Source organism: Aegilops tauschii, chromosome 1, assembly GCF_002575655.3.
Source record: "Aegilops tauschii subsp. strangulata cultivar AL8/78 chromosome 1, Aet v6.0, whole genome shotgun sequence".
Classification (NCBI taxonomy): domain Eukaryota; kingdom Viridiplantae; phylum Streptophyta; class Magnoliopsida; order Poales; family Poaceae; genus Aegilops; species Aegilops tauschii.
Window position 1 is genome coordinate 279,868,121 of NC_053035.3, and position 72,089 is coordinate 279,940,209.

The following is a 72,089-nucleotide window of genomic DNA, read 5'->3' on the forward strand; positions in this document are numbered from 1 at the left end:
TTTCATGCCCAGTGTATGTAATCCGCGATCATGTTGCGCTTTATTATCACCGGTAGCGAACTTTGATTCCCAGTGGATGTAATATGCCATAATTTCTTTGTTGTATAGTCTAGGTTTATTCTTTGGTCGGTATGCTGTAATTTAGGCCGGAAGGTTCAGTGGATCTCAGTGTTGTCGGTCTTCAAGCCGGCCCGTTACTCATATGGGCCAAAACGTGGGCCTATAATTATCTTGGGCCATTAGAGGTCTAAACCTATAGTAGTTTCCCGCCTTTAACAGGCCATGGGCTACATATTTACTGTAGTGACACTGGGCTTCCTATGGGCCGTAGAAACAATGGGCCTTCTACGGTCCGTAGAAACAATGGGCCTTCTACGGGCCGTAGAAACAATGGGCCTTCTACGGGCCGTATCATCAATGGGCCTTAGACGGGCCGTATGAAGGATTGTCTAACATGGGCCACAAACAGACTGCATTATGGCCGTAAACGGGCTAGAGTTGGAGTCGTCCGTTCATGGGCCGACCATAACGGGCCGTCGTTAATAGGCCGTATTTGATGATGCTATGAAAACGGCCCAACGTATTAATGGGCCACAAACGGGCCGATTGTAACCACGGGCTGAATTTGGCCCACAAGCAGAAAATGGCAGTAACGGGCCGTAAGTAACCGAATGCTGGAAATGAGCCCAAGAATAAATGGGCCCTGAGAAGGCCGAAAGATAACATGGGCTGCAAATGGCCCAATGGATTAATGGGCCATTAATGGGTATAAAGTGATACACTGTTCATTACGGGCCAGTTTCACCACGGGCCATTAATGGGCCAAGAGTTACAAAGGGCCTCATATGGGCCGAAAGACGTCATGGGCCATACATGGGCCGGAACTTAAAATGGGCTGGAATCATATTGGACGGCCCAGATGACGCTACTAGGCCTAATTCGGATAGGTCATAACGGGCCCTGGGTTAGCGGGCTGTAAATGGGCTATATGCGAACAGGCCGTTAACAGGCTTTCCGTGGGCCGGCCCGCCACCTTTTGACCAAGTCAAATGGGCCGGCCTTTTCACAGGAATGGGCCTCTGTTCGGCCGTGCCACGTGTCGACGTATCATAGGCGCCTTCGGTCCAATGAGTGGATGACATCTGTCCCAACGGCGAGCCGACACGTGTTTCCTCCAGCCAATGATGATTTTACACGTGGAAAATCCCCATTGGTCAGGGCTATTAGCGGGTTATCGGATCCAAAACCGGACCCGATAGCTTAACGGCGTTCTGTTATGGTGGATGCCACGTGTCGGTCACCCTTGACGAAAGCACTTCTGTGACGCGCGATTTATCGTCATGGAAGTGGACACTTCCGTGATGATAATTTTGGTAATGTCATGGAACACTTCTACGACAGCACAGGTATGACTATCTTGATTCTGTCATAAAATTGTCATGGATGTACATGCATGAAAAAAAACGCGACCTACTGTGACAAACACGTATCATCACGGAAGTGTATTTTTTTGTAGTGAAGCTTCTCCGCGATGGATTCCACCTCTGCTTGATCCGTGAAGATAAGGGTAGATGGGTTTGTTGCAAGAAACCACAATGAAGGTTCTTTCAGTGCGGTATGCAGGGATGCTTCGGGGCTTTATATGGGTTCATCAGCTATCAGAATACATGGCATCACTGATCCACCAACGCTGGAAGCCCTTGCATGTCGTGAAGCGCTTGCTCTTGCTTTGGACCTAGCATTATCACATGTGATCATCGCCTCTGATTAACAAGGAGTTGTCATGGACATAAATAAGTAGGTGGGAGGAATGTACGGAAGCATTGTGAAGGAAACTGTAGAGACTGCAAGAACCATCGATGACTGCACCTTCATCCTCGAGGGTAGAGCTACAAATCTTGAGGCACATAGCCTCTCTAAGCACGCCTTCGGTCTGGATTTTGGGCGCCATGTGTGGCTGTTAAACCCTCCAGATCTTTGATGTATTCCCATGAACATTATTGGGTAATAATAAAGTGTGTTTAGATTCAAAAAATATATAGCTCACGGTTCTTCACAAAATCAAACACAAGCAGCGATCACTACAGGAGGTGATCTTCAGTCATGAACATAGACATCATAATGAGGAGGCCCATGCTCTTCCTAGAGCCTCCGCTTCATTACCCATCGGGCGCCATATTTGCCTTATTAATGTAGCATATATTATTTGTATTTTGTCAAACATTTCTATTATGCAATAAAGCCCAATGTTTCCCCTAAAAAATATAGCTAGCCCTAAAAAAATATAGCTTTTTTAGCACAATCCACTAGGTATTTATTGATTAATAATCATCGGAATAAAAAGAGTGTCATGGGGCAGACCAAGCCATGTGTGTCTCCCCTGATCTAAAGTAGATGCAAATCTAGCTAGATTGTGGGCTTCATAATTTGAGCCTCTTTTTTCATGGACAAAACTACATAAGGTAAAAGAAGATCCCAAAGCATTAATAAAGAAGATCCAGAAGCATTAATATCCTTGATAACCACCTCATATTTATCACCTTGAAAAGTGGCGATGTCATTGACCACGTTTAGACAATCTGTGGCAATATGCACCTTCTGGAGATTCACGAGAGCATTTTTCAAACTCCTTTTGCTACACATGAATTTGTGACTTGGTATATCTCGGAACTTGATGAGCTAAAAAAATCTGTAGTAAAACCTATATATTGCATGCAACACAGATGGAGAACACTTCGGCATGGAATTTTCACCAGCTGGGTCCGCCAAAATAAATGTGGATGGTGGCATCTCCATATCACGTTTACATGATACAACTGCTGTGGTCTATAGGGATGACCAGGGATTATATTTGGATGCTTCAGCTCTCGTCTTACCGGGAGTCACTGATCCTACAACCCTGGAAGCTATTGCTTGACAAATCCATATAGCTAATAGCCTATAAAATATCCTACACCCCAGACCTGGACCTGGGTGCCCAGGCCCAAGCTCCGACCTTGTTTGGACAAATAAACATGTTGATTTCCTTTGCAATGGTGTAGTATCTTTGGCGGGGTTATGTTATCCTTTTCAGCCTATCTTATGTTCATATTATACTTGACTTTGACATGTACTTCCTTCGTCCCGAACTACTTGTTGGGGATCGTAGCAGAAATCAAAAAAATTCTACGCATCACCAAGATCCATCTATGGAGTTTACTAGCAACGAGAGAGAAGGAGTGCATCTACATACCCTTGTAGATCGCGAGCGGAAGCGTTCAAGTGAACGGGGTTGATGGAGTCGTACTCGTCGTGATCCAAATCACCGATGACCGAGCGTCGAACGGACGGCACCTCCGCGTTCAACACACGTACGGTACAGCGACGTCTCCTCCTTCTTGATCCAGCAAGGGGGAAGGAGAGGTTGATGGAGATCCAGCAGCACGACGGCGTGGTGGTGGAAGTAGCGGGGATCCCGGCAGGGCTTCGCCAAGCGCAAGCGGGAGGGAGAGGTGTCACGGGAGGGAGAGGGAGGCACCAGGGGCTGTGGTGCGGCTGCCCTCCCTCCCCCCCCCCACTATTTATAGGGGCCCTGGGGGGCGCCGGCCCCCTGGAGATCCCATCTGAGGGGGGCGGCGGCCAAGGGGGGTGGCTTGCCCCCCAAGTCAAGTGGGGCGCCCCCACCCCCAGGGTTTCCAACCCTAGGCGCAGGGGGAGGCCCATGGGGGCGCCCCAGCCCACTAAGGGCTGGTTCCCTTCCCACTTCAGCCCATGGGGCTCTCCGGGACAGGTGGCCCCACCCGGTGGACCCCCGGGACCCTTTCGGTGGTCCCGGTACAATACCGGTGACCCCCGAAACTTTCCCGGTGGCCGAAACTGGACTTCCTATATATAATTCTTCACCTCCGGACCATTCCGGAACTCCTCATGACGTCCAGGATCTCATCCGGGACTCCGAACAACTTTCGGGTTTCCGCATACTAATATCTCTACAACCCTAGCTTCACCGAACCTTAAGTGTGTAGACCCTACGGGTTCGGGAGACACGCACTCACGACCGAGACGACTCTCCGGTCAATAACCAACAGCGGGATCTGGATACCCATGTTGGCTCCCACATGTTCCACGATGATCTCATCAGATGAACCACGATGTCGAGGATTCAATCAATCCCGTATACAATTCCCTTTGTCAATCGGTATGTTACTTGCCCGAGATTCGATCGTCGGTATCCCAATACCTTGTTCAATCTCGTTACCGGCAAGTCTCTTTACTCGTACCGTAATGCATGATCCCGTGGCTAAATCCTTAGTCACATTGAGCTCGTTATGATGATGCATTACCGAGTGGGCCCAGGAGATACCTCTCCGTCACACGGAGTGACAAATCCCAGTCTCGATCCGTGTCAACCCAACAGACACTTTCAGAGATACCTGTAGTGTACCTTTATAGTCACCCAGTTACGTTGTGACGTTTGGTACACCCAAAGCACTCCTACGGCATCCGGGAGTTACATGATCTCATGGTCTAAGGAAATGATACTTGACATTGGAAAAGCTCTAGCAAACGAACTACACGATCTTTGTGCTATGCTTAGGATTGGGCCTTGTCCATCACATCATTCTCCTAATGATGTGACCCCGTTATCAATGACATCCAATGTCCATAGTCAGGAAACCATGACTATCTGTTGATCAACGAGCTAGTCAACTAGAGGCTCACTAGGGACATGTTGTGGTCTATGTATTCACACATGTATTACGATTTCCGGATAACACAATTATAGCATGAACAATAGACAATTATCATGAATAAGGAAATATAATAATAACCATTTTATTATTGCCTCTAGGGCATATTTCCAACAGTCTCCCACTTGCACTAGAGTCAATAATCAAGTTACATTGTGATGAATCGAACACCCATAGAGTTCTGGTGTTGATCATGTTTTGCTCTAGGGAGAGGTTTAGTCAACGGATCTGCTACATTCAGGTCCGTATGTACTTTACAAATATCTATGTCTCCATTTTGAACACTTTCACGAATGGAGTTGAAGTGACACTTGATATGCCTGGTCTTCCTGTGAAACCTGGGCTCCTTGGCAAGGGCAATAGCTCTAGTGTTGTCACAGAAGAGAGTCATCGGGCCCGACGCATTGGGAATCACCCCTAGGTCAGTAATGAACTCCTTCATCTAGATTGCTTCTTGCGCTGCCTCTGAGGCCGCCATGTACTCCGCTTCACAAGTAGATCCCGCCACGACGCTTTGCTTGCAACTGCACCAGCTTACTGCCCCTCCATTCAAAATATACATGTATCCGGTTTGTGACTTCGAGTCATCCAGATCTGTGTCGAAGCTAGCGTCGACGTAACCCTTTACGACGAGCTCTTCGTCACCTCCATATACGAGAAACATATCCTTAGTCCTTTTCAGGTACTTCAGGATATTCTTGACCGCTGTCCAGTGTTCCATGCCGGGATTACTTTGGTACCTTCCTACCAAACTTACGGCAAGGTTTACATCAGGTCTGGTACACAGCATGGCATACATAATAGACCCTATGGCCAAGGCATAGGGGATGACACTCATCTTTTCTCTATCTTCTGCCGTGGTCGGGCATTGAGCCGTGCTCAATTGCACACCTTGCAATACTGGTAATAACCCCTTCTTGGACTGATCCATATTGAACTTCTTCAATATCTTGTCAAGGTACGTACTCTGTGAAAGACCAATGAGGCGTCTTGATCTATCTCTATAGATCTTGATGCCTAATATACAAGCAGCTTCTCCAAGGTCCTTCATTGAAAAACACTTATTCAAATAGGCCTTTATACTTTCCAAGAATTCTATATCATTTCCCATCAATAGTATGTCATCCACATATAATATGAGAAATGCTACAGAGCTCCCACTCACTTTCTTGTAAACACAGGCTTCTCCATAAGTCTGTGTAAACCCAAGCGCTTTGATCATCTCATCAAATCGAATGTTCCAACTCCGAGATGCTTGCACCAGCCCATAGATGGAGCGCTGGAGCTTGCATACCTTGTTAGCATTCTTAGGATCGACAAAACCTTCCGGCTGCATCATATACAATTCTTCCTTAAGAAAGCCATTAAGGAATGCCGTTTTGACGTCCATTTGCCATATCTCATAATCATAGAATGCGACAATTGCTAACATGATTCGGACGGACTTCAGCTTCGCTACGGGTGAGAAAGTCTCATCGTAGTCAACCCCTTGAACTTGTCGATAACCCTTAGCGACAAGTCGAGCCTTATAGATGGTCACGTTACCATCCGCGTATGTCTTCTTCTTAAAGATCCATTTATTTTCTATGGCTCGCCGATCATCGGGCAAGTCAGTCAAAGTCCATACTTCGTTTTCATACATGGATCCTATCTCGGATTGCATGGCTTCAAGCCATTTCTTGGAATCCGGGCCCGCCATCGCTTCTTCATAGTTCGAAGGTTCACCGTTGTCTAACAACATGATTTCCAGGACAGGGTTGCCGTACCACTCTGGTGCGGAACGTGTCCTTGTGGACCTACGAAGTCCAGCAGTAACTTGATCCGAAGCTTCATGATCATCATCATTAACTTCCTCCCCAGTCGGTGTAGGCACCACAGGAACATCTTCCCGCGCTGCGCTACTTTCCGGTTCGGAAGGGGTGACTATCACCTCATCAAGTTCCACTTTCCTCCCACTTATTTCTTTCGAGAGAAACTCTTTCTCCAGAAAGGACCCGTTCTTGGCAACAAAGATCTTGCCTTCGGATCTGAGGTAGAAGGTATACCCAATGGTTTCCCTAGGGTATCCTATGAAGACGCATTTCTCCGACTTGGGTTCGAGCTTTTCAGGTTGAAGTTTCTTGACATAACCATCGCATCCCCAAACTTTTAGAAACGACAGCTTAGGTTTCTTCCCAAACCATAATTCATACGGTGTCGTCTCAACGGATTTCGACGGAGCCCTATTTAAAGTGAATGCAGCAGTCTCTAAAGCATAGCCCCAAAATGAGAGCGGTAGATTGGTAAGAGACATCATAGATCGCACCATATCCAATAGAGTGCGATTACGACGTTCGGACACACCGTTACACTGAGGTGTTCCAGGCGTGAGTTGTGAAACGATTCCACATTTCCTTAAGTGCGTACCAAATTCGTGACTTAAATATTCTCCTCCACGATCTGATCGTAAGAACTTTATTTTTCTGTCACGTTGATTCTCAACCTCACTCTGAAATTCCTTGAACTTTTCAAAGGTCTCAGACTTGTGTTTCATTAGGTAGACATACCCATATCTACTCAAGTCATCAGTGAGAGTGAGAACATAACGATAGCCACCGCGAGCCTCAACACTCATTGGACCGCACACATCGGTATGTATGATTTCCAATAAGTTGGTTGCTCGCTCCATTGTTCCGGAGAACGGAGTCTTGGTCATCTTACCCATGAGGCATGGTTCGCACGTGTCAAATGATTCGTAATCAAGAGACTCCAAAAGTCCATCTGCATGGAGCTTCTTCATGCGCTTGACACCAATGTGACCAAGGCGGCAGTGCCACAAATATGTGGGACTATCGTTATCAACTTTACATCTTTTGGTATTCACACTATGAATATGTGTAACATCACGTTCGAGATTCATTAAGAATAAACCATTGACCAGCGGGGCATGACCATAAAACATATCTCTCATATAAATAGAACAACCATTATTCTCGGATTTAAATGAGTAGCCATCTCGAATTAAACGAGATCCTGATACAATGTTCATGCTCAAAGCTGGCACTAAATAACAATTATTGAGGTTTAAAACTAATCCCGTAGGTAAATGTAGAGGTAGCGTGCCGACGGCGATCACATCGACCTTGGAACCATTCCCGACGCGCATCGTCACCTCGTCCTTCTCCAGTCTCCGCTTATTCCGCAGCACCTGTTTTGAGTTACAAATATGAGCAACCGCACCGGTATCAAATACCCAGGAGCTACTACGAGCACTGGTAAGGTACACATCAATTACATGTATATCACATATACCTTTGGTGTTGTCGGCCTTCTTGTCCGCTAAGTATTTGGGGCAGTTCCGCTTCCAGTGACCACTTTCCTTGCAATAAAAGCACTCAGTCTCAGGCTTGGGTCCATTCCTTGGCTTCTTCCCGGCAACTGGCTTACCGGGCGCGGCAACTCCCTTGCCGTCTTTCTTGAAGTTCTTCTTACCCTTGCCTTTCTTGAACTTAGTGGTTTTATTCACCATCAACACTTGATGTTCCTTTTTGATCTCTACCTCCGCTGATTTCAGCATTGAATATACCTCAGGAATGGTCTTTTCCATCCCCTGCATATTGAAGTTCATCACAAAGCTCTTGTAGCTCGGTGGAAGCGACTAAAGGATTCTGTCAATGACCGCGTCATCTAGTAGATTAACTCCCAGCTGAGACAAGCGGTTGTGTAACCCAGACATTCTGAGTATGTGCTCACTGACAGAACTGTTTTCCTCCATCTTACAACTAAATAACTTGTCGGAGACTTCATATCTCTCGACCCAGGCATGAGCTTGGAAAACCATTTTCAGCTCTTCGAACATCTCATATGCTCCATGTTTCTCAAAACGCTTTTGGAGCCCCGGTTCTAAGCTGTAAAGCATGCCGCACTGAACGAGGGAGTAATCATCAGCACGTGACTGCCAAGCGTTCATAACGTCTTGGTTCTCTGGGATGGGTGCTTCACCTAGCGGTGCTTCTAGGACATAATCTTTCTTGGCAGCTATGAGGATGATCCTCAGGTTCCGGACCCAGTCCGTATAGTTGCTGCCATCATCTTTCAGCTCGGTTTTCTCTAGGAACGCGTTGAAGTTGAGGGCAACGTGGGCCATTTGATCTACAAGACATATTGTAAAGATTTTAGACTAAGTTCATGATAATTAAGTTCATCTAATCAAATTATTCAATGAACTCCAACTCAGATAGACATCCCTCTAGTCATCTAAGTGAAACATGATCCGAGTTAACTAGGCCGTGTCCGATCATCACGTGAGACGGACTAGTCAACATCAGTGAACATCTTCATGTTGATCGTATCTTCTATACGACTCATGCTCGACCTTTCGGTCTTCCGTGTTCCGAGGCCATGTCTGTACATGCTAGGCTCGTCAAGTCAACCTAAGTGTATTGCGTGTGTTCCGAGGCCATGTCTGTACATGCTAGGCTCGTCAACACCCGTTGTATGCGAACATTAGAATCTATCACACCCGATCATCACGTGGTGCTTCGAAACAACGAACCTTCGCAACGGTGCACAGTTAGGGGGAACACTTTCTTGCAATTATTATAAGGGATCATCTTACTTACTACCGTCGTTCTAAGCAAATAAGATGTAAAACATGATAAACATCACATGCAATCAAATAGTGACATGATATGGCCAATATCATTTTGCTCCTTTGATCTCCGTCTTCGGGGCGCCATGATCATCTTCCTCACCGGCATGACACCATGATCTCCATCATCGTGTCTTCATGAAGTTGTCACGCCAACGATTACTTCTACTTCTATGGCTAACGTGTTTAGCAATAAAGTAAAGTAATTTACATGGCGTTATTCAATAACACGCAAGTCATACAAAAAATAAAGACAACTCCTATGGCTCCTGCCGGTTGTCATACTCATTGACATGCAAGTCGTGATTCCTATTACAAGAACATGATCAATCTCATACATCACATATATTTCATTCATCACATCCTTATGGCCATATCACATCACAAGGCATATGCTGCAAAAACAAGTTAGACATCCTCTAATTGTTGTTGCAAGTTTTTACGTGGCTGCTATAGGTTTCTTAGCAAGAACGTTTCTTACCTACGCCAAAACCACAACATGATATGCCAATTTCTATTTACCCTTCATAAGGACCCTTTTCATCGAATCCGTTCCGACTAAAGTGGGAGAGACAGACACCCGCCAGCCACCTTATGCAACAAGTGCATGTCAGTCGGTGGAACCTGTCTCACGTAAGCGTACGTGTAAGGTCGGTCCGGGCCGCTTCATCCCACGATGCCGCCGAAACAAGATAAGACTAGTAGTGGCAAGAAAATTGACAACATCTACGCCCACAACTGCTTTGTGTTCTACTCGTGCATAGAAACTACGCATAAACCTGGCTCATGATGCCACTGTTGGGGATCGTAGGAGAAATCAAAAAAATTCTACGCATCACCAAGATCCATCTATGGAGTTTACTAGCAACGAGAGGGAAGGAGTGCATCTACATACCCTTGTAGATCGCGAGCGGAAGCGTTCAAGTGAACGGGGTTGATGGAGTCGTACTCGTCGTGATCCAAATCACCGATGACCGAGCGCCGAACGGACGGCACCTCCGCATTCAACACACGTACGGTACAGCAACGTCTCCTCCTTCTTGATCCAGCAAGGGGGGAGGAGAGGTTGATGGAGATCCAGCAGCACGACGGCGTGGTGGTGGAAGTAGCGGGGATCCCGGCAGGGCTTCGCCAAGCGCAAGCGGGAGGGAGAGGTGTCACGGGAGGGAGAGGGAGGCGCCAGGGGCTGTGGTGCGTCTGCCCTCCCTCCCCCCCACTATTTATAGGGGCCCTGGGGGGGCACCGGCCCCCTGGAGATCCCATCTGAGGGGGGCGGCGGCCAAGGGGGGTGGCTTGCCCCCCAAGTCAAGTGGGGCGCCCCCACCCCCAGGGTTTCCAACCCTAGGCGTAGGGGGAGGCCCATGGGGGGCGCCCCAGCCCACTAAGGGCTGGTTCCCTTCCCACTTCAGCCCATGGGGCCCTCCGGGACAGGTGGCCCCACCCGGTGGACCCCCGGGACCCTTCCGGTGGTCCCGGTACAATACCGGTGACCCCCGAAACTTTCCCGGTGGCCGAAACTGGACTTCCTGTATATAATTCTTCACCTCCGGACCATTCCGGAACTCCTCGTGACGTTCGGGATCTCATCCGGGACTCCAAACAACTTTCGGGTTTCCGCATACTAATATCTCTACAACCCTAGCTTCACCGAACCTTAAGTGTGTAGACCCTACGGGTTCGGGAGACACGCAGTCATGACCGAGACGACTCTCCAGTCAATAACCAACAGCGGGATCTGGATACCCATGTTGGCTCCCACATGTTCCACGATGATCTCATCAGATGAACCACGATGTCGAGGATTCAATCAATCCCGTATACAATTCCCTTTGTCAATCGGTATGTTACTTGCCCGAGATTCGATCGTCGGTATCCCAATACCTCGTTCAATCTCGTTACCGGCAAGTCTCTTTACTCGTACCGTAATGCATGATCCCGTGGCTAACTCCTTAGTCACATTGAGCTCGTTATGATGATGCATTACCGAGTGGGCCCAGAGATACCTCTCCGTCAAACGGAGTGACAAATCCCAGTCTCGATTCGTGCCAACCCAACAGACACTTTCGGAGATACCCGTAGTGCACCTTCATAGCCACCCAGTTACGTTGTGACGTTTGGCACACCCAAAGCACTCCTACGGTATCCAGGAGTTGCACAATCTCATGGTCTAAGGAAATGATACTTGACAATTGGAAAAGCTCTAGCAAACGAACTACACGATCTTTGTGCTATGCTTAGGATTGGGTCTTGTCCATCACATCATTCTCCTAATGATGTGATCCCGTTATCAATGACATCCAATGTCCATAGTCAGGAAACCATGACTATCTGTTGATCAACGAGCTAGTCAACTAGAGGCTCACTAGGGACATGTTGTGGTCTATGTATTCACACATGTATTACGATTTCCGGATAACACAATTATAGCATGAACAATAGACAATTATCATGAACAAGGAAATATAATAATAACCATTTTATTATTGCCTCTAGGGCATATTTCCAACACTACTTGCCTTAGATAATATTAGTTGTATCCGTATCTAGACAAATTTAAAATAAGTAATTTGAGACGAAAGTAATACACAATAACAATTTGGTGCTTCTAGCACATAGGTCAAAGACATGCCACAGTGCCACACCACTTCCAGCAATGAGACACGCATGCCATGCAATGGTGCACACAGCTAGCGCGCCACATCATCATGAGAGGAGAACCTCTCGCCCGACCCTCGCTTCGCCCAACCAGGCGACTCGGGGGAACCCTTGCCACCGCCGGCTGGCCACCCCACCTCTCGCCCACCCCCACGCCGCCGCCGTTGGAGGGCCGGCCGGCGAAGCCTCGCCGGGCCGTGTGATGGTGGCGGCGGGGCTGTTTTTTTCTCTTCCCCACCAACCCCATGGCCTCCCCATCCGCCACTCCCCCGAGATCCAATCCTCAGTGGCGACACTCCCCGGTGGTCTCTTCCCCAGCATGATGCTGGACGGGTGGCCTCCCCCGGCTATGGCTCCCACGCGGGTGGCCTCCGCTGGCCCAGATTGGATCTGGGGTCTCGCCCGTCCGGGTCTGGTGTTGTCTGTCCGGTCTCTGTGGCGGCTGGCGCACCTTCCTCGCTGCAACCACCACCTACCCTGACCCCACCACCCTCACCCCCTGCTCTGCTTCGGTTCTGCCTCCCGTTGTGGCGGCCGTGGAGGCGTGGGTTTGTGCCCGGCGGCGGCTTCTTTTTGCAGTGCGTCGGCTAGGAGGTTTGGCTGCGTGTGAACTTCACCATCCACCCACCTCCCCCCCCTGCGCGCAGGGTGTCTTCGGCCCGACGGCTATGGACTTGCGCCCCTCCTGCGTCCATGGCCACCCGGTGCGGCTTCATATCCGACGCACCATAAAAGTTGCGCTCTTTCTGGCTTCGTTGGCTCCTCGGTATCTCCGCACCATCACCCTGCCGGTGCCCTTGGTTGGTCGTCCATCCCGGCGCATCTCCGTTCCCGGCTCGCTCCGGGAGCTGCATCCCCTTCCAGCTCCTGGGTTCGCCGACGCTCTGCTGCTCTGGTCCCCTGGCCTTGGTCGCACTCTGTTGCGTGGCTGAGTGAGATGAGAGGCAAGGGGATGTGCCCGGTGCCTCCTTCTAGTCGGGCGTGGCTCCCCTTCCTTCAGTCGCAGCTCCGGCCTATACTTGACTTCCTCTTCTTTGATTCGTGCTCCGACGGCTTGGGATTGCATGGAATTTGGCCAGGGCGAAATCCCTGCATTCGATGCTTGCAGCGGTGACACTTGCGGGTGTCGTCCCCTTCTTGGAGGCATTGCCATGGCCGCTATCTGGGCCCCTCTTCGAGCATCAGGGGAAACCCTAAGTCCGGTTTTCTGGATCAGACGACGACGGCGTCTTGGTGTCGTTCTCCTTCGTGAAGGCATTGTCTTGTTTGCTCGCGGCGTGCTCGGTGCTGACTTCGGTGATGTCGGTCATATAGTTGTTGGTCGGACTGTGCCTCTCGTTGGCGAGTTTAGCTGTGTTTTTCTTTGTTTGAGTCGAGTATCTTATGTCTCTATATGTCGGGCATCATGTTCACGCCTTTTGCGTCCATGCCATATGTTGTATCACCTCCTGTATACATTTTAACTTTTTCTTCTGTCAATGTAATGATACGAAAGCTTTGTGTATTCGCGTAAAAAAGAGTGAAGTGCATCGTAGGTCCTCGAACTATTTCGTAGGTGTCAAGTAGGTCCTCAAACTATAAAATGTGTCATGTAGGTCCTTGAAAATCCTTAAAATGTAATAAGTGTGTATATATGTGACACCTCTGAAATAGTTCAATGACCTATGTGACACCTTTCAAATAGTTTGAGTACAAGGATGATACACATATTGCAGTTGGAGGACCTGGATGACGATTTTTATAGTTCAAGGACCTACGTCACACCTCTAAAATAGTTTGAGGACTTATGATGCACTTCACTCCGTAAAAAACATCATCGTAGAGGCAACGGCACGGACGGGATAAAAACACCTTGGCCTTCGACCGATCTCTAGGTGGTGCTGGAAAGTGAGAGAAGTCGTACATGCTAATTCGCATCCCAAACGACAAGGAATTGTTAGAATTAATGGGCTAGGCCCATAGCAATTTCTGAAATCTCAAAGCCCATGTGTAAAATGGCAAGAGGTGGTGCTAAGTTTAGTCCCACCTTGGAAGTTGAAGAAGAGTTGGACCTCTTTATATAGTGGGTTCTCTCCACCACTCTAAGTGGTGTGTGAGAAGAGAAAGGGAAAACCACACGCGCGCGCTCGCTCGCCTCGCCTCGCCTGGCCTGGCCTGGCCGGGCCGGGCCGGGCCGGGCCGGGCCGTGGCGTGGCGTGGCGAGGCGAGGCGGCGCGTACATGCGACATGCGCGTGAATGGTCCGCCGAAATCCGGTTTGTCTCCTTGCAGGAGCGCAGCTTCCTTTTGTCGTTTTATTTTTATGTCTTGGTAGACAAGTTTTTGATTTCTTGTCCGGTAAGTATACGAATTAGAAACCGAGTCGGTTTGGGATTGTGGTCGCGACACAATACCGCCTCTGGTCCTAATATATATACAGCTACCGGCTGCGGCCTGAGACACACCGAAAAACACCTAGGGTTTTGCCTCATCTCACAACTTGCGCCGCCATCGTAGTCTACTCCATCCCAAGCGCCGGCGTGCATCGGCGCGTGGGAGAGCAGGTCTCCGGAACCGTTCGTCTTTGCGATCCTGCACCGGGAGAGGACGAATTAGGTTTTTGGGAAGCGCTATGCGCGACTGCTCAAATTCGTCATCACGGGTCGTCTTCCGTCCAAGTCGGGCGGTGCTACTCATCGTCGTATTCATCGCCGTCAGCAGCAGATCATCGCCAACATCGTCATCAACACTGTCGCACCCATAATAGCTAACGATCAGTACGCCCAACATCCTCTGTTCATGTCTGTTTCTACAACTATTGTTACGTGTTTGCTGCTGTTATGCATGTCTTGCTGTTCTTCTAGTTTGCTAGATTATTGCATGCTAGTATCTCTTCTAGTCATGAATTATTTACTGAAATTAATCATGAACTTGCCTAATATTCCAACAATCCAAAAACCTAATTATAGGCAATTTCCTGAGTTAACTATGGCTGGATTCGCTGATGCACTGAGGCCGGATAAGTTTACCGGTGTGCACTTTAAGAGGTGGCAGGTGAAGACCACGCTCTGGCTTACTGCTCTGAAAGTTTTCCACGCTAGTGTTGGTGCTCCAGAGGGAATGACCGACGAAGATCGGAGAAAATTCCAGGAAGCCAATACTATGTTTGTGGGATGCATTCTGAGTGTTCTTGCTGACCGTCTGTGTGATGTGTACATGCACATAAACGACGGAAAAATTCTGTGGGATGCACTGAATACAAAATTCGGTGCAACAGATGCAGGCAGTGAACTGTACATCATGGAGAGTTTTCATGACTACAAGATGGTGAATAACCATTCTGTGGTTGAACAAGCTCATGAGATACAGTGCATTGTGAAGGAACTTGAACTCCTTAAATGTGTTCTACCCGACAAATTTGTGGCTGGGTGCATGATTGCAAAGTTGCCTCCTTCATGGAGGAATTTCGCCACAACTCTGAAGCATAAGAGACAGGAGATATCAGTTGAAAATCTGATTGCATCTCTTGATGTTGAAGAAAAAGCTCGGGCTAAAGATACCACTGAAAAAGGAGGTGAGGTTCAGCCTACTGCTAACATGGTGCAGAGGTACCCACAGAACAAGAACAAAGGGAAGAACAAACCTGTTTTCAACAAGCCTACCAAGACTACTACCTTCAAGAAGAAGAAGTTCAACAAGGCTGAGCTAGAGTGTTACGCCTGTGGGAAGCCTGGACACTTTTCCAAGGAATGCCCTGAACGTGCAGACCGCAGAGGGAAAACAAGCTCCAAGACTGTCAACATGGTGACCGCTAGCAATACTGATGGGTATGGTAATTTACCTATTGTGCTTTCAGTATTTCAATCATCTTCGTGGTGGATTGATTCGGGTGCTAACGTTCATGTGTGTGCTGACATCTCCCTGTTTACTTCTTATCAGGTCGCAAGGGATTCTTCCGTCCTAATGGGGAATGGGTCACATGCTTCTGTTCGTGGCATTGGCACGGTGGATCTGAAGTTTACTTCGGGAAAGATCGTGCAACTAAGGAACGTGCAGCATGTCCCTACTATGAACAAGAATCTAGTTAGCGGCTCCCTTCTATGTCGAGATGGATTTAAGGTGGTTTTAGAGTCCAATAAAGTAATCGTGTCAAGATTTGGACAATTTATAGGAAAAGGCTATGAGTGCGGAGGCTTGTTCCGCTTTTCTCTTTCAGATTTTTGCAATAAGTCAATAAACCAAATTTGTGCTAATGTTAATGATGATGCAAGTATTTGGCACTCTCGTTTATGTCATATTAATTTTGGTTTAATGTCTCGGCTATCCAGCATGAGTTTAATTCCGAACTTCACAGTTGCCAAAGGTTCTAAGTGCCATAGTTGTGTGCAATCTAAGCAACCTCGAAAGCCTCATAAGGCTGCCGAGGAGAGAAACTTGGCACCTCTAGAACTCATACATTCTGATCTTTGTGAGATGAATGGTGTGTTGACAAAAGGTGGAAAGAGATATTTCATGACTTTGATTGATGATGCGACTAGATTTTGCTATGTTTATTTGTTGCAAACTAAAGATGAAGCATTAGACTACTTTAAAATCTATAAAGCTGAAGTTGAAAATCAACTAGAGAGAAAGATCAAGCGTCTTAGGTCCGATCGTGGTGGAAAGTATTTTCCAAAAGTTTTTGATGAATTTTGTGAGGAACATGGTATTATTCATGAGAGGACGCCTCCCTATTCACCTCAATCAAATGGAGTGGCCGATAGGAAAAACCGCACATTGACTGACTTGGTGAATGCCATGTTAGACACTGCTAGTTTATCTAAGGCATGGTGGGGGGAGGCTCTATTGACTTCATGTCATGTCCTGAATAGAGTTCCCAACAATAATAAAGAGAAAACCCCTTATGAGGAGTGGGTTGGGAGAAAACCATCACTTTCTTATTTGCGCACTTGGGGATGTTTGGCAAAGGTCAATATTCCTATTCCTAAGAAACGCAAACTTGGACCAAAGACAGTGGATTGTGTCTTTCTAGGGTATGCTCAACGGAGCATTGCTTATAGGTTTTTAGTGGTAAAATCTGAAGTACCTGATATGCATGTTGATACTATAATGGAATCTCGTGATGCAACATTTTTTGAGAACATATTTCCTATGAAAGATATGCATAGCATTGCTAGATTTTCTTCTGAGATAATTCCTGAATCTAGTACAACTGATGAATATTTCGAACAATCACATGAGGAAGTCCTTGAGAAGGATAACAATGAAGTTCCTAGAAGGAACAAGAGACAAAGGATTGCAAAATCCTTTGGTGATGATTTCATTGTATACCTTGTGGACGACACACCCAAGACGATTGCAGAAGCATATGCATCTCCGGATGTAGATGATTGGAAAGAAGCTGTTCATAATGAGATGGACTCAATTCTTTCTAATGGAACTTGGGAACTAACTGATAGACCATATGGTTGTAAACCTGTGGGCTGTAAGTGGGTGTTCAAAAAGAAGCTAAAGCCTGATGGTACTATTGATAAGTACAAGGCGCGGCTAGTGGCCAAGGGCTACACTCAGAAAGAAGGCGAAGATTACTTTGACACCTATTCACCCGTTGCTAGAATGACCACCATTCGAGTGTTACTTTCCTTGGCTGCCTCTTATGGTCTTATCATTCATCAAATGGATGTAAAGACAGCTTTTCTCAATGGAGAGTTGGAAGAGGAGATCTATATGGATCAGCCTGACGGGTTTGTGGTAAAGGGTGAAGAGAGAAAGGTGTGCAAGTTGTTAAAATCTTTGTATGGTCTGAAACAGGCACCTAAGCAATGGCATGAGAAGTTTGAAAGAACTCTGACTTCTGCAGGATTTGTCATTAACGAGGCTGATAGGTGTGTTTACTATCGCCATGGTGGGGGCAATAGTGTCATATTATGTTTGTATGTGGACGACATACTGATCTTTGGTACAAACATTAATGCAATTAATGAGGTCAAGTCTTTTCTATCAAAAAGTTTTGACATGAAAGATCTGGGAGAAGCCGATGTAATTCTAAACATCAAACTTATTAAGGATGAGAGTGGGATTACATTAACGCAATCTCACTATGTTGAGAAGGTCTTGAACCGATTCGGTTTTATGGATAGCAAGCCTTCTCCAACACCTTATGATCCCAGCGTGACACTCAGAAAGAACAAGAAAGAAACAAGAGATCAATTAAGATACTCTCAAATTGTCGGTTCACTCATGTACTTAGCTAGCGCTACAAGACCAGATATCTCTTTTGCTGTGAGCAAACTGAGTAGGTTCATGTCCAACCCGGGTGATGATCATTGGCATGCACTAGAAAGGGTCTTGCGCTATCTGAGAGGTACTATGAGTTACGGAATTACTTATTCAGGGCATCATGCTGTGCTAGAAGGATATAGTGATTCAAATTGGATCTCCGATGTTGATGTACTTTACGCAACAAGTGGGTATGTATTTACTCATGGTGGTGGCGCAGTGTCATGGAGGTCTTGCAAGCAAACCATATTGACGAGGTCAACAATGGAAGCAGAATTAACTGCTTTGGACACAGCTACTGTTGAGGCAGAATGGCTGCGTGAGCTCTTGATGGACTTGCCGGTTGTTGAAAAACCTGTACCGGCTATTCTTATGAATTGTGATAACCAAACGGTTATCGCTAAAGTGAACAATTCTAAAGATAATGCAAAGTCATCAAGACACGTGAAAAGACGTTTGAAGTCTGTCAGGAAGTTGAGAAACTCCGGAGTAATAACTGTTACGTATATACAAACAGACAAAAACCTGGCAGATCCTTTACAAAGGGACTATCACGAAATGTGATAGATATTGCATCGAGGGAGATGGGTATGAGACCCATAGATGTTACACCATAGTAGTAACCCAACCTTTGTGATCGGAGATCCCGTGAATTAGGATCTGAGAAGAACAAGCTATTGGTTAACTGAGGAGAGTAATAACTTATGATCGTCTCCAAGTGAAGATGCAAAACTCTCAGAGCTGTAAGGCTCAGATCTGTAAGGCAGGTTGGCAACATGCCTTAATGTGGTTCTATTGGCTATAATTAGCAAAGATGCTGTCCTACAGAGCAGTCTTGAAAGAACACACATATATGAGTTCTGACTGTAAACGTCGCAGTCTATGAGATTTGGGTGATCTCTAGTAAGCTCACGAAGAGACCAGGGAGTATGACGTATAAGCTCCAAACCGCGGGGTAGCCTACTGGCGGTCAGGTACTGGTTAAGACTTTGAGTGAAACCTGTTCACACAGAACTAGCAATTCAAGGCATAGTCCATTGTCAAGTTGTGAATGGATGTAGCTTAAAGTTCTAGGCAGAAGTTCAACTTAACAGTCTCTGCTGAAACACTGGTATATTAAACAAGTGGTGAGAGAAGGCAAATCTCTAAATGGGTATTTGAGATCTGGTGGGGGATTGTTAGAATTAATGGGCTAGGCCCATAGCAATTTCTGAAATCTCAAAGCCCATGTGTAAAATGGCAAGAGGTGGTGCTAAGTTTAGTCCCACCTTGGAAGTTGAAGAAGAGTTGGACCTCTTTATATAGTGGGTTCTCTCCACCACTCTAAGTGGTGTGTGAGAAGAGAAAGGGAAAACCACACACGCGCGCTCGCTCGCCTCGCCTCGCCTGGCCGTGCCATGCCATGCCGAGACGAGGCGAGGCGTACATGCGACATGCGCGTGAATGGTCCGCCGAAATCCGGTCTGTCTCCTTGCAGGAGCGCAGCTTCCTTTTGCCGTTTTATTTTTATGTCTTAGCAGACAAGTTTTTGATTTCTTGTCCGGTAAGTATACGAATTAGAAACCGAGTCGGTTTGGGATTGTGGTCGTGACACAATACCGCCTCTGGTCCTAATATATATACAGCTACCGGTTGCGGCCTGAGACACACCGAAAAACACCTAGGGTTTTCCCTCATCTCACAACTTGCGCCGCCATCGTACCGCCTCTGGTCCTAATATATATACAGCTACCGGTTGCGGCCTGAGACACACCGAAAAACACCTAGGGTTTTCCCTCATCTCACAACTTGCGCCGAGTCTACTCCATCCCAAGCGCCGGCGTGCATCGGCGCGTGGGAGAGCAGGTCTCCGGAACCGTTCGTCTTTGCGATCCTGCACCGGGAGAGGACGAATTAGGTTTTTGGGAAGCGCTGTGCGCGACTGCTCAAATTCGTCATTACGGGTCGTCTTCCGTCCAAGTCGGGCGGTGCTACTCATCGTCGTATTCATCGCCGTCAGCAGCAGATCGTCGCCAACATCGTCATCCACACTGTCGCACCCATAATAGCTAACGATCAGTACGTCCAACATCCTCTGTTCATGTCTGTTTCTACAGCTATTGTTACGTGTTTGCTGCTGTTATGCATGTCTTGCTGTTCTTCTAATTTGCTAGATTATTGCATGCTAGTATCTCTTCTAATTATGAATTATTTATTGGAATTAATCATGAACTTGCCTAATATTCCAATAGGAATGCCGAGAAAAAGAGTCATGGGATTGCTTGCCGAAAGTGCAGCAACAGAGTGCGACCTACTCTATTTTTCAAACCCTAATCAGCTCAGTTGGTCTATTCCGAGGACATGGAACCTTACTTTTGCCGCAGCCGTGTGCGCCGACCATCCGGGCGCATCCCGGACTTGTAGATCACCAATCATATAGCTTAACAATTTCCAGTGTATATTAGTCAGTTATTCTCTTAACTTTTCCTTAAGTTGCATGCATGTATATGGACTGGCGGCCTGTGCGTACATGTGTCAACATATGTGATTTCATAAGGATGGTGATGTGGTGTCGTCACAGTACAAGTTGGTTAACTTAACATGGACGGGGCTCAGCACCAACAATGTCAATCTTCCATGAGCACAGTTGTGATTGCTACTGGCTTTTCTTTTCCCTCCTACAAGGTGACTAGGGAAAGCCTTCTTACCCTTGATCTTCGCCGGCGAGTCCGTGAATTCGCCTCCCATCCTTTTGCCGCTCCGGCGACCGGTGGCAGGGGGATTCATGATGCCTTGGCTTCGGCTAGTACATAGGTAGGATTCTAGTCGTCAAAGGGGTGGCGCTCGGACGAATGACGTCACTTCTTCTTGGAGTCACTCTTTCGGGCTCCAATCCTTCTCAAATTTGGCCATCGGGATGGATTAGACGGAGCGCCGGCGTAAATTCCTGCCAGCTCTTCGGGGTGGTGAGGTTATGGTTTTTAACCGTGCATACGCAATGGTGATGTTTTGTGTTAGGTTCTTTAGATCGAGTCAATGATTCAACCGCAACGATTGTAACTTGGGAGCGCGGCACGTGTACGAAGACTTCCTGGTTGTCGTCGACGAGGTCAGGCCGACTCCGGTATGAGAGCGGCGTCCACAACGCATCGGCGGCTTGTTCTGGCGGCGAATGGCCGTTCTCTGGTCCATGGACCTCAATGTAATTTTTATTATGTTTAAAATGTTTTGTACTTCCGATGAATTTTTATAACAGATCTAAACTTTTTTAGAAAAATGGCACAATCGTAACTAATACAATTTGGTCTAAGAAGCACAAGAAACGCATTACTAATATACATTTCCATTGATAATTCAAAGGATTAAGTTTGGATAATTTACCTCTGTACCCAAGCGATTAACTATCTTACCTCTCATAGTAGGTAGTATCATAGGTTCATAACATTATCTCTCCCATTCATAGTATCACACATTAGTACCAGATTGCTATTTCGTTTATTTATTTGTCAAATCTCAATACAAAGTTGTGGCTATGATTTATTTCTTATTAAACTTTTCCCGTTTAACGTGTTATTGGTATTATATCATACTAATATGGTACTAGAACTTCCTCTCACATTCGTAATTGCAGTGCCACGTCATTTGTTTGCTAATTGGTGACAGTGCATGATACTCTTATGAGATACTCCCAGTATGAGAGGTGGCGGGCGGTCGAGGCATTTTTGACAGCAAGTGGTTGTTTTGATCGGTGTTGGGTGGTCGGCCGTTGCGGCTTTGGGATGCACCGGTCCAGAGTCGCCTATCTGAGTTGAACCCGTAACGAGAGTCCGGCTGAGTGTCTCCAATATGGACTCAAACATTGTGTGACACCGTCGCAATCCCATCCCATGGCACTTTACAAGCCTGCCCACATCTCTATGTTATGCAATGCAACTACCTTACCATTCTTTTCATGCATATGTCGTGAAAGTCTGAACTAGGTGCGACTCCTCGACCAGTCTAAGGCAAGTTAGTAGGTTGAGGTTTGTCCTTCGCCAGGGCCTGTGTGGATGTATGCTCAATCTTGGATCAAAGATACGAGGTGTAAATGAGACAACCCACCATGTTCTTCAACATGGCCTCTCACCTTAGCCTTTGAGTATGTTTATCTCTATTACTCCTAGTAATCTTACCACATCTCACTATGAGTGTTCACTGTCAACTATGATTCATCAAACCCCATTCAATGGATAATGACACGACCTCCAACAAGCATGACTAAGCATAGCACTATATGCAAGGCTGAGAGGTGCCTAATGATCAAGCAACTCCTAATCATGCTAGGATGTAGGTATCAAGGGTAAAGGGTTACAATGATCTGGCAATGCAAAGGAATGGGCTTAATTGCTACCTATTGATAAAGTAGGAGTTGATCGAATGCAGTTATAGCGGGTGACACGACTGTAAGTTTCAAAATAATGGTATTCAACATGATCAAAGGGGGTTTTGCTTGCCTGTTGTCAGTGCGTTGACATTGCAATCACTTCTCAGCTCTTCCTCGTTGGTCACGCCATCTCACTATGATCGATTCTCATAATCATATTTGTCGATCCCCAGTTGTAGTGTTTATTTGACTGATTATTTCCTGCTTTTATCCTAATTTTGACAGGAAACTATAAAACAAGCATGACAGAACACACATTAAGGTTCAACAACTGCGTACTGAGCTTAATTTTATGCTAGGGTCTTGGATTAAAAAAATCAAACAAATTTGACAAACTTTTCAGATAGATTCAAACTAATTTTGACACAAGTTCAAATTCATTCAATATTCATTAGAATTAAGTCTCGGTAGATCAAATTCCGAAACTTTAAAGCACTTCGGTGAGTTCCAAATTTTTTTTCCCGTTACCAAAACGTTAAACCTTGCTAGGGCATGTCTGGAAGTTCAAATGAAAGCATGTGTTCATGTTTCACTTTCATACTTCAACAACTGCAAGTGTTTACCAAGCTTTTGCATTTACAGTCAGACGCGTAGACTTGAAATGCCACGCAGTATGTAGGAGTACTATACTGAGTTTGCATGTATGCTCGTGTTATTCGGCACGCATGGCCGGGCAAGGCATGAAACACAAGTACACAGCTAGCCCGGACGTTGAGGCGCAGCAGCTGGCACCAGCCCGGTCGCTCGCCGTCGCCGTCGTAGTCCCAGTCCTAGTCGTCGTCTTCGTGTGACTATGTTTTAAGTGTGGGAACATGGCTTTGGTTTAGCTGGCTACCTTTATGCCCATGTCCATGTCCATGTCCAATATGTTTTTCTTGGAGCATCGGTCACGTCCATGTCGATGTGGATGGCCGGTAGCTGCTAGATGCAACTTTTGTCCGATCTCCGCGTCACGTCCTTTCCGGCTCCCAAGGGAGGCGCGCTCACCGCCGTCGGCGTCCCTGTTGAGCTACATGCATGGTTACGTGCTGTGTGCATTTGCACGCGCAGCTGCGGTCGCTGTACATACTGTCTAATTCGGTCCTTTATATATGACGTCGGATCTAGTAATACATTTGCACGCACATGCTGTGTATATGACGTCAGAGCTATATGGTTCATTACTTGTGGTGGAATTTGTCTGTCTGGGTTTAAGTTTTAAACTTAACATGAATGCTCACATTTCATGTATTTTTTATACTGTACTTGTCAATGCGAGATCGACTACCCAATGCTACCCACGAAGAACGAGGAGACCGCGCAGACTGCGCTGGGAAACATAACAGACGCCGACTCCAGCCCCGGTCTCCCTTCCCAACCATCGCTGTCGCGTACCTCTTCGTCCTCCCTTCCCTCGCTACTGCTAGAGACTAGTGGTCGGGTTAAGCCCTGGCATTGGTCGATGAAGGTGGCAGTGAGGAGATCTCCGCTCTGGTAGCCTTCGGAGGTGAGATGCAATCTATAGATGGCGGCTTGCGACAGAGGGTATAGTTGTGCAGGGGCGGCGATGGCAAATTTGGCCAAGTCAGTGGTCCCTAGTGGCGAGACATTGGTGGTTGTGATCCCGTTTGCAGGTACGTGGGTGACACTGGTGGCCTGCTGCGCCCCACCATGGAGGTCCTCGGCTTGGGCATCCAAGTGGCGTCGTGGCCCTGCCGTTGCTAGGCAATTGTTGAGACGGGCTAGAGCGTCTTGGATATTTAGATCTGGCGGCAACGACGAGTACACCGATCGATTATGCCGCCACAAGCGAGGATGACGAAGCATGATGACGGTGTGGGATTGTCGAAGCATCCCGAATTGGGATTCTGGCGGTGCCGGTGATCTTCCTCCCTCGTCAATCTTCTTCGCACTTGTAATAATGACCTTCGTTGTTCAGAGCCTTTGGTGGCGACCGGCTCGTGTCGCGGCTCGACTGCCTACTCATGCGTGCACCGTCTTCACTTGTGTGACATCCCACGTCAACGTGTTACATATGTAGCTGCTCGGATCGTGGAAAATGATGGTGACAACACATGATGACTTTGGTTTGGTGGTGCTTCTCGAGTACCCGGCATCGAGCTCCGAGGCGAAAACCCCATGTCTTACCCTAATTGGTTATACCTGACAATGATGATGTTTTTGCGCCATTACCTTGTTGTATGCATTGCTCGGATTTTATCGGACTTGGTCTTCAAGGTGAAAACTTAGGATCTGACATTTGGTGGTTCGATCCGGCGTCGGAGGCGCTTGAACGTCGTTCCCTTCCTGAAGATATTCATGTTGGAGAACATTTTCTTGTTGTCCTTATGATATCAAGAGATGGTTGGTGCATATATGGCCATCATTGTAGCTATCGATCATTGCTTTGGTCACTTTGGTTTTTTTTCTTCTTTTTCTCATTCTAGACATACCTCTTCGTCCTCCCTTTCCCTTGCTGCTACTAGAGACTAGTGGTCGAGTAAGCCCTGGCACTGATCAATGAAGGTGGCGGTGAGGATGTCTCAGCTTTGGTAGCCTTCGGTGATGAGATGCAATCTATATGATGCGGCTTGAGGCGAAGGGTATGGTTGTGCAAAGGCAGCGATAACAAATCATGCCAAGTCTGTGGTCTCTACTGGCGAGACATTGCTGGTCGTGATTCCGTCTTCAGGTATGCGGGCAACAGCAGTGACCTATTATGTCCCAACATGGTCCTTAGCTTGGGTGTGCTGGTGGCGTTGTGGCCCTGTGTTGCTAGGAAATTATTGCAACGGACTGGAGGGTCTTGGATCTTTAGATCCGATGGCAACGACTGGAGGGTCTTGGATCTTTAGATCCGGTGGCAACGACTAGTATGTTTTGTCGATCAATTCTACAGTCACAGAAGAGGATGACGAAGCATGAGGATGGTGGGGGATTGCCACAACATTTCGAATTGAGACTTTGGTGGTGCTAGTGATCTTCCTCCCTCGTCAATCTCCGTCGCACTTGTGATGACGACCTACTTGTGCATGCATCATCTTCACTTATGTGATATCCCACGTCAACGTACTACATATGTAGCTGATGGGATCATGGGAAATGATGGCAATAATGACTTTGATTTGGTGGTGCTTCTCGAGTACCGGGTCTCAAGCTATGTGACGAAAACCCAAGTCATACCTTAATTGGTTATACCTAGCAATGGCGATGTTTTTTCATCATTACCTTGTTGAATGCATTGCTCTGACTTTATCCGACTTGATCTTCAGGGTGAAAACCTAGGATCTGCATTAGTGGTTGGATCTGACGATGCCGGCGCTTGAGTGTCGTTCCCTTCCCAAAAATGTTAATGTTGGACAACCTTTTCTTGTTGTCCTTATGATGTCAAGAGATGTTTTGGTGCATATATGGTGATCGTTGTTGTTTACCGATCATTGTTTTGATCTCTTTGTTTTTTCCTTTTCCTCTAACTAGACATATTCTTGGTCTTGTGTGACTTTTGCTCTCTTTTTTAGGTTGCTTACCACGTACTCCATGTAGTATTTCTGCTCTTTGTCAGTGTGTTTATTTGTGCGTGCATGTGCGCTAGCGCGCGTGTGTTATGTGGTTGTGTGCATCCTAGTTATATAGAGGCCGGGTGTGCGCTCATTGCGTTTCTCTTGATGCTTCATTTCTAATCAATAAAGTCCATGCTTTGTTGATTTTTTTTAGAATTTAATGGTTGTATTCTCAATATTTAAAAATTGATGGAGTTGCTCATCAAAACATCCCCTCCCTTCTCAAATTTGAGCAACTCCCACTCATTCTCCATAAACCTTTTCTCATTGGTATTCATGGTGCAATCGCCCGTGCGCCGAGCGAACAACACTTCTTAGGCTATAAAAAATGCATCAGCGTCCCTCCCCCACCCCTGATTTGAGCCATACCCACTGTCTCTGCGCAGTGCCCCGTCCAACTCGAGCTCCAAGTCGGGGAGGATGAGGAGATGAAGGAGAGCAACGTGGCTCGAGGCGAAGCACGATGCCGTCACCGCCATCTGCGCCGATCCCCACATGTTCGAGGCGTTAGCCGAGTTCAATTGCGAGGTCACCGCCAACCGAGCGGCTTTAGCGGCACTAAAGAGGGACCGAGCGGCGACGTTCGCTCAGCACATGCCCTGACGACTCCGATGACAGGTCGATGCCATGGGTTAGGAGGGGTACCCACAATGCCGAGGTGTCTGGCTCAGGCAATGCAGGCCATCGAGATCTCCTCCGGAGAAGGGTAGATGTCTATTAGCTCGATTTTGCTCTTAAGTGTTAATGAAGTGGTAGCTAGTTTAATTTAGTGTTTTATGTTTAATGTGGCAGTGTTATGTACAATTAACTGGTTATCTAACTCTAGTTTGAAATGATTATGTGTGCAAACTTTCTGTTTTGAGAAGTAAGAATTTGGGGAAGGGTTAGGTGTAAAAACTTGAGGAGTTCAGTTCCGTGGTGTTGTTTTAGGAGTTAAATTTGGCGGAAGGGCTAGAGATGCTTTTAGTTGTGTTCTAATCTAAGCCATACTTTGCGAAGCTTGACTAAATCTACAGGAAAAATATACCGATATTTACAAAACCAAATAAATACGATATAAAACTATATTCTATGGCCAGTCCAATTTTATTGATTTTGTATTTTAACTAACTACTTCCCCGTTCCTAAATATAAGTCTTTGGCCTCGCTTCCGGGCTGCAAACCAACTTCGACAAGTGTTCGGCCACTCCGATCCAATGCTCTGACGACCACATTGATGCGATTGCCGCGAAGTTGCAGTGCCCCGTCGCCCACTTCCCTATCACTTACCTGGGGCTGCCCCTCTCCGTTCGCAAGGCTTGTTCCACGAGCTTGCAACCGATCATCGACAAGCTTGGACGCAAGCTCTCCACTTGGCGGGCATCCATGCTTTCCAAGGGAGACCGCCTTTCCCGTGTGCGCCATGTTCTCACCGCCATCCCCACGCACTTCCTCACCGCCATTGCCTTCAACGGCACTGCCATCAAGAAGGTGAACCGGATCATCCGAGGATTTCTATGGGAAGGATCCGACAAGGCCAACGGTGGCTAGTGCCTTGTCAACTGGCAGCGTGTCTGCCGGCCCATCTCTCTCGGTGGCCTAGGTATCCGTGATATTCAGCGTACGGGCATTTCTCTCCGAGTTCGTTGGCTCTGGCTGCAACATACCAACGCTTCTCACCCCTGGATCCACCTCCATATCCCCCACGACGCGGATGCGAGTGCAATTTTCAGAGCCTCCACGACTTGGCAGCTCGGTGCTGGAGATGCTTGCAGATTTTGGACCGACCACTGGATCGATGGCAGGTCCGTGGCCGAGATCGCTCCACTCGTTCTTGCTCTCGTCCCCAGGCGCATTCGGAAGGAGCGTTGCGTGCGTGACGGCCTGCACCAGCGCTCTTGGGTGCGGGACATCAGAGGCGCGCTTGGGCCGACGGCCATGGTGCAGTACGTCGAGCTTTGGCGCCTGGTGCGGCACACTCATCTCACCAGCGAGCCGGACACGCTACGTTGGCGTTGGACTTCTTCCGCTACATACTCTGCTAGTTCCTGCTACAAGGCTCTTTTCTTTGGAGCTTGTGAAGATCCTTACTGGCGGCTCACTTGGCGACCTTGGGCCCCTCTCCGCGTCAAGTTTTTCTTATGGCTGGCCATGCAAGACCGCTACTGGACCGCGGAGCGCCTTGCACGCCGTGGGCTGCCACATGACGATGCATGCGCCCTCTGTGACCAAGAGGAGGAGACCATGCACCATCTCCTTGCCGGATGTTCTTTCTCGCGACAAGTTTGGCATGAGATCCTCGGTTGGGCTCGTATGCCCATCGACCTCCCCTCCCCTGGCACACCATTCCAGCTATGGTGGCAATCCTCTCTCGACCTCGCGCCCGCTTCTATGCGCAAGGGTCTATCCTCCCTTATCATCCTATCTGCTTGGTGGATTTGGAAGCACCGCAACGCCTGCATTTTCGAAGGAGCAACACCATCGATCACCTTCGCCTCCGAGACCATCAAGGACGAAGCGCGCCTATGGGCCAAGGCGGGCGCCACCGGACTGCAACACATCATCCCCGACGCTTAGTCTCTAGTTCGGTAGTGGGGCTGAGCATACCCCCTTCTGTTGTGCTCCTTCGCTTGTACACCATGCCTAGTGCGTACATGGCCTTGTATGCGTTGTAACCTCATGCTTATACTCTTCTTCTATCAATACAAAGATACGCAGCTTGCGTATTCGCGAAAAAAGTCTTTGTAAAGACTTATATTTAGGAACGGAGGGGTACATGTTGATAATTTTTCTGTATGTGTAGTTGGTCAAATTTACAAAGTAGTCTAGCACAATACGAGTATGAACTGTATATCAATGTAGAGGGAGTAAATGAATTGGCAAAAATAGATGGCCACACCTCGATATGTGGCTACCACAAAAACCAAAGAATGTACTGTAACAAAAATAAGTGGCTCTAGAAAGCCACCGTAAGAGTAACCTTTGGTTTGCAAGAACTGATCGGTGGAACACCAAACGGAGTCTAGTCCGGAAGTACATAGTGTGTTGAGGATGACCTGCCGCCGGCCAGTGCAAGAAACCAAAAGAGGAAAACAACGGGCCTCCGAAGAAGACGGTGCAGGAGCGAACGATGCCAATTAAGGTATCACATTCACCTCAAGGGATCGCCATCGATCACGACTCGGCTACTCTATCTCTTGCCGACCCATGCCCAGCACTCCAGCAAAACTTGCTTGTCGTCTTCAACCAACAGGGGCACACACCACACATATCACGTTTGCATATATGCATTCCACTTGTTCATGGGCACATCTGACAAGTAGGCGAGCAAAGTTCTTACTGTAATTCGGATTGTTTTGCGTATGACGACTGTTTTTTTTTTTTTTGCGAAAAGATCAGATCTATTATAAAGATTCACCGGAAGTACAAAACACCTCAAACATAATAAAAGTTACGTCGAGGTTCATGGACCACCGAACGACCGTTGACCGTGTTGGAATCAGTTGTAGTTAGACAGCGTAGTTCAGATTACTTTAGCAGAGTGTAATTCTATCAATGAGGAATAAAACCCACTTTTACCCGCATAAAAAAACAACATTCCCCTTGATGAAAACAAATCATGTAATATTTGCGTCTGTTTTCCATCGAACAAAAATGTGTGCTTGCACGTGTGCAGAAATTTGTGGTATCTACTACTTGCGCCATAATCATAAACTTCAATATAAACACTAGTGAGTTCACTCAAAAACTCAAGTTGATGACGAAATATGACAAACATACTTGTGAGACTAGTTAGCGCTAAACGAGTGAAAGACAAGTTGCGCGTTTTTAAAATTTCACCTAGTAAAATAACTAGCACCATGGAAAGCGTACGCCGAAAACCACCTTGCTAGCGATTCCTTCCCTGAGTGGCCCTCATGAAGCTTTGAATCTCTCTCAGTTGGTATCTTGAGGGGGAAGCAAATAAGCGAACCCTAGTGCGCAGCTAAGTTATATGCTATGGTGACGCGCATTTCTTTGTTAGTTTCTTATTACTGCCAGGAGGATTCCGGCCAGTAGGGGCCAGGAAAGGTATATCTTGTACATGGATGGTTTGTGCCCCATTGCATTATGGAGATTCTCTTGGGTGCAGTTAACTATTCTGTTAGTGCTGATTGATCCTTGGTATATGTGTGGCACATATAGGAGAATTAGTGTTCTCTTCTCCCCTCTGGCTGCTTTGCTGAATAATTAACACTACATGTACAGCCGGCCAGACCTCTAAACTGTTCCATGCCTAGCTATGACAATTTTCTATTAACTTGTGGCTTTTGTTCAGTTTATTAAGCACTATATGGCACACTCACAGAGATGGATCCCGGAGGATGCATGAAGGAAGCTACCTTAGACACAGCATGCATTATCCAAGTGAACACTTCAGGCTGAAGCTGCCCCCCTAAAGGTGTTTCTCTGCACAAACAATCAGCAAAAGAATCAAAATATTCTATCGCATAAACATTAACTAAGGGCACTATTTATCCTTCATATATGCATGACATGGCCATGGTTTACAATGCGATCAAGAGTGCTTCTAGTTAGTTAAATGAGAAGCTACTGATTCAACTTTGGGGTGATACTTGAGCGTGCGTGCATTGCAGCCTATGACCGTGCCGTACTTTACTACATGCAGAGGCCAACACAGGGAAGGAGGTTCTTCATTCTTCGTGTGCAGCAGTAAAGGCATCGCCGGTCAAGATAAGATGATCCATGCGTCATCTGATCACTTTGACGTCCAATCACACGCGTGAGAGTCCACCTCAGCTGTCTGTGTTAGACTTAGAGATATATTCGGTTGTAATCTTAACTACTTATCTTTTCCTCTCCCTTATAATCTCCTATCTCTTATCCTACCGAATCCTAGCGATCGGTAGAAGACTTGTAAACCACGGCAGGGGTGATTCCTGCCCTCGATCAATAAAACCCCGCGGCTCCTCTACGGAGGAGTAGGAACGCTTCCACCAGATACATCTTACATGGTATCAAAGCCACGTCTCTTCCTATCGTCTAGCAAACCAGAAACCCTAAACATCCTTCCATCGCCATGGCTACGAGCTCGAGCGCCGTCGGCCTCAACCTAGGTGCTCCACCAACAGAGAAGCTCGCAAGGGGGAACTACCTCCTATGGAAGGCGCAGGTCATGCCGGCACTGCGAGGCGCGCAAGTGACCGGCCTCCTCGACGGCAGCGACGCCGCACCGCCAAAGACCACATAAGTCACCAAGGCGGACAAAACCACGGCCATAGAGCCCAATCCTCTGTACGGCCCGTGGTTGTCGAAGGATCAGCAGGTTCTGAGCTACCTGCTGAATTCTCTCACTCAGGAAATCCTGGCGCAAGTGATCGGTAAGGATAGTACCTTCGATCTCTGGACTGCTCTTACCACTTTATTCGCCGCGCAGTCACAATCCCGCATAACCAATCTGCGGATGGCCATCTCCAACACCAAGAAAGGAAACATGTCAAGCAACGCGTTCATCGCCAAGATGAAAAGCCTCGGGGACGAGCTAGCTGCGGCTGGGCGTCCGGTAACCGACCCGGAGATGGTGGACTACATCCTTGCTGGCCTTGATCGGGACTACGATCCCATCGTGGCAGCGGTCGGCGCCATCAAAAACTCCATCACCGTCGACGACCTCTTCGCACAGATCGCTGCGTTTGATCAGCGGATGGAGATGTTGGGCGACGGTCCAGCAGGATTCCGCTCCTCTGCCAACACCGTCTACAGAGGGCGTGGGCAGTCCCGCGGCAGGGGAGGCCGTGGCCGAAGCAACAGAGGAGGACGCGGTCGAGGAAAACGCTCCTCTCCTTCCCCTAGTCGTGGGGGTGGCGGCGGTGGTCATCAGCAACGTTTTCGCCCTCAACCACAACAACAGCAGCAGCAAGAGGGCGACTACCCTGAGTGCCAAATCTGCTACAAGTTCCATGCTGGCGGGGCAAGAGCCTGCTGGCATCGGTACGATGATGATCATGAAGAAAAGAAGGCAGCCAACCTCGTCACCAACAACTATGGCATCGACACCAACTGGTATGCCGACTCCGGCGCCACTGAGCATATCACAGGGGAGCTTGACAAGCTGACGATGCGGGAAAGGTACCACGACGGTGATCAGATACACACGGCAAGTGGAACTGGTATGGACATTACTCATGTTGGAAATTCAATTGTCAAAACCCCCGTAAAAGATCTACATCTTAACAATGTCTTACATGTTCCACATGCTTCCAAAAATCTTGTTTCTGTTCATCATTTTGCTCTTGACAACAATGTTCTCATAATATTTTATCCTCACTCTTTTGTGATCAAGGACTTGGCAACGAGGAGAGTCATCCTTAGAGGAAAGTGTGAGGGAGGCCTATATCCACTCATATCATCTTCATCTTCATCATGGTCGAATAAACAAGCGTGGAGTGTCACCAAACCTTCCTCGGCAAGGTGGCATAGTCGTCTGGGTCATCCCTTTTCATTTATAGTTCAGCATGTTCTTAGCAAGAATAATCTACCTTATGAGTCTAGCGTTGAGTCGATTTGTGATGCTTGCCAGCAAGCTAAGAGTCATCAGTTACCTTATCCTATATCAACAAGTGTTTCCACTGCTCCATTGCAGCTTATTTCTTCAGATGTATGGGGACCAGCTCCCACATCAGTTGGTAGATTCTCTTATTATGTTAGTTTCATTGATGATTATAGCAAGTTCACCTGGATCTATCTGCTAAAGAAAAGATATGATGTTTTCAAGTTTTTACCAACTTCCAAAATCTTGTTGAACGCCAACTAGACTCAAAAATTCTTGCTATGCAAACCGACTGGGGTGGTGAGTATGAGAAACTAAATTCCTTTTTTAAAAAAATTGGAATTTCTCACCATGTCTCTTGTCCCCATGCTCATCAGCAAAACGGGTCGGCTGAACGTAAACATTGTCATGTTGTTGAGGTAGGATTAGCACTCCTAGCCAATGCTTCCATGCCTCTAAAATTCTGAGATGAAGCTTTTCTCACTGCCACATATCTCATAAATATTCAACCCAGTAAAGTCATCAAATTTGAAAGCCCAATCACACGTTTGTTTGGAACAAAACCAGATTTCAAATCTCTACGAGTCTTTGGTTGTGCATGTTGGCCGAACCTAAGACCTTACAACACACGCAAACTTGCGTTTCGTTCAAAAAAATGTGTGTTTTTGGGCTATAGCCCTATGCACAAAGGAGTCAAGTGCTTAGATGTTCCCACAGGCCGAGTTTATATATCTCGAGACGTTGTGTTCGATGAATCAGTTTTCCCTTTTGAATCTCTCCATCCCAATGCCGGCGCTCTCCTTCGTCAAGAGATTCTTCTTCTTCCATCTACACTTCGAGCTTTTGATCACGGGGGAAACAATTGCACAAACCAACATGATGATAATATCCCTGCTGGAACCAGTTCTTGTCTTCCGTGTATGCAGGTACCTGAAGAAAACAGAGAAGAAAACGGTCAGAATGATCAAAATCCCGTCCAAAATGAGGCTATATTTCATGTAGAAGAAGAAGACGAAGATGGCGCAGCGTTCGAGGATGATTTGGCGGCGCCTGCCACCCCTGCGTGTCAATCTCCCTCGGATCACGCGCGGATATCCTTCTCGGATCGTGATCTGGTCAGCCAGGAGGGCCAGGCGCGGGCGAGCCGCTCCGCAGCCGCCACGTCCTCACGCGGAGGATCTCCCTCGAGCGGCCCGCGCATGCAGCCAATCGCTGCGAGGCGCAGCGGGCACATGCAGCCAACAGGCCCACCTGGCGCGGCTAGCACGGGATCATCTACGGCCACAGATGATGCGGCTGTGGAAGAACAGGCCACACCTGCGACCACAGGATCTGATGTGGCAACGCCCGTCTCTTCTCCAGGATCTTCTGCGACAAGTGGATCCGTGCGCCCGCATGTACAGCAGCAACCAGCTACATCCAAAGTCACAACTCGGCTACAAAAAGGTATCAAGAACCCAAAAGTCCGAACTGATAGAGAGAGGCGGGCAATATATTTCAACACCCCCCCTCACGTCTAGACTATTTTAGTCCTTAGACATGGGATCGATGTAGGCCGCAGAATTGTTTTTATTTAATGCTGAGTTGGCTGGAGCATGAATTCAATATGGTATCAGAGCCAAGAGGTTTTGAGTTCAAGACCCTGCCAACGCAGCATTAAATAAAAACAATTCTGCGCCCTACATCGATCCCACGTCTAAAGACTAAAATAGCCTAGACGTGAGGGGGAGTGTTGAAATATATTACCCGCCTCTCCCCATCAGTTCGGACTTTGGATGAGTTGGCTGGATTATAAATTCAATAGTCGGTACTTGCATTCCCAATTCCCAGAGCCGATGCTATGCCTGAGCCTATACCATCTGCTTTAACCTGGACTATCAACACATAAAATTATTGGCCGATGAATGATGAGAGACGAAAAGCCGTGTTCATACCAACTCGGAATTCCGGTGCCGATGCCCTGTCAGATCAGGGCCAACAGGAACAATCAACAATGCCTCGATAATTATTATATAAGATCACGAGGAGATGGGCAGGAAAATAAGTGGGCGGTTTCCCGGGGATTATCAGATTAAAAGGAGCCGACGTTAGTGGCAAGCTGATGAGGCAGTGATGGGGCAGAGGATGCCAAAGTGACCTTGGTCGTGCAACCATTCGCCTCCCAAGTCAAGCAGTTCAGAACTAGGCTGGCCCTACGGCTACGTATACTTCACTAAAGCAACTCTGGTCTTCGGATGGGCCCCTAAGGGCGTTCATACCTGCAGATGGCTTTGGCTGCCGTCATCCGGTCTTGACAGTGCTCCGGTCCGAGATATTAAGCTAATGATCCCAAGCTAATCATGCGTGCGTGCAGTGCAAAGTGCCACAAAGGTAGCACTTGTTTCGTTATGGGGGTTGTTGTGTCGTTGGTTTGTGGAGACATTTGTAGTTGGGAGCATTTGACAGGGGGCTAGCTGGACTTAATCACTGGTGCTTACTCAAATTTCCTCTGCTGGCTACACCAGATACACAGTGTTGAATGAAAATTAGGGATGCAAGCGGGCCGGGCCGGGCCGAGCCGTGTAAGTACTTTTGCTTCAACATTAGTACGAGCGAAACACACACAAAGATAACTGCCGATTAAGTGGCGACAAATGGCCTCTTTGCATTTGGTCTTGCCATCTTTGGCGTTTGTAACGGTGCCTTCTTTGGTGTCGTACTCTTCTTTGTATCTAATGAAAGACATGCAGCTCCCCGGCATGCGCCATGGTCACTTGGATCCCTACCGAGAAAATTATAACTAATATAAAAGCGTTTAGATCATCGAGTGCTAAGGGTTTGTCGTTTAGTGTGCTTAAACAACCTGTTGCCGTCATGGAGTACTCAGTACTCACCATGAAGCATTTTTTACTACTCCCTCCATTCCGAATTACTTGTCTTGGATTTGTCTAGATACATCCGTATCCAGATTCATTTTAGTGCTAAGCAAGTAGTTGAACGGAGGGAGTACCTTCATAATCTTTGAACCTCCAAGTGAAGTTAAGCACTGGCAATTCGGTCAAGGGACTGGTGGTAAGCAAGTAGTTGAGCACCAACCCCTGCCTGCCTCAAAGTAGTGATAAGATGGTGACCCCTAGGCTATATTGACCGAAGCACTCAACTTCTCTGGTAGATCGGCTGAGAAGTACATTTGTCTCCCAGTGGCCAGTGGTTTTCAGAGAGAGACAAGAATGAAAAAAGTGCAGCTCAGCTACCAAAAAAAGGTTGCAAAGCCAAAGCAAGTGCAGCACTTGACTTAGCTTGATGTCACAGTTCAAAAAACCTTAGCTTGATGTCACTACAAGCAGGGGCGGAGCCAGGATTTGAACATGAGGGGGGCGAGATACCATTGTTGACACAAACGATAGAATATCACAATGTATTAAGTCTCACGATAGCAACGATGATAATACATAAAATTATTGTTTGGAACTATAAAAAATATATTATTATTATTAGTAGTAGTAGTAATAATGTTGGAGCTTGAAACTGAACCAATTGATTTGAAAAGGAATTTGCCCCATTTGTTGTTGATGTCTTCAGCTTCATCTTTGACTAATACAAGTAGACATATAATTACTAGACTAATTTACTTTTTTATACGAAATACGTAACATCAATTAAGCAGATTAAAGTCGTAACTAAAGCTCTAAATTTATTCTAAGTTAAACTTTTCAAGTTTTACCAAGTCCATAGAAAAATATATCAATATTTGAAACACGATAATTTTATTATAATCTTTAAAAAATATGCACACTATGTATATTTAATTTTGTAGATCTTACCATATTTTTCTATAACATGATTAAACTTAAATTAGTTTTACTTAGGACAAACCTAGAGCTAGAATTATTTTAAAATAGAGAGTAATAACTACTATTCTGCTTCCCCGCAAAAAAAAATAACTACTATTCTGCTCACCCTAGATGCCATATTTGATCCGCCTGCGTCGAGCCGTCCGCCCATGCCCGTGCGTCAACAGCGTACTGCAGATCAGTGGTCGACGGTGTTGTTGTCGTGTCGAGTAGCGGCCAGCGGCAATGGCAGGACACGTTGACGACAAGCGGCGGCGGCGGCGGCGAAGAATGCCCTAGCAAAAGTGCAGAACACGCATGTACATACTGATGGATTAGGCATTTGGCCCTGGTAAAATAATAGCCAGACACCATCGTACGTGGATTATTGAGTGGGCTTGTCCGCTTTGGTGCTGGTCCAATTTATTGTTTATATACGGGCTTATGTTACGGTCAAAAATAAATGGGCTAACTATGTAATTAGCTGCGGCTGTTAGGCATATAATACGCACTACCTGCTACAAATCGTTGAGGGGGGCCAGCGATTGGCAGGGGTCAGACCCCTGCTCGCCCCTCCCTGTCTCCGCCCCTGACTACAAGGCCAGGGCCTCTTCCCTATATAGCAACATCATGGTCTTCCTTTTTTTTCTCTCTCTAAGCCAAGTACAGTCGCTTTATCAATTAAATTGTTTCATGTTTAGGGCCTCGCTTAATCTGGAGCTGATCAGACCTTGATGATAGTGAGCTCGCGGTGATGGTGCCATGTCGAAAACCTAAGTGTTCAAACATGTCGAGGAACGTGTCGATCGGTCGATGCACGTGGAGATATGTATGTATGTGTGTGTATGCAGCTAGTCAAGATGCCAAAATTCTCCGTAGGCCCGTTCCCGTGTTATTGATTTTGAACATGTTCAGTGCACAGGCAGTAGGTCTGTCGGTAGAACTAGGTTAAGTTTCAACATTCAGGTCATCTGGAAAAAATGACTGCCCCCAAAGCTGTCTGAAAAGGCGACATCTGGCTCCAACTGCAACATGTGTGCTAATTTTACACGCACGTACAGTACATACGAATCATCGATACACTTAAAAGCATACTGTGTGTTTAGCTGGCTGCTGGTTCCAGAATAATTCTGACTTAGGATTCACATGTACTTTTTCATCCTGATAGGAGCAGCTGCTTGTCATGTCATGTATGACACTTTACAGTCCGGTGCAAACCAAGAGCAGGTCCCAAAGAGAGACCGTGACGTGTCTGTCACTTTTAAATCAGACACTAGACACTGAATCAGTTCTTGATGATTGTGCACCTCGTGTTGTCTTGATGCGATTTGCGCCCAAAACTCAGTCGGCTCCTTCCGTGAACTTTCCGACGCTTCAGTCCAGTACAGCATAGAAACAAAAAACCGTTTTTGCAGGCGGCGACCTGCATCTCGCCCCTGCAGCCTCGCACGTTTGGGGGCAGGCAAGAGCCAACTACTGGTACTAAAAGAGGGGAATCAGCTGTGCGTAATGCACGTCAATTCAGAATCCACACATGTGTGTGAAGGTCAATTAAGGTCGCTAATTAACTCTAGTATATGTTGCATGTCACTGGACAAGAATCCTGCATCACCACTAATTAACTGTAGTACCAGAGGACAGGAGAGCATGAACACATGAGCTGGAAAACAGAGTAGCGGTAAGTTCTGGGAGCCTACCTGAATTCTGAAAACCGGCCCCCGCAAAAAAAAAAAGGAATTCCGAAAACCGGTACGCGGCTGATGATGATGATAAACTTAGTTAATCAGCTGAACCGAAGGGGGCTAAGCACGGATCTTGGTGACAGCGGAGTGAACCCATATTCAAAACCAAAGCACGTACAGTATGAAACAAAACGGCACTTTCGAACCTTGCCGCCGCCTGCCGCGCCTCGCGATTCAGAAGAAGAATAACGCATCGCCACGATACGCCCTGCACACGGAACGGAACGGCCAGACACGTTTTAGTTAGTGGTGAATTGCCCGAGCAAGCAGCGAAAGGAAATGAAACGGGAAAAGAAGTGCGGATTGCGGGACGGTTTGGCGGCGGCTTGCGGGCACGACAAGCGCCGGCGGGGGTTTTGGAATGGCGTGCCTCGGACGACCTTCTCGCCTCGCAAGTCTCAAACCCTTTCCCTCCTCTATATAAACGGCACCACGCCCTTCACTTCCTCCCTCCCCAATCCAGCGCCTCCTCCTCCTCCTCCTCCTCCTCCTCCTCCTCCGGCCATCCCCGCCTTCCTCCCGCCGCCAACATCTCTAGCTAGCTCCACCTTCTTACTCACCGTGCGCTTGACCGATCCTCACAATCAATCAAGCTCTTTAGCTAGCGCCCTGTTAGTTGGCCACCATTCCTGTTCCATCAAGTCTCTGGAGCTCGTGACCGGAGGATAATGAGCGTGAATCCTCGAGGCTGCTACACCGTATTCATCGCCAACAAGAGCTTCTACTTCTGGATCTTCCAAATCTTCAACCGATACGGCCTCCTCTCCACCTGACTCCATTCCTTCACCTGGATTCTAGATCTCTAGTCCTGCCTCAAGTATTTGTGATCGGCAGTTGACGCTATATATATACATACATACACACAGTTATTAGCTAGCATCATCTGCTCCTCCTGGTCCTGGGTTGGGCTGGGTTACTGTTGGATCGAACTGCCCAAGATATTTGAATTGGCTGCAAGTTTCACACAAGCAAGCAACGAGCATGGGCACCATGATTCTGCCGCCCGGCTTCAGGTTCCACCCCACCGACGACGAGCTCGTCGGCTACTACCTCAAGCGGAGGGTCGACAACCTCAAGATCGAGCTCGAGGTCATCCCCGTCATCGACCTCTACAAGTGCGAGCCATGGGAGTTGCCAGGTACATACATACACGTGCATCTTCTATCCGATTCATTCTGTATTTCAACATGCCACACGTTCATTCATGCTTCGGCCGACAAAAAAAGTGTGCGAGAGAGAGAGTTGAATTTTAGCTATGTCAAACCGCATGGTGTTCACCTCTCCTTTCCCCCTGAATAGACAATTTATTTGATAAGTAATAATTTGCAATCATCCTCGAATAGCATAATTCTTTTAGAAAAAGAATCTGCCCTCCAAATTGCTTGCTAGCTAGCCAGCATACACGAAAAGGGACTTTGTGGAAGAGGCATCTCGCCTCATATATTCTCCATAACTTACGCCGGTTGCAGATGAGTCATTTTCCCGCCTTTTCCCAAAGAAACTTGTTCTCCAAATCACCACAAGAAATAAATTAGTAAAGCCAGTCACCCCTCTCGCTTTTGGAATATTCTCAACAGCCAATTACAGTAATCAGTACGCAGTTAACTCTGGCATTCCTAACCTTCTCTGCACTCAACTATACAAACTGGAATGAGAATGAGAATGCTAAGATTCAGAGTTGTGTGTGTTTGATCATTCTTCAGAGAAGTCGTTCCTGCCCAAGAGGGATCTGGAGTGGTTCTTCTTCGTGCCGCGGGACCGCAAGTACCCCAACGGGTCGCGGACCAACCGGGCCACCACCACGGGGTACTGGAAGGCCACCGGCAAGGACCGCAAGGTGTCGTGCGACGGCGCCGCCGTGTGCGGCGTCAGGAAGACGCTGGTGTTCTACAAGGGCAGGGCCCCCGGCGGCGAGCGCACCGACTGGGTCATGCACGAGTACCGCCTCTGCCAGGACCTCCTCCACGGCGCCTCCAACTTCATCGGCGCCTACGCGCTCTGCCGCGTCATCAAGCGCACCGAGGCCGGCCTCCTGCACGGCGACGCGGCTGCCAAGGCGAGGCCGGGCCACCAGCAGATGAGCAAGGTCGGGAGCAGCTCCTCCCTGGTCACCACGGACCAGCAGCTGAGCTCCCTCACGCCCAGCCCTCCGCGCCTCGACATCGTCGGCAACGCCTTCCAGCTTCACAGCTCCCCCTCTCCCCTGTACGGAGGGGAGGTGGTGTCCGGGATGGGCGCGCCTCTGGGGTTCCCGCAGCAGGACGCCGCCGCCACATTCTTCATCGACGGCGACCTCGCCGGCGCAGGCGAGACGACGCAGGCGCACATGCCTTTCTTCGACGACATGGGCGTGGTCTCGGACCACGAGCTCAGATGGGACACCTTGCCGCTCTGCACCAACAACGCCTTCTCCACCACGGCCGGTACGTGCACTGCTCTGCTTCACGAGCTCGATCAATTCTTGAATCCCCCGTCGCCATTTTGCGCGAGTTCTCAATGCATATCATATGCATGTCCTTCTGCAGGCGCGGCGGAGCTCTGGAACCCGGTGGCACCGAACGCCGCCGCCCCGATGCTGTGCAGGGAGGCCAGCGACGACCTGGCGGCGTTTTTCTCGTCCTTGGACGAAAACAACATGGTGGTCTACTGAAGCTCTCGTTTCACACCCAAGAAAAGATCGTAGTAATTTCGGCAACAGAGGAAATAATTGCAGAAACCTAATTGCTCTCGGCAACGGCGGTATATTTTCAGCCAGTGTATGGGTCGTATACCGTATATGTAAGAGTACGTAGTATTGCTACGCATGTGTGTGTGTGTGTCTTGTACTCGGAGTGACGGCCTATTTTAGCACTGTCTTCTCTCGCTGTGGCACGACACTTCCATCTCTTTCTTTACTGTGATTCAGTCTCTGTACTAGCTGCTGCTGCTGCTGCAATTTACGCAGCAATATATATGTTGTGCTCCCATTTCGGGCGATGTAAAATTCCCCATGGCTATTAATATTAATATATTATACAATATAACCTTCTTTAGAAAATGGAGGATACATCATCTATGCATTGGTTGATGCACAGGGTCGTGAATCTCATTTGATTCCTGTGGACATGTTTGGTTAGGGTTACGTTAATGCAAACGGTGACGTAATGAGGTTACACTACATTGTGGATGCAATGCAACGGGACTTTTGCTAGTTTTGTTTGGTTGACTCAGGCAACAGGAACAGAGAGAAGGACTACATGCTTGTCAAAAAAAAAAAGAGAGAGAGAGAGAAGGACTACATGGGAAACTGATGAGGTGGATGAAAGAGAAACTTGAAAAAAGCTTTGCATTCTCTTAATTAAGAGATGATCACTTAGCAACAATACCTCTCATCATACATTTACTCATGGTATTTGATTACTACTAGAGATAAAGATTAAGAGATACTACCTCTGTTACTAGAGATAAAAATGTCTTATATTTAGAAGCATAACTAGTAACATATTACGGCATCTCCAATGCCGACCCGTAAATCCACCCCTCTCCCCCATCCGTCCACGGACAGGGAAGGACGTGTCTATGGACAAGGATGCGGAAGACGGTCATCTAATGCTGCCCGCATACATTTCAACGACTATTTAAACCAACCACACGAAATTCGTGCAAACACGACAGATTTCATATAAACCGAACGACATTCATTACAGTTTGGACAACTTTTAACTAAAATCTATACCCGACTAAGGTAAAACTAGTTGGCCGGCACCGGCGGATATCCATGCGCACGACACAGATACACTTGACTAGTCTACAGTCGGCCGCAGCGGATCTCCATTGTCTTCCTCATGTCCAGCAGCCCGCTCGCTGTACTGCTGTGAGCCCTAGAGGTATATGCTTCAGCGCAAAGGACGGCTCACTTCCCCATGTTCGGCAGCGCCGCTCATCGGAGTAGAAGCGCCACGATGTGCTTCCGCCGGAGGGGAAGGGGACGACGATGGCCTACGACCTGGCAAGACACCGGTTGTCTACGTCGGCGTCGCCTCGGTGGTGGCCTTCATGGGACGCAACCGGCAGCGGCCTCCCGTGTTCGACTTCTCATCGATGATGGCAGTGGGCGCGGACGCACTGGCCACCTTTTCGTCCATCTCCGTGAAGCCGACTTCTTTCTCCGATGGTAGAGCGCGGTTACCGTTCTTTGACGGCGGATGGCATAGCCCCAGGTACGGGAGGAGCGATATGACACGGCGTCGTCCACGGCAGCCACAATGCCCGTGCTGCCATGCTCCCCCGCGTGCCGGCCTGGAGCAACTTGCCACTCCTCGGCGAGCTGGCTTGGAGCGGCGAGATGCTGAATGGCGCGCCGGCTTGAAACTTCTGCATCCGCGAGCTGGCCTGCAGCAGCCTGATCGTCAAGGGTGGTGGAGCAGAGCATTGCTTGGCTCATATCCGGTGGGCTCGATGGGCCACCCAGTCGGCTTTTATGTCGGAGAACTGTTGGGGAACGCAGTAATTTCAAAAAAAATTCCTACGCACATGCAAGATCATGGTGATGCATAGCAACGAGAGGGGAGAGTGTTTTCTACATACCCTCGTAGACCGTAAGCGGAAGCGTCACGCGGTTGATGTAGTCGAACGTCTTCGCGATTCAACTGATCCTAGTACCGAAAGCACAGCACCTCCGCGATCAGCACACGTTTAGCTCGGTGACGTCCCACGAACTCTTGATCCAGCTAAGTGTCGAGGGAGAGCTTCGTCAGCACGACGGTGTGATGACGGTGTTGATGAAGTTACCGACGCAGGGCTTCGCCTAAGCACTACACCGATATGACCGAGGTGGACTATGGTGGAGGGGGCACCGCACACGGCTAAGAGATCAATGATCAACTTGTGTGTCTATGGGGTGCCCCCCTCCCCCGTATATAAAGGAGTGGAGGAGGGGGAGAGGGTCGGCCTCCTAGGCGCGCCCAAGGGGGGAGTCCTACTCCCGGTGGGAGTAGGATTCCCCCTTCCCTAGTTGGAGTAGGAGAGGGAAGGAAGGGGAAGAAGAAGAGAAGGAAAGGGGGGTTGGCCCCCCTCCCAATTCGGATTGGGCTTGGGGGGCGTGCCCCCACCTTGGCCGCCTCCTCCTCCTTTCCACTATGGCCCATTAAGGCCCATTGACTCTCCGAGGGGTTCCGGTAACCTCCCGGTACTCCGGTAAATGCCCGAACTCACCCGGAACCATTCCGATGTCCAAACATAGCCATCCAATATATCGATCTTTATGTCTTGACTATTTCGAGACTCCTCGTCATGTTCGTGATCATATCTGGGACTCCGAACTACCTTCGGTACATCAAAACACATAAACTCATAATACCGATCGTCACTGAACGTTAAGCGTGCGGACCCTACGGGTTCGAGAACTATGTAGACATGACCGAGACACGTCTCCGGTCAATAACCAATAGCGGAACCTGGATGCTCATATTGGCTCCCACATATTCTACGAAGATCTTTATCGGTCAAACCGCATAACTACATACGTTGTTCCCTTTGTCATCGGTATGTTACTTGCCCGAGATTCGATCGTCAGTCTCTCAATACCTAGTTCAATCTCGTTACCGGCAAGTCTCTTTACTCGTTCCGTAATGCATCATCCCGCAACTAACTCATTAGTCACATTGCTTGCAAGGCTTATAGTGATGTGCATTACCGAGAGGGCCCAGAGATACCTCTCCGACAATCGGAGTGACAAATCCTAATCTCGATCTATGCCAAATCAACAAGTACCATTGGAGACACCTGTAGAGCACCTTTATAATCACCCAGTTACGTTGTGACGTTTGGTGGCACACAAAGTGTTCCTCCAGTATTCGGGAGTTGCATAATCTCAGTCATAGGAACATGTATAAGTCATGAAGAAAGCAACAGCAACATACTAAACGATCAAGTGCTAAGCTAACGGAATGGGTCAAGTCAATAACATCATTCTCTAATAATGTGATTCCGTTAATCAAATGACAACTCATGTCTATGGCTAGGAAACTTAACCATCTTTGATTCAACGAGCTAGTCAAGTAGAGGCATATTAGTGACACTCTGTTTGTCTATGTATTCACACATGTACTAAGTTTCCGGTTAATACTATTCTAGCATGAATAATAAACATTTATCATGATATAAGGAAATATAAATAACAACTTTATTATTGCCTCTAGGTAATATTTCCGTCAGTATCCCACTTGCACTAGAGTCAATAATCTAGATTATACAGTAATGATTCTAACACCCATGGAGTCTTGGTGCTGATCATGTTTTGCTCGTGAGAGAGGCTTAGTCAACGGGTCTGCAACATTCAGATCCGTATGTATCTTGCAAATCTCTATGTCTCCCTCCTTGACTTGGTCGCGGATAGAATTGAAGCGTCTCTTGAAGTGCTTGGTTCTCTTGTGAAATCTGGATTCCTTTGCCAAGGCAATTGCACCAGTATTTTCACAAAAGATTTTCATTGGACCCGATGCACTAGGTATGTGATGACCCACAAGTATAGGGATCTATCGTAGTCCTTTCGATAAGTAAGAGTGTCGAACCCAACGAGGAGCAGAAGGAAATGATAAGCGGTTTTCAGCAAGGTATTCTCTGCAAGCACTGAAATAATAGGTAACAGACAGTTTTGTGATAGGATAATTTGTAACGAGCAACAAGTAACAAAAGTAAATAAAGTGCAGCAAGGTGGCCCAATCCTTTTTGTAGCAAAGGACAAGCCTGGACAAACTCTTATATAAAGGAAAGCGCTCCCGAGGACACATGGGAATTATCGTCAAGCTAGTTTTCATCACGTTCATATGATTCGCTTTCGGTACTTTGATGATTTGATATGTGGGTGGACCGGTGCTTGGGTGCTGTTCTTACTTGAACAAGCATCCCACTTATGATTAACCTCTATTTCAAGCATCCGCAACTACAACAAAAGTATTAAGGTAAACCTAACCATAGCATGAAACATATGGATCCAAATCAGCCCCTTATGAAGCAACGCATAAACTAGGGTTTAAGCTTCTGTCACTCTAGCAACCCATCATCTACTTATTACTTCCCAATGCCTTCCTCTAGGCCCAAATAATGGTGAAGTGTTATGTAGTCGACGTTCACATAACACCACTAGAGGATACACAACATACATCTCATCAAAATATCGAACGAATACCAAATTCACATGACTAATAATAGCAAGACTTCTCCCATGTCCTCAGGAACAAACGTAACTACTCACAAAGCATATTCATGTTCATAATCAGAGGAGTATTAATATGCATATAGGATCTGAACATATGATCTTCCACCAAATAAACTAACTAGCATCAACTACAATGAGTAATCAACACTACTAGCAACCTACAGGTACCAATCCCAGACTTAGAGACAAGAATTGGATACAAGAGATGAACTAGGGTTTGAGAGGAGATGGTGCTGGTGAAGATGTTGATGGAGATTGCCCTCTCCCGATGAGAGGAGCGTTGGTGATGACGATGGTGATGATTTCCCCCTCCCGGAGGGAAGTGCCCCCGGTAGAACAGCTCTGCCGGAGCCCTAGATTGGTTCCGCCAAGGTTCCGCCTCGTGGCGGCGGAGTCTCGTCCCTAAAGCTTTCTTATGATTTTTCTTCGGACGAAAGACTTCATATACCAGAAAATGGGCACCGGAGGGCCAACAGGGGGCCCACGAGGCAGGGGGGGCGCGCCCAGGGGGTAGGGCGCGCCCCCACCCTCATGGCCAGGTGGGGCCCCCACTGACGTACTTCTTCCTCTCAATACTTTTTATTATTTCCAAAAATAACTTTCGTGGAGTTTCAGGACTTTTGGAGTTGTGCAGAATAGGTCTCTAATATTTGCTCCTTTTCCAGCCCAGAATTCCAGCTGCCGGCATTCTCCCTCCTTATGTAAACCTTGTAAAATAAGAGAAAATAGGCATAAGTATTGTGACATAATGTGTAATAACAGCCCATAATGCAATAAATATCGATATAAAAGCATGATGCAAAATGGACGTATCAACTCCCCCAAGCTTAGACCTCACTTGTCCTCAAACGGAAGCCGATAACAATAAATATGTCCACATGTTTAGAGGTAGAGGTGTCGATAAAATAAAATACGGACATGAGGGCAACATGATTATTCTCATAACAGCAACATATATAGATATTGTCATATGATTTCTTATGTTCAAGTAATAATCTATTCACAACGCAAAGTATGAATCAGAAACTTTATTGAGAACTAACAAACTATAATCTCAGTCATTGAAGCAATTGCAATTTATCATAACATCAGAAAGAGTCTATGTCAGAGCTTTCTAGCAAGTCCACATACTCAACTATCATTTAGTCTTTCATAATTGCTAACACTCATGCAATACTTGTGGTTACGGAGTTTCAATCGGACACAGAGAAAGATAGGGGCTTATAGTTTCTCCCCCCCCCCCCACTTTTTACCTCAAGGGTAATGTCAACAATAATAGTTCATGCTAACTTACATCCAATTAGATATATCTATAAGGATCTTTCCAACACACTGTGCTTGCCAAAGGATAAAATATAAAAAGGAAAGGTGAAGATCACCTTGACTCTTGCATAAGGTAGAAGATAATAATAAAAAATAGGCCCTTCGCAGAGGGAAGCAGAGGTTGCCATGCGCTTTCAGGGTTGGATGCACAAAATCTTAATGCGAAAGAACATCACTTTATATTGCCCCTTGTGATATGAACCTTTATTATGCAGTCCGCCGCTTTTATTTCTTCCACATCACAAGATCGTATAAAGCTTATTTCCTCCACACCAATCAATCATACATATTTAAAGAGCAATTTTTATTGCTTGCACCGATGACAACTTACTTGAAGGATCTTACTCAATCCATAGGTAGATATGGTGGACTCTCATGGCAAAACTGGTTTAAGGGTGTTTAGAAGCACAAGTAGTATCTCTACTTGGTGCATAAAATTTGGCTAGCATAAGGGGGGAAGGCAAGCTCAACATGTTGGATGATCCATGACAATATACTTTATCTCAGATATAAGAAAACATAACCCATTACGTTGTCTTCCTTGTCCAACATCAACTCTTTAGCATGTCATATTTTAATGAGTGCTCCCAATCATAAAAGATGTCCAAGATAGTATATTTATATGTGAAACCTCTCTTTCCTTATTACTTCCTATTAATTGCAACGATGACTAAAACTATGTTTGTCAATTTCCAACAACTTTTAATCATCATACTCTTTCTATGTGAAGTCATTACTCTCAATAAGATCAATATGATCTCTTTGTTTCTTTTTATTCTCTCAAGATCATGGCAAAATAATGAAGCCCTTGACTCAACACTAATCTTTATTATATAGCTCACGGGCTCGATTACATAGAGGGATCATAAAGCAAAACTCAAAACTAGATCATACCAAAACTTTATTCTACTAGATCAAGATACTACTAATAGGATCGAACTAAGAAAAACGGTAAAGATAGGAGATGTGGTTGTGATACGATACCAGGGCATCTCCCCCAAGCTTAGCAGTTGTCAAGGGGAGTGCCCATACCCATGTGATTACGTCTCCTTTGCTGAAGAAGAAGATGATGGCTTAAGGACAGAATTTTGATCCCTCAAGTCATTAATCTCCTACTCCAGGCTTAATATCTTTTTGCATAATTCCTGCTTGTTTTCCTGCAAGAGACGAAAAGGGATAAACTCGATCTTAAATTTCTTTGCTATATCAGGGAGGCTTGACTTTTTGAACTCCACATGCATGTCGCCAGGTTGAGGTAACGGGACTTCATCTTCATCTGAGCTCGTCTCCTCCTTTCTCTTGGGCTCATAGTCCTCCTCTTCTTCCGTAGTCTAGACACAATGCTCCACATCTCCATAGACCTTAGGGTTTTCTAGGTAGTCAGCCACATAACTTTCCCCTTCCGAATCCTGGGACGACATGTTGCTCAAATCTGCAGTAGGACAGCTCGAAACGAAAACAGAGGATAATTGCGTGATACAGGAGTCTAAACCTTCGGGAGATTATATAATGAATTTTTACCGACCAAAATACGTATCGTGCAAGAAAACGGAGTCCGGAGAGCACACGAGGTGCCCACGAGGTAGGGGGGCGCGCCCAGTAGGGTAGGGCGCGCCCTCCACCCTCGTGGAGGCCTCGTGTCCTTCCCGGATTGCTTCTTATTTTTCTATTTTTCCAAATATTCCAAAACGGAGAAAAATTGCCATTAGAACTGTTTTGGAGTCGGTTTACTTACCGTACCACATACCTATTCCTTTTCGAAGTCTGAAACGTTCCGGAAAGTGTTCCTTATGTATTCCTCCAGGGTTACGGTTTCAATAACATTGGTTTCAATATTTATAGGATTACCTGAGATATAATGTTTGATTCTTTGACCGTTCACCACCTTCGGATTTGTGCCTTCGAAGTTGTTGATTTTTATGGCACCGGAATGATAGACCTCCTCGATAACGTAAGGGCCTTCCCATTTAGAGAGAAGTTTTCCTGCAAAAAATCTTAAACGAGAGTTGTATAGCAATACATAATCACCTACATTAAACTCACGCTTTTGTATCCTTTTGTCATGCCATCTTTTAACTTTTTCTTTAAACAACTTGGCATTCTCATAAGCTTGGGTTCTCCATTCATCAAGTGAGCTAATTTCAAATAACCTCTTCTCACCGGCAAGTTTGAAATCATAATTGAGCTCTTTAATAGCCCAATAAGCCTTATGTTCTAGTTCGAGAGGTAAGTGACATGCTTTTCCATAAACCATTTTATACGGAGACATACCCATAGGATTTTTATATGCAGTTCTATAGGCCCATAATGCATCATCAAGTTTCTTGGAACAATTCTTTCTAGATCTATTAACAGTCTTTTGCAAAATTAATTTGAGCTCTCTATTGCTCAATTCTACTTGACCACTAGACTGCGGGTGATAAGGAGATGCAATTCTATGATTAACATCGTACTTAGCAAGCATTTTACGGAAAGCACCATGAATAAAATGTGAACCACCATCAGTCATTAAATATCTTGGGACTCCAAACCTCGGGAAAATAACTTCTTTAAGCATCTTAATAGAAGTGTTATGATCAGCACTACTAGTTGGAATAGCTTCTACCCACTTAGTAACGTAATCAACAGCAACTAAAATATGTGTGTAACCATTAGAGGCAGGAAAAGGCCCCATATAATCAAAGCCCCAAACATCAAATGGTTCAATAACAAGTGAATAATTCATAGGCATTTCTTGACGTCTACTAATATTACCAATTCTTTGGCACTCATCACAAGACAAGACAAACTTACGGGCATCCTTGAAGAGAGTAGGCCAATAAAAACCGGATTGCAATACCTTATGTGCAATTCTATCTCCAGCGTGGTGTCCTCCATAAGCCTCGGAGTGGCACTTGCGTAGGATCTGTTCCTGTTCATGCTCAGGTACACAACGTCTAGTAACACCATCTACTCCTTCTTTATAAAGATGTGGGTCACCCCAAAAGTAATGTCTCAAATCATAGAAAAACTTTTTCTTTTGCTGGTATGTGAAACTAGGTGGTATAAATTTAGCAACAATGTAATTAGCATAATCAACATACCACGGAGTACTACGAGAAGCATTTATGACATTTAACTGCTCATCAGGAAAGCTATCATCAATAGGTAGTGGGTCATCAAGAATATTTTCTAACCTAGACAAGTTGTCTGCAACGGGGTTCTCAGCTCCCTTTCTATCGACAATATGCAAATCAAATTCTTGCAGCAAGAGAACCCATCTAATAAGTCTAGGTTTAGCATCTTTCTTTTCCATAAGATATTTAATAGCAGCATGATCAGTGTGAATAGTTACTTTAGAATCAACAATATAAGGTCTGAACTTATCACATGCAAATACAACTGCTAAGAATTCTTTTTTAGTAGTAGTATAATTTCTTTGAGCATTGTCTAGAGTTTTACTGGCATATTGAATAACATTTAATTTATTATCAACTCTTTGCCCTAGAACAGCACCTACAGCATAATCACTAGCATCACACATAATTTCAAAGGGTAAATTCCAATCAGGCGGCTGAACAATAGGTGTAGAGATCAATGCTTTCTTAAGTATTTCAAATGCTTCTACACAATAATCATCAAAGACAAATGGTATATCTTTTTGTAATAAATTTGTCAGAGGTCGAGAATTTTTTTAGAAGTCCTTAATGAACCTCCTATAAAAACCGGCGTGACCAAGGAAACTTCTTATACCTTTGATGTCCTTGGGACATGGCATCTTTAGCATCAACCTTGGCTTTATCAACTTCAATACCTCTTTCAAAAACTTTATGCCCCAAGACAATACCTTCATTAACCATAAAGTGGCACTTTTCCCAATTCAAGACAAGATTAGTTTCCTCACGTCTCTGCAAAACTCGATCAAGGTTGCTCAAGCAATCATCAAAAGAGGATCCATAGACGGAAAAATCGTCCATGAAAACCTCACAACACAAAAGTCAGAGAATATAGCCATCATGCATCTTTGAAAGGTAGCAGGTGCATTACATAAACCGAAAGGCATACATCTATAAGCAAAAGTACCAAAAGGGCAAGTAAAAGTAGTCTTTGATTGATCATTGGCTGATACAGGTATTTGAGAGAAACCAGAATAACCATCTAGAAAGCAAAAATGTGTATGTTTGGATAATCTTTCTAGCATTTGATCGATAAAAGGTAAGGGGTAATGATCCTTTTTAGTAGCCTTATTTAATTTGCGGAAATCAATTACCATCCTATAACATGTAATAATTCTTTGCGGGATCAACTCATGTTTATCATTAGGAACGACGGTAATACCTCCCTTCTTAGGGACACAATGGACAGGACTTACCCACTGACTGTCAGCTACGGAATAAATTATACCTGCCTCTAGAAGCTTTAGTATTTCCTTTCTTACCACTTCTTTCGTTTTAGGATTCAGCCGTCGTTGGTGATCACGAACTGGTTTGGCATCTTCCTCCAAATTTATTTTATGTTGACATAGAGTGGGACTAATGCCCTTAAGATCATCAAGAGTATATCCGATAGCAGCACAGTGCTTCCTGAGAGTTTTCAATAATCTTTCTTCTTCATGCTCTGAAAGGTTAGCACTAATAATAACAGGATATATCTTTTTCTCATCAAGATAAGCATATTTAAGAGTATCAGGCAACGGTTTAAGCTCAAACACGGGATCACCCTTGGGTGGAGGAGGATCCCCTAGGATTTCAACAGGCAAATTATGTTTCAGGATAGGTTCCTGTTTAAAGAATACTTCATCTATTTCCCTTCTTTCATTCATAAACATATCATTTTCATGGTCTAGCAAATATTGTTCTAAAGGATCACTAGGAGGCACGGCAATAGAAGCCAGACCAATTATTTCATCTTTACTAGGCAATTACTCTTCACGGTGTTGTCTACTAAATTTATAGAAATTAAAATCATGAGACATATCATCCAGACCGATAGTAACAACATTATTTTCGCAGTCTATCCTAGCATTGACGGTGTTCAAGAAGGGCCTACCAAATATAATGGGACAAAAGCTATCTTGTGGGGAACCAAGAACATGAAAATTAGCAGGATATTTAGTTTCCCCACACAAGACTTCAACATCTCTAACAATTCCCATTGGTGAAATGGTATCTCTATTGGCAAGTTTAATTGTGACATCAATACCTTCTAACTCAGTAGGTGCAATATTATGCTTAATTTCATTGTATAAGCCAATGGGTATGGCACTAGCACTAGCACCCATATCACATAAGCCATGATAACAATGATCTTCTATTTTAACAGAAATAACAGGCATGCCTACCACAGGTCTGTGTTTATCTTTAGCACAAGGTTTGGCAATTCTAGCAGTTTCATCACAGAAATAAATAACATGCCCATCAATATTATCACACAAGAGATCTTTAACAATAGCAATATTAGGTTCAACTTTAATTTGCTCAGGAGGTGTATAAGTTCTAATATTGCTTTTACGAACCACAGTTGAAGCTTTAGCATGATTCTTTATTCTAACAGGGAAAGGTGGTTTCTCAACATAAGAAGTAGGAACAATAGGATCATTATAAGTGATAGTCTTTTCTTCAACTTTAATAGGTGCAGCTACTTTTACTTCTATGGGAGGATGATATTTAAATCACTTCTCCTTAGGGAGATCAATATGAGCAGCAAAAGATTCACAGAAAGAAGCTACTATCTCAGAGTCAAGTCCATATTTAGTGCTAAATTTACGGAAAACATCGGTATCCATAAAAGATTTAACACAATCAAACTTAGGTGTCATACCTGACTCCTTACCTTCGTCGAGATCCCAATCTTCAGAGTTGCGTTTAATTCTATCCTATAAATCCCATTTGAATTCAATAGTCTTCATCATAAAAGAGCCAGCACAAGAAGTATCGAGCATGGTGCGATTGTTATTAGAAAGCCGAGCATAAAAACTTTGAATAATTATTTCTCTCGAGAGCTCATGATTGGGGCATGAATATAACATTGATTTAAGCCTCCCCCAAGCTTGAGCGATGCTTTCTCCTTCGCGAGGCCAAAAATTATATATATAATTGCGATCACGATGAACAAGATGCATAGGATAAAATTTCTGATGAAATTCCAATTTCAACCGTCTGTAGTTCCATGATCTCGTATCATCACATAGCCTATATCATGTCAATGCATCTACCTTCAAAGATAAAGGGAAGACCTTCTTCTTGACAACATCATCGGGTATACCTGCAAGCTTAAATAATCCACAAACTTCATCCACATATATTAGGTGCTCATCAGGATGCTTTGTTCCATCTCCTGCAAAAGGATTAGCTAGCAGTTTTTCTAACATACCCGAAGGAAATTGAAAGTAGACATTTTCATCTTCAGTAGGTTCAGTAGGTTGAGGAGCAACTCTTTGCTCTACTGGTCGGGGTGAAGATACCCCAAACAAGCCCCTCAGAGGATTACTTTCCATAGTAACAAGTGACAGTAAATTTCAGCACACTATATAAATTTTTCCTTACCAAATTCCACCTACCAAAGGCGCTTCACTCCCCCGCGACGGCGCCCGAAAAGAGTCTTGATGACCCACAAGTATAGGGGATCTGTCATAGTCCTTTCGATAAATAAGAGTGTCGAACCCAACGAGGAGCAGAAGGAAATGATAAGCGGTTTTCAGCAAGGTATTCTCTGCAAGCACTCAAATAATAGGTAACAGACAGTTTTGTGATAGGATAATTTGTAACGAGCAACAAGTAACAAAAGTAAATAAAGTTCAGCAAGGTGGCCCAATCCTTTTTGTAGCAAAGGACAAGCCTGGACAAACTCTTATATAAAGGAAAGCGCTCCCGAGGACACATGGGAATTATCGTCAAGCTAGTTTTCATCACATTCATATGATTCGCGTTCGGTACTTTGATGATTTGATATGTGGGTGGACCGGTGCTTGGGTGCTGTTCTTACTTGAACAAGCATCCCACTTACGATTAACCTCTATTGCAAGCATCCGCAACTACAACAAAAGTATTAAGGTAAACCTAACCATAGCATGAAACATATGGATTCAAATCAGCCCCTTACGAAGCAATGCATAAACTAGGGTTTAAGCTTCTGTCACTCTAGCAACCCATCATCTACTTATTACTTCCCAATGCCTTCCTCTAGGCCCAAATAATGGTGAAGTGTTATGTAGTCGACATTCACATAACACCACTAGAGGATACACAACATACATCTCATCAAAATATCGAACGAATACCAAATTCACATGACTACTAATGGCAAGACTTCTCCCATGTCCTCTGGAACAAACGTAACTACTCACAAAGCATATTCATGTTCATAATCAGAGGAGTATTAATATGCATATAGGATCTGAACATATGATCTTCCACCAAATAAACCAACTAGCATCAACTACAATGAGTAATCAACACTACTAGCAACCTACAGGTACCAATCCCAGACTTAGAGACAAGAATTGGATACAAGAGATGAACTAGGGTTTGAGAGGAGATGGTGCTGGTGAAGATGTTGATGGAGATTGCCCTCTCCCGATGAGAGGAGCGTTGGTGATGACGATGGCGATGATTTCCCCCTCCCGGAGGGAAGTGTCCCCGGCAGAACAGCTCTGCCGGAGCCCTAGATTGGTTCCGCCAAGGTTCCGCCTCGTGGCGGCGGAGTCTCGTCCCGAAAGCTTACTTATGATTTTTCTTCGGACGAAAGACTTCATATACCAGAAGATGGGCCCCGGAGGGCCAACAGGGGGCCCACGAGGCAGGGGGCGCGCCCCCCACCCTCGTGGCCAGGTGGGGACCCCACTGACGTACTTCTTCCGCTCAATACTTTTTATTATTTCCAAAAATAACTTTCGTGGAGTTTCAGGACTTTTGGAGTTGTGCGAAATAGGTCTCTAATATTTGCTTCTTTTCCAGCCCAGAATTCCAGCTGCCGGCATTCTCCCTCCTTATGTAAACCTTGTAAAATAAGAGAGAATAGGCATAAGTATTGTGACATAATGTGTAATAACAGCCCATAATGCAATAAATATCGATATAAAAGCATGATGCAAAATGGACGTATCAGTATGACACCTAGATCGGATATCAACTCCTTCATCCAGACTCCTTCATTTTCTGCTTCTGATGCAGCTATGTACTCCGCTTCACACGTAGATCCCGCCACGACGCTTTGTTTAGAACTGCACCAAGTGACAGCTCCACTGTTCAATATAAATATGTATCCGGTTTGTGACTTAGAGTCATCCGGATCAGTGTCAAAGCTTGCATCGACGTAACCATTTACGACGAGCTCTTTGTCACCTCCATAAACGAAAAACATATCATTAGTCCTTTTCAGGTATTTCAGGATGTTCTTGACCGCTGTCCAGTGATCCACTCCTGGATTACTTTGGTACCTCCCTATTAAACTGATAGCAAGGCACACATCAGGTCTGGTACACAGCATTGCATACATGATAGAGCCTATGGCTGAAGCATAGGGAACAACTTTCATTTTCTCTCTATCTTCTGCAGTGGTCGGGCATTGAGTCTGACTCAACTTCACACCTTCTAACACAAGCAAGAACCCTTTCTTTGCTTGATCCATTTTGAACTTCTTAAAAACTTTATCAAGGTATGTGCTTTGTGAAAGTCCAATTAAGCGTCTTGATCTATCTCTATAGATCTTGATGCCTAATATATAAGCAGCTTCACCGAGGTCTTTCATTGAAAAACTCTTGTTCAAGTATCCTTTTATGCTATCCAGAAATTCTATATCATTTATAATATTAGAAATGCTACAGAGCTCCCACTCACTTTCTTGTAAATACAGGCTTCTCCAAAAGTCTGTATAAAACCATATGCTTTGATCGCACTATCAAAACGTTTATTCCAACTCCGAGATGCTTGCACCAGTCCATAAATGGATTGCTGGAGCTTGCACACTTTGTTAGCATCCTTTGAATCAATAAAACCTTCAGGTTGCATCATATTCAACTCTTCTTCCAGAAATCCATTCAGGAATGCAGTCTTTACATCCATTTGCCAAATTTCATAATCATAAAATGCAGCAATTGCTAACATGATTCGGACGGACTTAAGCATCGCTACGGGTGAGAAAGTCTCATCGTAGTCAACTCCTTGAACTTGTCGAAAACCTTTCGCAACAAGTTGAGCTTTGTAGACAGTAACATTACCGTCAGCTAGGGATGTAAGTGGCAAATAAATGGCGTCTGCAATCCCGTTTAGTTAGTTTTCTCTAGCTTGATAGTTCATTTTCCTCAAACAAACAAAAAACCTTTTTGAACTATCATATCATAAGTGGACTTTAAACGGGATTAAACGGGACCCAGTTGACATCCCTACCGTCAGTGTCAGTCTTCTTCTTGAAAATTCATTTATTCTCGATGGCTTGCCGATCATCGGGCAAGTCAACCAAAATCCACACTTTGTTCTCATACATGGATCCCATCTCAGATTTCATGGCCTCAAGCAATTTTGCGGAATCTGGGCTCATCATCGCTTCCTCATAGTTCGTAGGTTCGTCATGGTCAAACATGATCTCTAGAACAGGATTACCGTACCACTCTGGTGCGGATCTTACTCTGGTTGACCTACGAGGTTCAGTAGTAACTTGATCTGAAGTTACATGATCATCATCATTGGCTTCCTCACTAATTGGTGTAGGAGTCACAGGAACAGATTTCTGTGATGAACTACTTTCCAATAAGGGAGCAGGTACAATTACCTCATCAAGTTCTACTTTCCTCCCACTCACTTCTTTCGAGAGAAACTCCTTCTCTAGAAAGGATCAATTCTTAGCAACGAATGTTTTGCCTTCGGATTTGTGATAGAAGGTGTACCCAACATCTCCTTTGGGTATCCTATGAAGACACATTCCTCTGATTTGGGTTCGAGCTTATCAGGTTGAAGCTTTTTCACATAAGCATCGCAGCCCCAAACTTTAAGAAACGACAACTTGGTTTCTTGCCAAACCACAGTTCATAAGGTGTCATCTCAACGGATTTAGAAGGTGCCCTATTTAACGTGAATGCAGCCGTCTCTAAAGCATAACCCAAAATGATAGCAGTAAATCAGTAAGAGACATCATAGATCGCACCATATCTAGTAAAGTACGATTACGACTTTCGGACACACCATTATGCTGTGGTGTTCCGGGTGGCATGAGTTGCGAAACTATTCCGCATTGTTTCAAATGAAGACCAAACTCGTATCTCAAATATTCTCCTCCATGATCAGATCGTAGAAACTTTATTTTCTTGTTACGATGATTTTCCACTTCACTCTGAAATTCTTTGAACTTTTCAAATGTTTCAGACTTATACTTCATCAAGTAGATATACCCATATCTGCTCAAATCATCTATGAAGGTGAGAAAATAACGATACCCGCAGCGAGCCTCAACATTCATCGGACTACATAGATCAGTATGTATGATTTCCAACAAATCTATTGCTCGCTCCATTGTTCCGGAGAACGGAGTTTTAGTCATCTAGCCCATGAGGCATGTTTCGCAAGTACCAAGTGATTCCAAAAGTCCATCAGAATGGAGTTTCTTCATGCGCTTTATACCAGTATGACCCAAACGGTAGTGCCACAAATATGGTGCACTATCATTATCAACTCTGCATCTTTTGGCTTCAATATTATGAATATGTGTGTCGCTACTATCGAGATTCAACAAAAATAGACCACTCTTCAAGGGTGCATGACCATAAAAGATATTACTCATATAAATAGAACAACCATTATTCTCTGATTTAAATGAATAACCGTCTCGCATCAAACAAGATCCAGGTATAATGTTTATGCTCAATGATGGCACGAATAACATTTATTCAGGTCTAAAACTAATCCCGAAGGTAGATGTAGAGGTGGCGTACCGACGGCGATCACATCGACTTTGGAACCATTTCCCACGCGCATCATCACCTCGTCCTTAGCCAATCTTCGCTTAATCTGTAGTCCCTGTTTCGAGTTGCAAATATTAGCAACAGAACCAGTATCAAATACCCAGGTGCTACTGCGAGCATTAGTAAGGTACACATTAATAACATGTATATCACATATACCTTTATTCACCTTGCCATCCTTCTTATCCGCCAAATACTTGGGGCAGTTCCGCTTCCAGTGACCAGTCCCTTTGCAGTAGAAGCACTTAGTCTCAGGCTTAGGTCCACACTTGGGCTTCTTCACTTGAGCAGCAACTTGATTGTCGTTTTTCTTGAAGTTCTCCTTCTTCCCTTTACCCTTTTTCTTGAAACTGGTGGTCTTGTTGACCATCAACACTTGATGCTTCTTCTTGATTTCTACCTCCGCAGCCTTTAGCATTGCGAAGAGCTCGGGAATTGTCTTATCCATCCCTTGCATGTTATAGTTCATCACGAAGCTCTTGTAGCTTGGTGGCAGTGATTGAAGAATTCTGTCAATGACACTATCATCGGGAAGATTAACTCCCAGTTGAATCAAGTGATTGTTATACCCAGACATTTTGAGTATATGTTCACTGACAGAACTATTCTCCTCCATTTTGCAGCTGTAGAACTTATTGGAGACTTCATATCTCTCAATCCGGGCATTTGCTTGAAATATTAACTTCAACTCCTGGAACATCTCATATGCTCCATGACGTTCAAAACATCGTTGAAGTCCCGGTTCTAAGCCGTAAAGCATGGCACACTGAACTATCGAGTAGTCATCAGCTTTGCTCTGCCAGACGTTCATAACATCTGGCGTTGCTCCTGCAGCTGGTTTGGCACCTAGCGGTGCTTCCAGGACGTAATTCTTCTGTGCAGCAATGAGGGTAATCCTCAAGTTACGGACCCAGTCCGTGTAGTTGCTACCATCATCTTTTAACTTAGCTTTCTCTAGGAACGCATTAAAATTCAACGGAACAACAGCACGGGCCATCTATCTACAACAACATAGACATGCAAAATACTATAAGGTACTAAGTTCATGATAAATTAAAGTTCAATTAATCATATTACTAAAGAACTCCCACTTAGATAGACATCCCTCTAATCATCTAAGTGATCACGTGATCCATATCAACTAAACCATGTCCGATCATCACGTGAGATGGAGTAGTTTTCAATGGTGAACATCACTATGTTGATCATATCTACTATATGATTCACGCTCGACCTTTCGGTCTCAGTGTTCCGAGGCCATATCTGCATATGATAGGCTCGTTAAGTTTAACCCGAGTATTATGCGTGTGCAAAACTGGTTGCACCCGTTGTATGTGAACGTAGAGCTTATCACACCCGATCATCACATGGTGTCTCGGCACGACGAACTTTCGCAACGGTGCATACTCAGGGAGAACACTTGTACCTTGAAATTTAGTGAGAGATCATCTTATAATGCTACCGTCGAACTAAGCAAAATAAGATGCATAAAGGATAAACATCACGTGCAATCAATATAAGTGCTTTGATATGGCCATCATAATCTTCTGCCTTTGATCTGCATCTCCAAAGCACCGTCATGATCACGATCGTCACCGGCGCGACACCTTTATCTCCATCGTAACATTGTTGTCGTCTCGCCAACTATTGCTTCTACGACTATCGCTACCGCTTAGTGATAAAGTAAAGCAATTACATGGCGGTTGCATTTCATACAATAAAGCGACAACCATATGGCTCCTGCCAGTTGCCGATAACTCCGTTACAAAACATGATCATCTCATATAATAAAATTTAGCATCATGTCTTGACCATATCACAACACAACATGCCCTGCAAAAACAAGTTAGACGTCCTCTACTTTGTTGTTGCAAGTTTTACGTGGCTGCTACGGGCTGAGCAATAACTGTTCTTACCTACGCATAAAACCACAACAATTTTTCGTCAAGTGTGTTGTTTTAACCTTCAACAAGGACCGGGCGTAGCCACACTCGATTCAACTAAAGTTGGAGAAACTGACACTCGCCAGCCACCTGTGTGCGAAGCACGTCAGTAGAACCAGTCTCGCGTAAGCGTACGCGTAATGTCGGTCCGGGCCACTTCATCCAACAATACCGCCGAATCAAAGTATGACATGCTGGTAAGCAGTATGACTATTATCGCCCACAACTCACTTGTGTTCTACTCGTGCATATAACATCTACGCATAAACCTGTCTCGGCCGCCACTGTTGGGCGACGTAGTAATTTCAAAAAAATTCCTACGCACACGCAAGATAATGGTGATGCATAGCAACGAGAGGGGAGAGTGTTGTCTACGTACCCTCATAGACCGTAAGCGGAAGAGTCAAGTGATGCGGTTGATGTAGTTGAACGTCTTCGCGATTCAACCGATCCTAGTACCGAAAGCACGGCACCTCCGCGATCAGCACACGTTCAGCTCAGTGACGTCCCATGAACTCTTGATCCAGCTGAGTGTCGAGGGAGAGCTTCGTCAGCACGACGGTGTGATGACGGTGTTGATGAAGTTACCGACGCAGGGCTTCGCCTAAGCACTACACCGATATGACCGAGGTGGACTATGGTTGAGGGGGGCACCGCACACGGCTAAGAGATCAATGATCAACTTGTGTGTCTATGGGGTGCCCCCCTCCCCCGTATATAAAGGAGTGGAGGAGGGGGAGAGGGTCGGCTGTCGTGGTTCTAAGTCTGACAGTAGTGTAGGGGGGTAGGAATGGAGAGGCAAGATCCTAGCTATGGAGTAGTTGTACACGCGAGTTTTACGAGTTCAGGCCCTTCTCGGAGGAAGTAATAGCCCTACGTCTCGGAGCCCAGAGGCGGTCGACTGGATTATGTGTGTGAGGATTACAGGGGTGCAAACCCTTTACACTAAGGAGGGGGGTGGCTTATATAGAGTGCGCCAGACCCCTCCGGCCCTCAGTTATGCAGGGTTTAAAGTACATTAAGGTGGGCGTTACTGATAACGCCACCAATAAAGTGCCATGATGACCATAAAGACTACTTAATGACCGACCGTTTGCGTGCGGAGTGACTTTAGACCTCCCGGCTGTCGAGTGATGAACTTCATGGTTGAGTGATGGGCTTCAAGGTCGAGTGCCTCCAAGTCCGTCGAGTGGACACTCTATAGTCGATTGAAAAGTAATTCTTCCTTGAATGTCTTCTGGTGTTGGGGTGATGTCCTTGGGTAGGCCATTAAGGATAGGTCTATGACCCTACCCTAGGTATATATCTTCATCATTAGCCCCCGAATGGATTGAGGATTGAGTGGAGAAGGAATTGAACGAATGTCCCCGACTCGTCTTGAGCGCTTAGAATGCGTCTGTTCTTGGACCAATGTACAACAGTGATGGCTTCAACTTCTTCTCAGTCGCCTTGATCCATTCATGTTTTTGTCGAGTGACTTTTCATTTAAAGAGCGTCGAGTGCCGGTGTGGGGGAGCTCTCTTGTCTGACAAGTTGTTTTGATACTCGCGAATTTCGCGGGATTTGAATTTTGGGAAGCGTGCCGGATGGAGGTGAACGCGGCAATCGGGCTGGATAAGGCAAGGACGCCTCGATTTCCGCGCCGCCTTTTTTGCCACGTATCGCGCGCGCGACTGTTGCGGGATTTGACAGGATCGCCCGGGCCTACCAGTCAGCCACTCGGAAGCAACCTTATATAAAGCATCTGCCCAGGGTTTTTGAACAGTGCCCCCTCATTTTCCCCTTTCCTCCGAACTTCTCCACCGCGTCTGCTCTCATCTCCGCGCCGCCGTTCCGCTTGAGCCTCACCCGCGGCGATGGGGAAGGAGAGGACTATGGCTCTGGAGCGCGTGAAGAAGGCGACGGCGAAGGGGGAGGGAAAGAAATCCGGTCGGGGCGGATCTTTTTCGAGAGCCACTTTGCCGCCGGGATGGATCCAGGGCGATTGGATGCCCTCGACGATTAGCCAAGACGACATTGACGATATGGTCGAGGGGGGATTTATCCTCCATAAAGCCGCGTGTCTCCCGGGGGACGAGGTCGAGCCGCAGCCTCGCGATGGTGAGTGCGTTCTTGTCGCCACCCACGTCGACCGCGGGTTTTCTTTGCCGCCACACTCTTTCTTTCGGGCCTTCTTGAACTTTTTCGGGGCGCAGCTCCACCACTTCACTCCAAATTCCATCGTGTATCTCGCTGCTTTCGTGTCTCTGTGTGAAAATTTCTTGGGTTGCCGTCCTCACTGGGGCCTCTTCAAGCACATTTCACTTGTCGATCTCAGTCGGTTAAGAAAACCAATCCGAATGACGAGAGGACGCAAGTGATTCAGATGTGCGGGGGCCTCGGGATCCAGACGAGGGGCAAGAGTTGTTTTCCGGCCATGACTCTTCCTGATTCTGTCCGCGGGTGGCAGTCGACTTGGTTTTATTGCAAAGACCAGCCGACTCCAGGTCAGTCGACCGGCCTTCCTCCTTTTTCCTTGAACCGAGCGGAAAAACCTTCTTCCTTGAGAGTGACTCCGGAGGAGAGAGCCCAAGTTAAAGTGTTGGTCAGTCGAGTGGTTTAGCTGGTCCGCGATGGGGTGACCAGCATGGATTTACTGGAGGTCTTCCTCCGGCAGCGCATCCAACCGCTCCAAGCTCGCGATCATCCGATGTGGCTGTATTCAGGTCTTCAGGACACCACTCGAATCCACCCGGAGGAGGTCAATGATGCTACGCTGGAGGGGTGGATGACAAGCATCACAGGGAACAAGGACAACCCCAGAGGGGCCAGGAGGATTCCTCCGCTCGACCAATCCTATGAAGCAGATAAGGTTTGGCTTAAATCCTCCGACTGTAATCTTGATCCTTCATGCAGCTTGCTTAACGTCAGCCAACTGACTTCTGTCTTGTCTGTTATCTTATAGACCATTACTGAGATGTATTCGATGCCCAACGGAGAGCAAGACCAAGCCCAGGAGGGAGAGGCGAGCGGTGGCGAGAGCGGCGAAGAATGGCAATCTGATGGCGATGAGGAGGAGGAAAGCGATGACCCGAGTGACGAAGACGAAGGCGAGGAAGTCGACCCTCCTCGAGGTGAAAGGCGATCCAAGCACACCCACGACCCTGCCGTCGAGCGTGGCAAAGGGACAGCGCCAGTGGGTCAGTCGTCCAAATGTCCTCAGACATCCTCACCGACCCCAATTGAGAAGGCGGCGAAACACCCGAGAGCCGCCTCGTCGAAGCCACCAAAGGCCCTGCCCAAGATCAGAGTGGCCATCCCTACCATTTCCAGGTAACCACAGAACTTGCATTTCTTTGTTTGAGGCGAACAGGCTCTTGGTCGACTCATTTGTTAAACCGACTGGCTTCTGGAACTTGCAGTGCTGCTACCTCCGAGACTTCCATCAGGAATGCGGATGAGGAGATGGAGGATGCCGTCACTTCCAATCCAGGTATAATTTTCGTGATCTTATTCTCAGTCGATTGTCTGGCTGTCTTTTTGGTCGATTGCATGCTTAGCTCTGAATTTCTTCTGCAGCTCCTTCCCACGTCATCAATCTTCCAGACGACGACGAAGAGGTGCCGCTGAGGCCCTATGGGAGAAGAGGCAGGAAAGCACTGGCTGGCAAGACCCCTCAGTCTGCACCGGCACCTGAAGTGACGGTTCAGGAGGGTGGCAACACCACTCGGACTTCCGTGTCCTTCGCCGTGCCCTTGACAAACGTTCGGCCTTCGTCGTCGACTGCACCTGCCCCGACCGACCCACCTTCCTTCTTTGCTACCTATCAGGCCCCAGAGGACCAAATAAGTGCTGCCCAGGAAGCCATACGCCAGGCAGGGCTCGTGATGGAGCAGACAAAAGTGACTCGGGATGCTAGTCAGATGGCTTATGACATTAGCTCAGCGCTTCAGCGGAACGTCCAGGTCAGTTGATCTTTATTTGTGCTGTTTAAGATATGGTACTTGAATCCTTGTTTCAACTTGTGACTATACACCCACTGGGTGTTTTTTTAGTCGACTTGTCAACATAAGTCCAGTGGGGGCACGCAGAGTGCACCCACTGGGTGTAGTCCCCCAGACCGTGGTCGACTGCTGGCAGTCGGCTGCGGTCTGAAACCATTTTTTTTACTCGTCCTAGGCGGACCTTGACGGGTGTGTTTTGGTCCAGTGGGGGCACGCAGAGTGCACCCACTGGGTGTAGTCCCCGAGACTGGGGTCGACTGCTGGCAGTCGGCTGTGGTCTGAGACCATAAGTTCTTCTTGTCATTTTCGGTCGACTGGTCGGGCCAAGTCGGTCGATCCAGTGGGGGCACGCTAAGTGCACCCACTGGGTGTAGTCCCCGAGACTACTGTTGAATGTTTCTGATTCGGCAGTAGTCTTAGTGCCGTTGAAAATTATCTGGTTGCTCGAAAACAACTGACTTTATATCTGTCGACTGATTCTTGTAGAACTCTTGTGAACTCGTGGCTCGTTACACTAATTTGGAGAAGAAACAGATCCAGCTCAACCTTGACTTGAAGCTTGCCCAGGAGAACTTGCAGAAGGCAAGGGACGAGGCAAAAGGTATGGCTGGTGAGGGCTCGATGACTGTCTTTTCTTTCTGTCCGTTCTTGATTCTGATCTCATTTTCATTTTGCAGATAAAATTGAGGAGGCTCTGAAGAAGAAGGACCATGACCTTGCCGAGGCGCAGAAGGAAGCTTTGGACAAAACGAAGCTTGCCGAAGACAAATTGGCTTCGGTTGGTAAACTTGAGGAGGAGAACACTCGGCTGAAAACTGCTCTCGACTCGGCCAACAAAGAACAAGCCCGACTGAAGAAAGATAAGGAAGCTTGATACGTCTCCAACGTATCTATAATTTTTTATTGCTCCATGCTATATTATCTACTGTTTTGGACTATATTGGGCTTTATTATTCACTTTTATATTACTTTTGGGACTAACCTATTAACCGGAGGCCCAGCCCAGAATTGTTGTTTTTGCCTATTTCAGTGTTTCGGAAAAACGGAATATCAAACGGAGTCCAAACGGAATGAAACCTTCGGGAATGTGATTTTCTCAACAGAAGCAATCCAGGAGACTTGGACCCCATGTCAAGGCACAAGGGAGGTGCTCACGAGGGTGGGGGGCGCCCCCCCTAGGGCGCGCCCCCCTACCTCATGGGCCCTCCGATGCTCCTCCGACGCCCTCCTTCCTCCTATATATATCCACGTACCCCCGCAAGATCAGAACAGGAGCCAAAACCCTAATTCCACCGCCATAACTTTCTGTATCCACGAGATCCCATCTTGGGGCCTTTTCCGGAGCTCCGCCGGAGGGGGCAATCGATCACGGAGGGCTTCTACATCATCCTAGCCCTGCCGATGAAGTGTGAGTAGTTTACCTCAGACCTTCGGGTCCATAGTTATTAGCTAGATGGCTTCTTCTCTCTGTTTGGATCTCAATACAAAGTTCTCCCCCTCTCTTGTGGAGATCTATTCGATGTAATCTTCTTTTTGCGGTGTGTTTGTTGAGACCGATGAATTGTGGGTTTATGATCAAGATTATCTATGAACAATATTTGATTCTTCTCTGAAATCTTTTATGTATGATTGGTTATCTTTGCAATTCTCTTCGATTTATCAGTTTGGTTTGGCCAACTAGATTGGTTCTTCTTGCAATGGGAGAAGTGCTTAGCTTTGGGTTCAATCTTGCGGTGTCCTTTCCCAGTGACAGCAGGGGCAGCAAGGCACGTATTGTATCGTTGCCATTGAGGATAACAAGATGGGGTTTATATCATATTGCATGAATTTATCCCTCTACATCATGTCATATTGCTTAAGGCGTTACTCTGTTTTTAACTTAATACTCTAGATGCATGCTGGATAGCGGTCGATGAGTGGAGTAATAGTAGTAGATGCAGAATCGTTTCGGTCTACTTGGTTCGGACATGATGCCTATATACATGATCATGCCTAGATACTCTCATAACTATGCTCAATTCTGTCAATTGCTCAACAGTAATTTGTTCACCCACCGTAGAATACGTATGCTCTCGAGAGAAGCCTCTAGTGAAACCTATGGCCCCCGGGTCTATTCTCATCATATCAATCTTCCTTTACTTTACTTTTGCTTTGTTTTACTTTGCTTTCTTATACCAAAAATACCAAAAATATTATCTATCTCTTTTATCAGTTTTAATCCTTGCAAGTGGCCGTGAAGGGATTGACAACCCCTTTATCGCGTTGGTTGCGAGAGTTTGTTATTTGTGTAGGTACAAGGGACTTGAGCGTAGGCTCCTACTGGATTGATACCTTGGTTCTAAAAAACTGAGGGAAATACTTACGCTACTTTGCTGCATCATCCCTTCCTCTTCGGGGAAATCCAACGCAGTGCTCAAGAGGTAGCAAAGCTCTGAATGACAAGGCCAGTGAACTGGTGGGGAAGAGGAACGACCTGGAAGCTTATTTGGGAGGACTTGCCAAGAAGTTGTTCCTCATGCTTGAAGGTAAACTCTTACACCCGATTGACTTGTTACTTCCGACTCATCGTAGAACTATTGATTTGACTTTGGGCTGGTCTTACAGAATTCTGCCCAAGAAGAGACCAGTCGAGTGGAGACAAGCTTGGACCCCATCAACTCCCCGGTGAAGGATGAAGCTGCCATGAATATGCTCCGATTGGAGTCTCGTGTTGCTGGCGTTGTCGACTACCTCGCCCGATTGAAGGTGGCAGTGTCACGGATCGACACGGCACTCTGGCCAAGGGAGACCCTTCAAAATGACCTCGAGTCTTTGATGACTCGACTGAATGATATCCCAGGTCGAGTGCAGGAATGGAAGAAGTCTTCCGCCCGGTGCGGCGCTGACGTCGCTCTGTCCCTAGTCCGTGTTCACTGCAAGGAGGCGCGAGAGGAAAAGTTGGCGGCCATCCAAGTTGCCAATACCAAGAAGCACAAGTTCGAGTCTTTCATGGAGACCTTCATTGCCGCAGCCACTCGGATTGCTGATGGGATTGACTTGGACGAATTTGTCGCGCCCTCCAGCCCTCCACCTGAGGAGTAAAAAACTTCTACGCTTCGCTTTAAATTTGCCTCGGAATGCCGAGTGATTTTGTAACCGATAAACTCTTACAGGCTTGACGCCTACGCACTTTCGATCCGAGGGTCGGATCCTTAGGACGTTATCTGAACTTTGCTTATCTTAAATATCTTCGGTGGTTTCTCCGTCGAGTGGAACTTGTTCCTCACTCGAAATAACCTTTTTGTTTGCATTGCAGCTCTGAAGGGAAAGGTTACAGTCGACCTACACCTTGTCGTCCTTGCAGGTAAAGAGGAAGTGTGCATTGTATTTGTGGAGTAGCTCCATACTTAGGCGAGTACTGGACTGCAGCTAAGCCTCCGAGTGGGAGGCAGGCTCGCCACTCGGTAGGATTTTTAATCACTTAGGCAAGTACTGGACCGCAGCTAAGCCCCCGAGTGGGAGGCAGGCTCGCCACTCGGTAGGATTTTTAATCACTTAGGCGAGTACTAGACTGCAGCTAAGCCCCCAAGTGGGAGGCAGGCTCGCCACTCGGTAGGATTTTTAATCACTTAGGCGAGTACTGGACTGCAGCTAAGCCCCCGAGTGGGAGGATTGCTCACCACTCGGTGGGATTTTAATTACTTAGGCGAGTACTGGACTGCAGCTAAGCCCCCGAGTGGGAGGATTGCTCACCACTCGGTAGGATTTTTAATCACTTAGGCGATTACTGGACTGCAGCTAAGCCCCCGAGTGGGAGGCAGGCTCGCCACTCGGTAGGATTTTTAATCACTTAGGCGAGTACTGGACTGCAGCTAAGCCCCCGAGTGGGAGGATTGCTCACCACTCGGTGGGATTTTAATTACTTAGGCGAGTACTGGATTGCAGCTAAGCCCCCGAGTGGGAGGATTGCTCACTACTCGGTAGGATTTTTAATCACTTAGGCGAGTACTAGACTGCAGCTAAGCCCCCGAGTGGGAGGATTGCTCACCACTCGGTAGGATTTTTAATCACTTAGGCGAGTACTGGACTGCAGCTAAGCCCCCGAGTGGGAGGATTGCTCACCACTCGGTAGGATTTTTAATCACTTAGGCGAGTACTGGACTACAGCTAAGCCCCTGAGTGGGAGGATTGCTCACCACTCGGTAGGATTTTTAATCACTTAGGCGAGTACTGGACTCCAGCTAAGCCCCCGAGTGGGAGGATTGCTCACCACTCGGTAGGATTTTTAATCACTTAGAGGATTACTGGACTGCAGCTAAGCCCCCGAGTGGGAGGATTGCTCACCACTCGGTAGGATTTTTAATCACTTAGGCGAGTACTGGACTGCAGCTAAGCCCCCGAGTGGGAGGATTGCTCACCACTCGGTAGGATTTTTAATCACTTAGGCGAGTACTGGACTGCAGCTAAGCCCCCGAGTGGGAGGATTGCTCACTGCTCGATAGGATTTTTAATCACTTAGGCGAAGCGGATTCGCGGCTAAGCCTCCGAGTGAGAGGCTGGCTCCGCACTCGGTAGGATTTTTGTTTCAAAAACTTAGGCGAAACGGATTCGCAGCCAAGTCACCCACTGGGGGATTTCAGAATGTTAACTAAAAGCGACAACAATTATTCGGAAAAACTGCAAAGCTCTTGTTATTGATGAATAAACTAGAAAGGTATCTCTTATTACATCTCATCCGAATGAGTACTTAAGTATAAAAGGGGCGGAGCAGCTCTGCATTCCAAGCTCGTGGCTCGTCAATCTGCCGCTCGAATTGTAAAGATGGTACGCTCCATTGTGGAGAACTCTGGTGATGATGAAGGGGCCTTCCCAAGTAGGAGCAAGCTTGTGTGGTTTCTGTTGATCCACTCGGAGAACCAAATCTCCTTCTTGGAAGGTTCGACTCTTCACATTTCTGGCATGGAATCGACGCAAATCTTGCTGATAAATGGTCGATCGGATCATGGCCATTTCTCGTTCCTCTTCTAGGAGGTCGACTGCGTCCTGCCGGGCTTGTTCTGCTTCATCCTCAGAATAGAGCTCGACTCGGGGTGCATTGTGAAGCAGGTCACTCGGCAGAACTGCTTCGGCTCCATAAACCAGAAAGAATGGAGTTCGTCCAGTTGACCGACTGGGAGTGGTCCTTAATCCGCAAAGAACTGATGGAAGCTCGTCGACCCATGCGCCTGCTGCGTGCTTGAGATCGCGCATCAATCGGGGTTTCAATCCTTTGATAATTAGACCATTTGCTCTTTCTGCTTGTCCATTCGACTGGGGATGAGCGACTGAAGCATAGTCAACTCGTGTGCCTTGAGAAGCGCAAAAAGCTCTGAACTTGTCGGAATCGAAGTTTGACCCATTATCGGTGATGATGCTATGCGGCACTCCATATCTGAAGATCAACTCTTTGATGAAACTGATATCAGTGCAGGCATCAAGATTCTTGATAGGCTTAGCTTCAATCCACTTGGTAAACATGTCGACTGCCACTAGCACATGAGTGAAGCCGCTCCTGCCAGTTCTCAGTGGTCCAACCATGTCCAATCCCCAAACAGCGAAGGGCCAGATGAGAGGAATGGTCTTCAAAGATGATGCAAGTTTGTGCGACATATTGGAATAGAACTGACAGCCCTCACATTTTTCGACTATCTCCTTTGCCATTTCATTTGCTCTCGGCCAGTAAAATCCCGCTCGGTATGCTTTAGCCACAATGGTCCGAGAGGACGCATGATGACCACAGGTCCCCGAGTGGATATCTTCAAGAATTACCTGACCTTCTTCTGGCGTTATACACTTCTGACTGACTCCAGTCGCGCTTTCCCTGAACAACTGTCCTTTTATCACAGTAAAGGCCTTGGATCGACGGACGAACTGTCGAGCCTCTTCTCCGCTCTCTGGGAGCTCTTTCCTTAGGATATACGCAATGTATGGCACTGTCCAGTCGGGAGTGATGACCAAAACTTCCATGATCAGGTCGACCACTCCTGGGACCTCAACTTCAGTCGGATCCGTGGCACTTTTTGGCTGCGGAGCTTCTTCGGTGAAAGGATCCTCTTGAACTGATGGTGTGTGGATGTGTTCCAAAAACACATTGCTGGGAATGGCTTCTCTCTTGGAACCTATTTTTGCCAAATCATCAGCTGCTTGATTTTTCAGTCGGGGTATATGATGAAGCTCTAACCCCTCAAACTTCTTTTCTAGCTTTCTCACTGCATTGCAGTAACCAGTCATGGCTGGACTTCTGACGTCCCACTCCTTCATCACTTGATTGACCACCAAATCTGAGTCGCCGTAGACCATGAGGCGACGGACGCCGAGTGAAATGGCCATACGCAACCCATACAAAAGTGCTTCATATTCTGCTTCATTGTTGGAGGAATCAAAGTGAATTTGGAGAACATATCTGAGCTTATCTCCTCGGGGGGAAACCAACACTACCCCAGCACCAGAACCATTCAGCATCTTAGAGCCATCAAAGAACATGGTCTAGTGCTCCGAGTGAACTTGAGTCGGCAGTTGCTGTTCGATCCACTCGGCGAAGAAATCTGCTATTGCTTGGGACTTGATAGCCTTCTTTGCCTCAAACTTGATATCTAGGGGAAGGAGTTCAATCGCCCATTTCGCCACTCGACCAGTTGCATCTCTGTTGTGCAGAATTTCTGACAATGGAGCGTCACTGACGACTGTAATAGAATGGTCAGAGAAGTAATGTGCAACCTTCTTCATGGTCATATAAATCCCATATACAAGCTTCTGATAATGAGGATATCTTTGCTTTGATGGAGTCAAAACTTCAGAAACATAATATACTGGGCGCTGAACTTTGAAGGCTTTCCCTTCTTCTTCCTGCTCGACCGTAAGTACTGTACTGACAACTTGTCCAGTGGCTGCAATGTAAAGCAGTAAAGGCTCTTTGCTGATTGGGGCAGCAAGCACCGGCTGGGTGGAAAGCAGGGCTTTTAGCTCTGCAAATGTTGCATCAGCTTCGGGAGTCCACTCGAACTTGTCTGACTTCTTCATCAGTCGGTAAAGAGGCAATGCCTTTTCACCGAGGCGAGAAATGAATCGACTTAAAGCGGCCAAGCAACCAGTTAACTTCTGGACGTCGTGCACACGCACAGGACATTTCATTTGGAGTATAGTGCCAACTTTCTCTGGGTTGGCGTCGATTCCTCATTCGGAAACGAGAAAACCGAGCAACTTTCCACCAGGAACTCCGAATGTGCACTTTGATGGATTAAGCTTGATATCATACCTTCTGAGGTTGGCAAAAGTTTCAGCAAGGTCAGTCAGCAGGTCGAAACCTTTCCATGACTTGACCACAATATCATCCATGTATGCTTCCACGTCCCGACTGATTTGAGTGAGCAAACACTTCTGAATCATCCTCATGAACGTGGCTCCGGCATTCTTCAGGCCAAATGACATGGTAACATAACAGAAGCACCCGAATGGAGTGATGAAAGCTGTTTTGATCTCGTCGGGTCCATACAGACGGATCTGATGGTACCCGGAATAGGCGTCTAAAAATGACAGGCGCTCACACCCCGCGGTCGAGTCGACTATCTGGTCGATGCGGGGGAGAGGAAAATGATCTTTCGGGCAGGCCCGATTGATATGTTTAAAATCAATGCACATGCGAAGCGAGTTGTCCTTCTTGGGGACCATGACAACATTGGTGAGCCACTCGGAGTGGTAAATCTCTCGAATGAACTCTGCTGCTAAGAGTCGAGCCACCTCCTCACCAATGGCCTTTCTCTTCTGGATGGCGAACCGTCGAAGATGTTCCTTGACAGGTTTTATCTTTGGGTCGACTCATAGACGATGCTCAGCCAGCCCCCTGGGAACACCTGGCATGTCAGAAGGCTTCCATGCGAAGATGTCCCAGTTCTCACGGAGGAACTGGATGAGCGCTTCTTCCTATTTGGAGTCGAGTGTTGTTGAGATATGAGTCGGAGCAGCATTGGGATCGGTCGGGTGAATATGAATCGGCTTCGTTTCACCGGACGACTGGAACGCTGACTCCGTAGCGGGCTTCTTGGCTCGCAGCAAATCACTCGGGTCTGCAGTTTTCTGGTATTCTTGTAGCTCTGCCACTGCCATCTGAGCATGGCGATTTTTGAACCTTTCTGAAAACACTCTTCTGCTTTCTTCCGATTGCCGGTGACAGTGATCACACCTTTGGGGCCAGGCATCTTCAATTTGAGGTATACATAACATGGTCGAGCCATGAAACATGCATACGCTGGCCTCCCCAGGATGGCGTGATAAGCACTCTGGAAATCCACAACTTCAAACGTCAACTTTTCTTTGCGGTAATTCTTGGAGTCGCCAAAAACTACATCGAGAGTAATCTGACCGAGTGACTCAGCCTTCTTTCCAGGAATGACTCCAT

General features: G+C 46.5%; 2 protein-coding genes across 2 annotated transcripts; both read left to right on the forward strand.

The window, feature by feature from the left end:
• Positions 1-31,272: 31,272 nt before the first annotated feature.
• LOC141029140 (uncharacterized) lies at positions 31,273-33,744 on the forward strand. The gene is made up of 3 exons (XM_073506130.1): positions 31,273-31,392; positions 31,552-32,321; positions 33,669-33,744. Exons 1-3 carry the CDS (start codon positions 31,273-31,275, stop codon positions 33,742-33,744), a joined length of 966 nt encoding a protein of 321 aa, XP_073362231.1.
• A 5,013-nt stretch (positions 33,745-38,757) lies between these two features.
• Positions 38,758-41,262, forward strand: LOC109746317 (NAC domain-containing protein 86). Its single transcript, XM_020305440.4, has 3 exons — positions 38,758-39,434; positions 40,000-40,719; positions 40,822-41,262. The coding sequence occupies exons 1-3, from the start codon at positions 39,278-39,280 to the stop codon at positions 40,944-40,946; spliced, it is 1,002 nt and encodes a 333-aa protein (XP_020161029.1). The 5' UTR covers positions 38,758-39,277; the 3' UTR covers positions 40,947-41,262.
• Positions 41,263-72,089: the final 30,827 nt, after the last annotated feature.

Bases quoted from the DNA above. Each gene is read 5' to 3' on its own strand.
- LOC109746317 (XM_020305440.4), top strand. From the start codon at position 39,278: ATGGGCACCATGATTCTGCCGCCCGGCTTCAGGTTCCACCCCACCGAC. The intron at 39,435-39,999 runs GTACATACATAC...ATCATTCTTCAG, and splicing joins CGAGCCATGGGAGTTGCCAG to AGAAGTCGTTCCTGCCCAAG. The intron at 40,720-40,821 runs GTACGTGCACTG...GTCCTTCTGCAG, and splicing joins CGCCTTCTCCACCACGGCCG to GCGCGGCGGAGCTCTGGAAC.
- LOC141029140 (XM_073506130.1), top strand. From the start codon at position 31,273: ATGGCTACGAGCTCGAGCGCCGTCGGCCTCAACCTAGGTGCTCCACCA. The intron at 31,393-31,551 runs GTGACCGGCCTC...TCTCTCACTCAG, and splicing joins CGGCACTGCGAGGCGCGCAA to GAAATCCTGGCGCAAGTGAT. The intron at 32,322-33,668 runs GTACCACGACGG...CCGTGTATGCAG, and splicing joins AAGCTGACGATGCGGGAAAG to GTACCTGAAGAAAACAGAGA.